Source organism: Lactuca serriola, chromosome 1, assembly GCF_051521515.1.
Source record: "Lactuca serriola cultivar US96UC23 chromosome 1, Lser_US96UC23_V15, whole genome shotgun sequence".
In the NCBI taxonomy this organism is placed as follows: Eukaryota; Viridiplantae; Streptophyta; class Magnoliopsida; order Asterales; family Asteraceae; genus Lactuca; species Lactuca serriola.
The window spans coordinates 52,267,433-52,339,521 of record NC_136408.1 but is presented as its reverse complement, the minus strand read 5'-3'; the positions used below and the strand labels follow the sequence as shown (position 1 = coordinate 52,339,521).

Sequence of the window (72,089 nt, the reverse complement as noted above, 5' to 3'; positions counted from 1 at the left end):
ATACTACTAAAGATCTAACTGGCTGCTGATCTCCTTAGCGGAATACTCAAGCCTCTTCTATACACGGACCACGGTATGCAAAATGGCATATGGCAACTTTCTAGATAGCATAAATATATTACTCATACAAGTGCTTCTATTCTTAGATAATTAAGGCATAATATTTCACACACATCAACATAGACTTATTAGCATAGTGATTTAAGCATGAAAGATAAGAATACGATACATAACCATAGTGTATCAGGGTTCTGCTCCCCCTTCCTGCAGAAACACTTGCAATGGAACATGAGCCCCAACCAGTGAACGTGGAAAATTTGCCCTGATATGACCAGGATGATGACAACGATGACACAATTCTACTGCCAGGGTGAATTCTTGGCGAAGGTGTCCCTTCCATCTACACCCGTCATATATGGACTTGTTGCGCACACGCTCATGTGTTCCTTCACCCCTTACACAAATGTCGCAGCCCCTCGGGCCTCTAGCACTAAACATGGAAACATCAAACTGCTTAGCGGTTGCTGATAGAGTCGGATCATGAGTTTGCTTCCTCTTCCCTAGTTGCCTCTCCAAACCGAGCTCCTGCTCTCGAGTCACCTCGACCATCCTATCAACTGCCTAAACAGCCGAGATCTGATCCTTGAACCTAGCGACCACCCGGTCAGTGACATGGCCAATAATTCAAGATAACTCCTTGCATAAAGCTCGTGAAAACTTAATGGTAATCCAATCATGGAATCGATCTCTCGAAAGGCACGATGCATAACCCACCTTTGTTCCTTCATGAAAAGAGATGGAAAAAGGATCTTCTTCCCCAAAAGATCCTCAGGCTCCATAAGCCTTAGGCTCCCGATGGACCCCCAACTATCCTGCTGCAATCTCGGCCCGAAAATCCTTGGGACGATCATCCAAGAGTTCCATGATCCCTTCCTTGATGGTGCCAAATTTTATAGGAGTCTGCTCCAAAATACTGCGGGTGAACTCCAACGAGATAAACTCCCACATCCGTTCATCAATCGGCTTAATACCTGCACCTGAACCTGAACCTCCTTTACACATGCTCATCACCATTCTGAAAAGCAAACCAGAAAATAATCAGAACATTCCCAAGAATCCTCAACCCATAGGCTTCCTAGATTTTCCATGACTCTCCCCGATTCAAGTATGGATCCTATGCTTTTAGTAGTACAAGCCCAATACTACCTTCCACACCTACCCATAATTTCCTCAAGAATCGTATTGAATCCTCCAAGTCACCATCTCAAACCGATATTCCAAATTCTCGCTAAACAGCGCATCTAAACCTGCTAAAAACACTTCCTAGGCTCTCCAAGATTCCCGAACTCACCCTGTCATCAGCTACTGAAGAACCCCCACTAATATTAGCTAACTACCTCATGAATATAATCACATGTCACAAAGCTTATATAATATTTCAGGTAACAGACTCAACCCTACAACGATTAGACTCAAACGAGAGCTGCACAATAGAGTCAAATCCATCACTATGAGATTATTTAACTTTTGCAACATGTGACTTGACATATTCACTTAATAGTCATAACACATCACCAAGAGTTCCACAAACACAAAGCAAGTAGCATTCGTGCAGTAACACTCCAAGACATAGGATAACCAAAGAACAACTACAACTCATGCTAGGAACTTCCACTCTCACTGCCGATTGCGTTATGCGTGCAAATTATACACAATACATGATCAAATAGAGTGACGAATAGAAGACTCTACCCTAGGATCAAAACCAAACGAGGAACAGGAAATAAGGCCAAATCAATCATTCTAGGGCTATATGATCCTAACCAAATACAATTTTTAAAGCATACACTTAGCAATTAATGATACTAATATATATTTCAAATCTAGCATATCATCTAATGCTTCCGAGGCTACAATGCATCACATATCATGCCAATCTGTCATGCAATTCCTTAAATTATCCCTAGCCTCATCCTAGCATGTAAACATTCATATCATATAACATATCAACATATATGGGTATTCTAGGAATCACTTATTTGAGCTTGTCTGATTGCACGCATCACCGCTTTCTTTTATTAGGAAATCCTTTATTAAAAACATTTATTGTATGAAAAATTTACCAAACCCTCAGTTTAAGTTCAGACACACCAAAGAGTATGCCTGAATCCCTCAAACCAAGGCTCTGATACCAACTTATAACGACCCAAAAACTATGAGGTAAAAAATTCATTTTTAATTCAACCAAAACACCAACTATCTTTTATTCAAACATTCAAAAGTAATTTATAAAAAAACAATCATCAGCGTACAATCCCAAAATCATCACATCGCGGAAATATGGGTGGATGCAATGCAGTCACGTCGGGCCCTTCCCTTTCGTACCAGAAGTACCTGAAACCATAAACCATAAACCGTAAGCACAAAGCTTAGTGAGTTCCCCAAAATACCACATACCAAAACATACATGTGCCATGGGCTACTCCCATGGACTTTCTTTGTTGTACCAAGGTCCAAATCTTGGTCTTACATATAGATATCATGGGCCAGATCCTGGTCTTTCATACAACTATCAGGGGCTAGATCCTGGTCTTTCGTATAATTTATGGGGGCCAGATCTTGGTCCTTCATGCAAACATCACAGAGACAACTAGCATTCCATATAACAAGTAATGGGTCGGCATTGGTGCCTTCGACCCATATCCGTGATGGGTTTAATACAAACAATCCTAAGTGTGCATGCAACCCTAGTTTGGATCTATGTTTTCACTAATAGATACACAACATTATGAACACAAGAATAAAACCCTAATGTGCATTGCTATTTTCGAAATCAACATACAAGATTGGATTACATACCTCTTGTTGTTATATTGCAATAACAACTTAAATCTTCAAATCCTAAATCTTGAAAGCAAGCACCACAAGTGTAGTGCCTCTAATGGCTCACAAACACCACAAGCAATTGGAGAGGCTTAAGATAGAGGAGGGAGGAGATGGAATTCGTCCTTGGGACCTCTTAGGATCATGTACACGAATTCTAAAGGCCTAAGGGTCTTTATATAGGGTTTAGATTAGGGTTTCAGTCCTTATCCTTATCCAGTTGCTTGCCCACCAAGCAACCACAAGATAAGCCTTGAAAAACCCCTATCTACTTATCCTTGGACGATTTTAAGGATATCCTTATCCTTGAATTCGTCCATCCTTTAACAAGGATAAATATTGCCCTATCTTGCAACTATCTTATAATTACAATTCAGCCCCTCTAGTTTAATTAATTACACTTGATCACAAAATTAATTCATAATTAATTATTGACCAATATTAATTAAACAAATATGATTTTTCCTTTAATATATTATTCTTATAACATATTAATAAATCACAATAACCTCTCTCTCTATTTAATTTCTCCATTCAAGTTGCTTTGGTGAAGACAACCTAAAAGGACCATGCACAACCGGGTCAAGTACTTACCAAATATGGTTACGGGCTTAGACACTAATCCAACAGTCTCCCACTTGGATAAGTCTAGTAACCACAAATGTAACGTGCAACCTGATTAGCAATCGTAGCTCTCAAAGACGCTGTCAAACTCTGATCTTATTAGTAACCTGTCCTCTAGATAAGGGATCGTACAGTCCTCTGTTAGATATCATGCTGACAATTCTATGGAATGATTAGTCAAGCATTTAGGTTTCTCGATCTCCGATTTATTTGACATAGAACTTAATCGAACTCATCAATTTAGTTCTGACCGGGCCCGGCACATAAGTCAAATCAATGATGGGTTTTGGTCATAAGATATCCTATGTGCTCATACAAACCCTAATGCTTGGATCTAGGTTTCTCTATTGTACATGCTTTGAATCCAAGACTATAAACCCTAATTCTAGCATAAGGAAATCAATATGAACATATAATTAGGTTTATGATATTACCTTGATTGTTATGTAGCAATAACAATCCCAAATCTCCTTGAATTGACTTTGGAAGGCTTAGAGTCACAAGTGTCACTCCTCTAATGGCTTACAAACACCATAAGCAAGTAGAGAAGGTATAAAGAGATGAGAGAGGTAGGAATTCGTCCTTAGGACTTCTTGGGAAGGCTTGGACAAATTCATGAGCCTTAGGGGGTTTATATAGGTGTAAAGATTAGGGTTTTAGTCCTTATCCTTATCTAGTTGCTTGCCCACCAAGCAACCATAAGATAAGTCTTAGAAACCCTTATCCTAGTCGAATTCTAAGGCATTATCTCCTTAAATTCGTTCACCCTATATTTAAGATAATCCTTACCTTATTCTGTAACTATCACATAATTACAATTCAGCCCCTCTAGTTTAATTAATTACACTTGATCACAAAATTAATTCTTAATTAATTATTGACCAATATTAATTAAACAAATATGATTTCTCCTTTAATATATTATTCTTATAACATATTAATAAATCATAATAACCTCTCTCTCTATTTATTTCTCCAATCAAGTTGCTTTGGTGAAGGCAACCCAAAAGGACCATGCACCATCGGGTCAAGTACATACCAAAATAGTTATGGACTTAGACACTAATCCAACAGTCTCCCACTTGGATAAGTCTAATAACTATTCTACGTATGACTTCAGATCCTGATCTGCAATCGTAGCTTTCCAAAGCCGTTGTCAACTCTGATCCTATCAGATACGCGTGTCGTTAGATAAGGGATCATATATTCCTCCATTCTAGATATCATATGAGAAATGATTTCAAATCATTTTCTTTGTACTATATCTCGATTTCTGATTTATGACGACAGACTAATTGAACAAATCAAATTAGCCTTAGCCCGGCCGAGCATTTACGTTTTTCATCACTAAACCATCGAGGGGCCCAAAGATATCGCTTTTATTCTACTTTGAATAAAAGGAATGGATAAACTTTGATACAATGCTTGCTTGCACTTACTAACCAAATCACACACAACAATATGTTTTATAACACCAAGTTACTAGTGCGTTTACATATTATCAATGTGCAACCGATTTGCAAGATACAACTCACACATCTCGGTTTCAAGAATATAAGATGTTATCGTCTCACCAATCACTCGTGATACAATTCATGGAGTGATCCAAGTGAGCGTGGGTTTAATCCAATGCTCAAATTCATATTCATAAGCACTCATGAACGTTGCAGCAACCATTTGCTTATGTCTAATGCTCTTTAGACAATCCACACACCAATTCACGACAGTCTTCATTCATATCTACTTCCAACATATGAACGACTGTGGCCCGTTTGAATAATTCAATTATTCTTAATAAATTCAATTATTCTGGAAGTCAAAACATGCAAATGTGAAACACAAGAATAATACTAATCCCATATGGCCTCAAACCCTTGAGCATAAATAAAACACCTTTTATTTATCACCATATTGATTACTCATTATTTGTCGTTTCGGGTAATCAACTTCTTACTTGAATTATTAGACTTGTCCCATGCTCCTAGCATGCACACAATGTTTACCTATGGTTCTTACTTTGTGAAATAGATCAAATTGAACACATTTCCAATCTTTCTCATTTCACAACTCCAAATCCTTTTCCATAAGTGAAAAAGTATCAAATTCTTGCTACTTATAGAATATGCTAGATTCTAACATTCTATGCAACTATCCTTTCGTAATGTCACTGCACCAAAGTCAGAAAGACTATTGCCAATGATATTACAAAGTCCTCTATCGGATATTGTTACAATACAATTCCTTAGATATGATGTCTCTCACTCAAAGTACATTCCTTTGAACATCCTTTTGCATAAAGGTTTCTAATCTAGACATAGATTTTTTTTAATATTCAATTCCCAATATAGATACATTTCCACATTTTCCATATGACAACTTATTATTAATATAATCTTATCTATTCATAATAATGTCGATATGGTCCATTCAATACCATGCTTCCGACTACTCACAAGCAACCAATCATCGTCGAACTTTGGATTGTCCTTTGATAGTTGTTTAATTATTTTAGTCAAAACCGATTCTAGTCCTTTTTCCCTCTAAATGCGCTAGACATTTGGAAAATTTTAGAATTTTCAAACATTAAAATGAGAACTCATAGAACTCACATGCATAATTAACTCGATTGGGTTGGCACAGAAACAAAATAATGTCAACTCGATAGGTTGTAAACCTCAACTCATGTGCTAGTGATGATCGATAAGGTTTATTTGATTTGTTATTGAAACCTTTCAAGACCATTAAGACTCCCACTTACTCCTTGACATATAAGATTCTCTTGTCAATAACCATTTCTTGACAAACAAATATCCAAGAGTTAGTGTAGCTCATATCAAAATACTTCATAAATTGGTCCTAGTTGGTCTTTGTCTTATCCAAGACATCACAACTTTCCACATTTGATGAATGTTATAAACTTTCTTAACACTTATCACTCAATGTCACAATCTTAACTCTAAGACTTGTTTTTGGAACGAAGTATGATTGACTTCTTGATTTAACCATTTCTTCAATCCTTGATTCCTCTTCTTAAACATACAATTGTACTAAGACTTACTTAGAGGATCAATCGAGATATGGTTCTTAATCACTAAGACCTATCATAAAGCATAAAAGCTACTCTCCCTTCTTCTTAGAATGGAGAAACTTTTATCTTTCTACCTACTTGATTCTTCTTATTCGTTTTGCTATTGATTTAAACTTTTTTAATCAATTCAGAATTACACTTAATCTTGTAAGTATAATCATATTTACTAAACCTTTAGTAAATCATGACGAATATCTTTGTTACTCTTATGGTGGACTTGATCAACACATAACTTTGCGTACTCGATCTCCTAGTCCTTCACTTGACACTTTGTCAATGAAATAGTCTAATTATCAAATATGAGATTTCTTATTCATCGTGCAACCAAGTTGCATGATTCCAAATTTTTGTCCAATTGAAACTTTGGGCGATAAGAAACTCTCCCTATTTGGTAAATTTTCGACTTTCCATAAATAACATAATAAGAACCAAATCCATTATTGTTAATAATAGAAACATTTTAACATCAATTTTTTCATACACGCCATTGTAAGGATAAATAAATAAAATTTAAAATCAAAATTTATTTTATTGCGGAAAAAATTTGTCCTTACAATGCAACTCATTGAAAAACTTATGCTAATACATCTTTCTTAGCAATCTAATTCTAACTCTAAGTAGTAGCTCAAGAATCTAATCTTCGAGAAATGCGATCGAAATCCATTCCTACATGGTTAGATTCTGCTCACTTCTTCCCTTAAGCTTCCTTTCTTTTCTTCGATCCTACAAAACATCAATTGTAATCTTATCACATTATGTATTAAGAATCTAGAATAGAAGCTTAAAAGAGTTAGTCAATGGATTTTACCTAAAGCAGAGCCATACTTTTCGACTCTCCCATCTGTTGGATCTCTTAGGTAAATAGGGCAGCTTCGTCTCCAATGCCCCTTCTCTTGGCAATTAAAATAAATCGACTCTTTTGGAACAACACATGGAACTACTTCAGACATTGCCTTTCTCTTATGATCAAACTTTTCGATCATATCATGTCTTTCGTTGCCATTGTCTATATCCATAGAGGTCTCGAAGGCAGATTCACCAATCAACTTTGCTTTTCTATTGCGCCAACCCATTGCTGATTCGGCAGCAATAAGCATATAGGTGAGATCTATAAGGGTCACGTCGCGGTTCATCATATAGTACTCTCTTACGAAATCACTATATGAGTTAGGAAGTGACTGAAGAACCCAATCAACAGACATTTCCTCACAGACAATGGATCCCAACATTCTTAACCTATCAATGTGTGACTTCATCCCTAGGACGTGTGCACACACGGACTTTCCTTCTTTATGTTTACTTGCCAAAAGGGCTTGAGTGATCTTGAATTTTTCAAGCCTTTGAACTTGTGGGTTAGGGAGAATAATTGGAGGAGGTAGAGGAAGTGAAGCATGATTTCTTGTTCCTCGATCGAATCGTGGAATATCATCTTCATGTGGAATGCTTGTTCCACGGGATTTGGGAAGACCATAGTTGTCAAACTTCGACATCTAAAATACGGGAGAAAGCGAATTCAAGTTAGTTGATTGATAGAGTCCTTAGTAAATCACCCAAATGAAATACTAAGGCTAGGACCCAACACAATATTCTACAACTCGGGAGAGGGATGTCGTAACCCAAATTGCAGAACATTTGAAGGTAAGTGAATGACGATTCACTAATTTCCACCATGAAAAAAAAAACGAAAAGGAATTTAAGTTTTAAATCTATGAAAACTCCTAGATCCTTTGAGATTCATTGAACTTTCAATGGCATGTTTAAATCTCGATATGCCCCTCTTGTTTGTGACTGGGATGCCGAGGATCACAAAGCGGGTGTGAATAACCATGCAAACTTACATGGTGCCTTCACATGTTATAGTCATCTATTCGATGTGCCGGTAAACCACACACGCTCCACCGAACTATGACAAACATTGAGTCACCCTTTGCTACCTTTGCTTAGAACCATTTAGTGTGCCGGTTAACCACACGCCCTCCACTAACGTCTTCGCAAGGGCACAAAGTGTAATTCCATGGAATTGCATCAATTCACTTTTGCCTAAGTAACTAAGATTGGGAATTTGTAAAACATTTAGTTACTTTTGTATATCATTATACTTATAATGGAAGGTTTTGTCCCATCCTACCCGTTCGGCTAACGACCCTCCACTAGTCAAGAGTGCGGTGGGTAAGAGTGGATACCCATTCAATCGCCATTTTATAGGCAATTTCCTTAAACACCCCTTATAGACCAGCTTCGTGAATGAGGCCTACTAACGGTAAGACTGACTTTTACTCATACATATATATAATGTTAGACTTTTAATGTTATATATAGTATAGGGTTTATTTTATACTTTCAAAATACTAGGTGGTCTAATTTAACAATTATACTTTTAATTCAATTAAATTGTAAACCTAAACTTTTATGGATTTATTAAATCTCTATTAATTATACACCTTAATTAATTAATAAAACCATAAGGGTGTGATTTGAACTTTTTCAAAACTATACTAGAGTTTTAGAATTTAACATTCCTAATTAAACTTTTAATCAACTTTTAAATTCCAAAACTTGAGGGCAAGTTTTGAAACATTTCAACACATTAGGGTTTAGAATTTAAATATACATCAAAATTAAACCATTTAATCAAAATTTAAATTCCAAAACTTGAGGGCAAGTTTTGAAACCTTTTTTCCAAAACATTAGGGTTTCAACTATTTAAATTTCAAAACAACAAAACTTTTGGGTTCAAATTTAAACTATAAAACCTAAAGGGCAAAATATGAAACTTTTCAGAACAACAAGGATCAAATAACAAATTAACATTTAATCACATAATTATCCATATTTGATTTATTTAATGATTTCTTGCAAAACAATTTATGAATTTACTCAAAATAATTAATCAATTATCTTATAAGGAAACAATTATCTTATTAATTGATAAATATCTTCAATTAGATCAAAATTATAGTCAAATATATCATATAATCGGATTAATATTGATCTAACATGATAAGGTAACTATCCATAAGCAAAAACAACAAGAAATCCCGAAGTACCCTCCATCTGACGAGTTGACTCGTCGAGTCAGGCTTGGACTCGTCGAGTCTGCATGGACTTGGCGAGTTCAGCTATGGACTCGGCGAGTCCAGCCTCCAGAATCCAAAAAATTGAATTTTTCAAACATGTAATGCATCAATACAATTGAAACCAGTCTAGGATCTGATACCACTGATGGGTTTTGGTCATAAGATATCCTATGTGTTCATACAAACCCTAATGCTTGGATCTAGGTTTCTCTATTGTACATGCTTTGAATCCAAGACTATAAACCCTAATTCTAGCATATGGAAATCAATATGAACATATAATTAGGTTTATGATATTACCTTGATTGTTATGTAGCAATAACAATCCCAAATCTCCTTGAATTGACTTTGGAAGGCTTAGAGTCACAAGTGTCACTCCTCTAATGGCTTACAAACACCATAAGCAAGTAGAGACGGTATAAAGAGAGGAGAGAGGTAGGAATTCGTCCTTAGGACTTCTTGGGAAGGCTTGGACAAATTCATGAGCCTTAGGGGGTTTATATAGGTGTAAAGATTAGGGTTTTAGTCCTTATCCTTATCTAGTTGCTTGCCCACCAAGCAACCATAAGATAAGTCTTAGAAACCCTTATCCTAGTCGAATTCTAAGGCATTATCTCCTTAAATTCGTTCACCCTATAGTTAAGATAATCCTTACCTTATTTTGTAACTATCACATAATTACAATTCAGCCCCTCTAGTTTAATTAATTACACTTGATCACAAAATTAATTCTTAATTAATTATTGACCAATATTAATTAAACAAATATGATTTCTCCTTTAATATATTATTCTTATAACATATTAATAAATCATAATAACCTCTCTCTCTATTTATTTCTCCAATCAAGTTGCTTTGGTGAAGGCAACCCAAAAGGACCATGCACCATCGGGTCAAGTACATACCAAAATAGTTATGGACTTAGACACTAATCCAACAATCAAATCATCGAGTGGCCGAGATATCTCTTCTACCCTCTTAGGATAAAATTTACAGATAAACTTCGACTTATATGCATTTACTTATTCAATAATCAACTATACATAACAATGTGTTTTATAACATTGAGTTACCAATGCGTTTTCGCATTATCAATGTACAATCAATTAGCAAATAATAAACCACATATCTAGGTTTTAAGACTATATGATATTATCGTCTTGCGATCACCTCTTATATATCATATTCCATACGGTGATTCCAGCAAGCGCGGGTTTATTCCAATGCTCAAAACCAGTTCATAAGCACTCATTAACGTCGCAGCAACCCTTTGCTATGTCTAATACCATTTAGACAATCTACGCACCAATTCATGACAATCTTCATTCATATCTACTTCCAACACATGAACGATTGTGGACAATTTGAATAATTCGATTATTCCTAATAAACTCAATTATTCTGGAAGTCAAAACATGCAAAAATTGAAACAATAGTTAAACAATTAACATATGACAGTAGCTTTAATTATAAATAAAACTCCTTTATTTAATCATCAAATGTCAATTACATTTATCTATTACACGTTTCTAAAACTATCTAATCTATGCTAATACCATCCTTTAGCCCAATACTCCTAGCATGCTGCAAGTGCTTAACCCTACTCAGTCCCTTCGTAAGCGGATCTGCTGGGTTATCTTCTGATGATATCCTCTTCACTACGAGTTGTCCTTCTTCCACACGATGTCTGATGAAGTGATATTTTCTGTCGATATGTCGAGATCTACCATGATCCCTCGGTTCCTTGTTCAAGGAAACCGCTCCTTCGTTATCACAGAAAATCTCCATGGGCTCCTTTATGGCGGGTACAACTCCAAGGTCACCAATGAAGTTCTTCAGCCATATTGCCTCCTTCAATGCTTCGCTCGCTACTATGTACTCTGATTCGCACGTTGAATCAGCTACTATTTCCTGTTTGGAACTCTTCCAAGTCACTGCTCCTCCATTTAGGGTAAAGACCCAGCCCGATTGCGAACGATATTGGAAGCTGGTGTCACTGTACCCTCGCACCTTCAAGTCATCACTCCCTCCGAGGACTAAAAACCATTCCTTCGTCCTCTGAAGGTACTTAAGGATATTCTTCACAGAAATCCAATGTGCTCTGCCAGGGTTCCCTTGATATCTACTAACCATGCTCAAAGCAAAGGCTACATCAGGGCGAGTACAAGTCATAGCGTACATGATTGAGCCAACTGCGGAAGCGTATGGAACTCGGCTCACTTCAGCTATCTCAGCTTCGATACTCGGACTTTGAGTCTTACTCAATTTGGCATTGCTTTGTATCGGTAATTCTCCCTTCTTCGAGTTTTCAATACTAAAACGTTTTAGTACTTTCTCTAAGTAAGTGTTCTGACTAAGTCCAATTAGTCTCTTACATCTTTCTCTTACTATCCTTATTCCCAAAATGTAAGAAGCTTCTCCGAGGTCCTTCATAGCGAAGCACTTCCCGAGCCAGGACTTAACCTCCTGCAAAGTCGGGATGTCGTTTCCTATGAGTAATATGTCATCGACATATAAAACTAGAAAGCTTACTATACTCCCACTGGCTTTGACATATACACACGACTCATCTTCGCTTCGTACAAATCCAAACTCTTTGACTTTCTCATCGAAGCAGAGATTCCATCTGCGAGATGCTTGCTTAAGTCCATAAATGGACTTCTCAAGCTTACACACTCTATTCGGATGCTTCGGATCCACAAACCCTTCTGGCTGAGTCATGTAAACATCCTCAGCCAACTTTCCATTAAGGAAAGCGGTCTTGGCATCCATTTTCCAAATCTCATAATCATGAAATGCGGCAATAGCTAGCATCACTCTAATAGATTTTATCTTCGCAACTGGTGAGAAGGTCTCTTCATAGTCAACTACGGGAGTTTGAGTAAAGCCCTTCGCAACCAATCGCGCTTTATATGTGTGTACCTTTCCATCCACGTCGGTCTTCTTCTTGAAGATCCACTTACACCCAACGGTCTTACGTCCAGGCACATGATCAACCAAATTCCAAACTTGGTTATCATACATGGATTGGATCTCGCTATCCATTGCCTCTTTCCATTTCACAGACTCCGGGCCTGCCATGGCTTCCTTATAGCTATTAGGTTCATCAAGATTTACTAGTGTACCATCACTAATATACGTGTCCCCTTCGGTAGTAATATGAAAACCATAAAACTGGGGTTGAACTCTAACTCTATCGGAACGTCTAAGAGGTAAGGACTCGTCAATTTGTTCAACTGGAGTTTCCTCCTCGAGTTGAGTGCCAGCGGTAGAGGTTCCTTCATCTATCGACTCTTGAATCTCTTCAAGCTCGATTTGCCTCCCACTGTCCTCTTGGCCTATGAGTTCTCGCTCTCAGAAAACTCCTCTCCTCGCAACAAAGACAACATTGTCCTTCGGTCTATAGAAGAGATATCCAAAGGATTTATGCGGGTAGCCGATGAAAATACATCGCTCACTTCGAGGTTCAAGTTTGTCGTGAGTGTCTCGTCTTACGAAAGCCTCGCAACCCCAAACCTTGATACGTGCCAATGAAGGAGCTTTCCCCGTCCACATCTCGTGAGGTGTTTTGGCAACCTTCTTAATAGGGACTCGGTTAAGGATATGGGCGGCAGTCTTTAAGGCATACCCCCAAAAAGAGATTGATAGTGAAGCACGACTCATCATAGAGCGAACCATATCCAATAAGGTTCGATTACGCCTTTCTGCCACACCATTCAACTGCGGTGTCCTAGGAGGCGTCAATTGTGAAACTATTCCACACTCCTTGAGATAATCGTGGAATTCAAGACTTAGGTACTCTCCTCCTTGATCGGATCGAAGCATCTTGATCTTCCTGCCCAATTGATTCTCCACTTCATTCTTAAACTCTTTGAACTTTTCAAAAGTTTCTGACTTTTGCTTGATTAAATAGATATACCCATATCTACTATAGTCATCAATAAAAGTCACATAGAAGCGGTTCCCATCCTTCGTGGTTGATCTAAACGGTCCACATACATCGGTATGTATTAGGTCCAATAAACCTTCACCCCTTTCGCACGTACCAGCGAAGGGTGACTTAGTCATCTTTCCAAGCAAACAAGACTCGCACGTGTCATCTTCCCTAAGGTCGAATGACTCCAACACTCCATCCTTTTGGAGTTGGGCTATGCGCTTCTTGTTAACATGTCCAAGACGACTATGCCACAACGATGCTTTATCCAAACTATTGGTAGAATCTATATTCAAAACATCATTTCCTAAGTTATCAACAATCATAACAGTTTCATAAATTCCATTGCATGGTATAGCTTCAAAGTAAAAGACACCATTTAGATAAGCTAAAATAGAACCATTCTCATTATTAAAAGAAAATCTAAAACCTTGTCTATATAAACCATGAAATGAAATGATGTTTCTAGCCATTTCTGGCGAATAGCAACAATTGTTCAAATATAAACATAAATTATTCCTAAGCACTAAAGAATACACTCCAATCTTGGTCACAGGTGACGATCTTCTGTTCCCCATGATTAGATTGATTCTTCCTTGCTCCACATCCCTACTTCTTCTTAGTCCCTGCACATTAGAACAAATGTGGTAACCACAACCGGTATCAAGAACCCAAGAAATAGCATGACTAGAATCGTTAGATTTAATTGTGTATATACCTGCGAAAGATGGCTTGATCTTTCCTTCTTTGATGGCTTGTAGGTACTCTGGGCAGCTTCTCTTCCAATGTCCTATCTTGTGGCAGTGGTGGCACTCTGCCTCCTTAGGGTTAGGGCAGGGCTTAGCGGGATCAACTTTGGTCCCACTAGAAGAGGCACCATCTTGGGCTTTAACCTTGCGATAGTTTTTAGACGAAGCCTTCCTCTTCTTTCCCTTTCCTTGACCAATAGCCAAGACAGGAGCAGCGGGTGGATTGGGAGTTGGTGCAACAGACTTGTCCTTGAAGTTGCTCTTAGCGACCCTCAAGAGACCTTGGAGTTTGCTTAGGGTGACCTCTTCTTTGTTCATGTGGTAGGTTATCCTAAATTGATTGTACATCGGAGGCAAAGAGTGAAGCACCATGTCGATCACCAAGTCTTCCCCAAAGTCAACATTCAACTTGCGAAGACGATCGACATACCTTTGCATCTTTTGCAGGTGCACGGTAAGAGACTCTCCATGACCCATCTTAGCGGAAATCATGTTAGTGAAAATCTCATAACGCTCTTGTCTCGCGTTTTGGTGGTATCTCTCCAATAAGTCTTGGTGCATCTCGTATGGATACATGTCCTCATAGGACTTTTGGAATTCAGAGTTCATTGTGGCTATCATGATGCAGTGAACCTTCGTTGCATCACGCTCATGAGTCTCAAAAGCACTCATTTCAGCCGGAGTAGCGATTTCTGGATTGATCTTCTCGAGTTTTTCATCAAGGACATACTCCTTGTCCTCGTAGCGAGCAATTGTGCGAATGTATCTTATCCATTCGCTAAAGTTCGTTCCATCGAAAGTAACCTTTTGGCAAAGGCTCATCAATGAGAAGGAACTATCGGCAGCGTTGTTTGATTTCGACATCTACAAAGGAAAAAGAGAAAGATAGATTAGAATATGAATCCCTAATTATCACCCAATAAGAAAAATTAGGGCTAGGATCCAACAACAATATTTACATCTTAGAAAAGGGGTGTCGTAATCTAAATGCAAATAATTTGAAGGTAAGTGAATGACGATTCACTAATTCTCCATCATGAAAAACCTAACTCTAAGTTCTAAATGTATTAAGAATTCCTAGGTTCGGATGAGATTCATTGAAACTTTTCAATGGCATGTTTAAATCTCGATATGCCCCTCTCGTTTGTGACTGGGATACCGAGGATCACAAAGCGGGTGTGAATTACCATGCAAATTCACATGGTGCCTTCGTTGTAACGATCACCTACTCGATGTGCCGGTAAACCACACACGCTCCATCGAACTATGATAAACAACGAATTACCCTTTGCCACCTTCGCTTAGAACCAATTAGTGTGCCGGTAAACCACGCACGCTCCACTAACTTCTTAGCAAGGTGCAAAGTGTAATTTCATGAGATTGCATCAAATTCACTTTTCCTAAAGTAACTAAGATTGGGAAATTTTTAGAAAACATGTAGTTACTTTGTATTTCTTATTATACTTTTAATGAGAGAATGAGGTTGCCCTATCCTACCCGTTCGGCTAACGACCCTCCACCGATCAAGCAAGCGGTGGGTGTGAGTGTACACCCATTAAGCGCCATTTTATAGGCCGCAACCTTATACCCACCTTATAGACCGGTTTCGTGAATGAGGCCTACTAACGGTAAGACTAGCATTTTAATTATACATATACATATATATATATATATATATATATATATATATATATATATATATATATATTAAGCTTGTAATAATATAATAGTATAGGGTGTATTTTAAACATTTTAAAATACTAGGGTTTTAATCTTCAATTAAAATTTTCGAAATTTAATGTCACTTAAATTAAAATTTTAATTATTAAAACTCTTGATTTAATAATTATCTTAAATTAAACTATTAATTTAAATTATCAAATCATAAGGGATTATCTAAATCTAAAAGATAATTACCATTTAAACATTTAAGTTATCCTAATCCCTTAAATCCCTCTATAAATTTCGAAAATAGGGATGGGATAATTCATGATCTTTAATTACCATATTTAACTATTAAAGGATAATTACAAGATATGAGATTATCCAAATCCCTAAAATTTAGGATCTTATCATGGGGAAGGAGGCAAATCTCGAAATCTAAGGGTTTGCAAACCCTAGATTTCGAAATCTTGGATTGAAAGGAAAGGATTCAAAAACCCTTTCAAAATTTTCGCAAATTAGGGTTAGGAAACCCTGATCTCGAAATCTATGGCCTCCTAGGGTTTATTGGCTATAAACCCTAATTTGTCAAGTTCATACAATTGAATAAAACTAATTGAAAACAAGTTAACCAAAGGCTCTGATACCACTGATGGGTTTAATACAAACAATCCTAAGTGTGCATGCAACCCTAGTTTGGATCTATGTTTTCACTATTAGATATACAACATTATGAACACAAGAATAAAACCCTAATGTGCATTGCTATTTTCGAAATCAACATACAAGATTGGATTACATACCTCTTGTTGTTATATTGCAATAACAACTTAAATCTTCAAATCCTAAGTCTTGAAAGCAAGCACCACAAGTGTAGTGCCTCTAATGGCTCACAAACACCACAAGCAATTGGAGAGGCTTAAGATAGAGGAGGGAGGAGATGGAATTCGTCCTTGGGACCTCTTAGGAGCATGTACACGAATTCTAAAGGCCTAGGGGTCTTTATATAGGGTTTAGATTAGGGTTTCAGTCCTTATCCTTATCCAGTTGCTTGCCCACCAAGCAACCACAAGATAAGCCTTGAAAAACCCCTATCTACTTATCCTTGGACGATTTTAAGGATATCATTATCCTTGAATTCGTCCATCCTTTAACAAGGATAAATATTTCCCTATCTTGCAACTATCTTATAATTACAATTCAACCCCTCTAGTTTAATTAATTACACTTGATCACAAAATTAATTCCTAATTAATTATTGACCAATATTAATTAAACAAATATGATTTTTCCTTTAATATATTATTCTTATAACATATTAATAAATCACAATAACCTCTATCTCTATTTAATTTCTCCATTCAAGTTGCTTTGCTGAAGGCAACCCAAAAGGACCATGCACAACCGGGTCAAGTACTTACCAAATATGGTTACGGGCTTAGACACTAATCCAACAATCCGTGGGTCTAAAACCCAAACCCAACTTCTAGGATAAAAGTCCATTTTACCCTTCCTATAATGGGCCTACCCAAACTTGGCCCAATAACAAAATAATGACCTCAATGCCCATAAGGCCCAACTCATTCAAAGTAATGTCCACTAATAAATTTTGAGGCCCACCTACTTAAAACAGGCCAAGGCCCAATACCTAACTAAGGCCCAAAAGACCAAAGCCCAACCGATATCCAAAAGCCCACTGTGAGGCATACGCTCGGCATATGCATTGTACGCTTGGCGTACACAACTGATCACTAGTACGCACAATGTACCACTTGGTACGCCCAACTTACTGGGTTGCTTGCCACCCTAAGCCATTTAGTGCTTAATCCATTCAACCATAGGGTCCAACTTTCAGATCTCGTCCATCTTAGGGTTCTAATACATAAAGTTGGAAACTTTAACCCTTAACATATCTTAATGGAATCCAACATCTATTTTTATCCATCAAATATCATATTAAGGACTCAAATTCATGCATGGACCCATATCAACCATCAAGATGACATTTTTATGCATCATGAACAACAACGAGACTGAGATCTGAAATATCCAACTCCTGGAGTTGCACAAACTCACAAGGAGAACCCATAGGACCAAATAAAGCTCATAAACAACCCTAAACTCAATTATCATATTCGATCATCAAGGTAAGAATTTTATACCTTCAAAAGCTCCCAAAGTTGATGAAGACTTTGGATCTAGAAGATCAACCTCAACAAATGCTTGGTCTCCAAGTTCCTTCTTCTTGAATATACACAAAAATGCCACAAAAACCACTTCAAAGCTCAAGAACACTCAAATGATGAACTAGGGTTTCAATGGGACGAAGTGAACAATGGGGGATGATGAGGGTATGTGTCCAAAGGCCATAATGATGTTTAAATAGGGCTTATGCCCTAAAAATTAGGGTTTTCATATGGATGGAGTATGCCCCACTTACTCTCAGTATGCCCAACGCACTCCATAAGTTGCTCACGATTCTTCTATCTAGTACGCCCAACGTACTTCCTTATACGCCCAACGTACTAAGGTTAGCTCTTAAACCACCAAACTTCTGGAGGCCATAACTTCTTTGTTCTACGTCCGATTTCGACGTTCTTTATATCTACAGAAAGGTAATAAAGAGCTCTACAATTATATCAACTCACCCTTGCCTTAAAGCTTTTTGAATTACAATCTAAAATCTATAAAGACCCGAACTAACACATTACCAATATACCCTTGGGCTCCAAAACACGAACCAAACTTCCGGATCAACTAATCTATAATACCCACATGAAAAAGGGTCTAAATCTTTCTTTCCTCAAGGCCCGAAGCCTATGATAACGGATCTTCGGGTCATGACCCCAAATAATGAAACGATTCGAAACCGAGTGTTACATAATCGTTACACACATACCCACTAGTTACTGCAATTATTTTGGCACAAACCACACTCGTAGTTAACTTCAATACTTAAAATATGCATGAAAATATTAAGAAATCAACACATAATACTTTAAAATCAAAAGTTAAAGAGGTTGTTTTAGCAAAGTTATGTATTGGATTTACACTTATGATACTGATTTTGTAGTTGAACCTTCAAAAAATTGGTAAGTCGGAGAAATCCAGAGCTCAAGATGTTTAATGTTTTTTTAAATCGCTCTCAAACGACATCATCCTAATATCCTATGCTAGTAGCCACACAGATGAAACCGAGTATAGCTAATCATAACATCCATTCCAGGCAAAAAAAATAACAAGTTAAATGACTTAAAACTTAAACTAAATTAAAGTTCAAATGAACATAAAGTCGATAGTTTAATGACCAATTTTGACCTAAACGTTGAAGTAAATAACATAAATTTGATTATCCACCCTATAAATAAAGATCATTTTTGTCAAATGTCAATTTCTCATTAATCTTGACACATGTTATTTTATGTGAATTTTAGAATTATTTTTTTCACTTGTCATTTTTGTGTTTTCTTTTTTGTTTTTTATTCAAATATTACCTAATAAATGTCACTTCATATTATTTAATTTTATTAATATATCAATTAATGTGTATTAATGTAGATAGTAACATTTCATTTGTCAATTTTTATATTTTAGGTATGGAACAAAAAGGAAAAGAGGTTATTTAAAATACATATTTGAACTATAATAAAATATAATATCTTTAATTTTGAAATCAAAACTCTTAAATAAACGAGTTAAACTCTTAAAGTTGAAAAATAATTTTATATTATTAAGGTTTGAAACAAAACTTGCAAGTGACAATCAAACATTTTTAATGATACTTTGTAAACAAAACCTTCTAATTATTTTCTTTCTTATGATATTCTTTTTAAAAAACAATTATTCTCTCTCTCTCTCTCTCTCTCTCTATATATATATATATATATATATATATATATATATATATATATATATATATATATATATATCAGTGTTGCAGAAATCAGTCTTGGTTGTCGATTAATCGTTTGGCGGTCTCGAACTGATTACGATTAGGGTGTTTGGCGGAAATTGGTCAAAATCAGTCAAACTCGGGCTTGGTGGTCCTTGGCGGCCTTGGCGATCCTCGGCGGTCATAGGCGGGAAATATTTAAAAAATTAATTTTCAAATATTACATCAAAATTTTAAAAATTTAAATTTTTAAGCTTTCAAATTTTAAAATATTATACTAAAATTTAAAAAAATTCAAAATTTTAAAATTTAAAATTTTCAAATGCTCATTTTTTTAGGAAATATTATTTTTTTTAAATAGTTTTATTAATAATTTAGGGTCCCCGATTAATCGCCGATTAATCCCCGCCGAGTCTGATTAATCGTTTATCGTCAGTTGACTGCCGAGCTACCGCCGAGCGATTTTTACAACCTTGCTCTCTCTCTCTCTCTCTCTCTCTCTCTCTCTCTCTCTATATATATATATATATATATATATATATATATATACACACACACACACACACACAATATGTGTGAGACCCGTGTACTATACGCGTTGATTAAAAAATTAATTATATATAAAAATATGAATATTAAGTATTTTTTTAAAGAAAACATTAAATATCAAAGTGTAAAAATTAAATATTTTTAAAGTGAAATTTCAAAATATATACAAATAAAATGAGGAATAAATAGATACTTTAATTTATACTAATAAAATAAACTACATAAAAAGAATTATATTTTGGCCACGTAACTATTTTTTTAGTTTATCAATGAAAAGCAACAAAGTTTGATTATTTTTTATATGTAGACCATTTTTCCTAAAATGACAATAAACTTTGAAAGAAAAATGTTAATTTTAAATTATATATTGAATGAAATATATTAAAATTTAAAAATATAAGGAAACAGATTAGTGACACGTTAATTACTTTCTATAACCTAAAAATTAGAATAGTTAATTAAGAAAATAAAAAATTACCACAAAATGACAAGTGAAAATTATTTTTTAAGAAGTAACCACAAAATTACATGTGTCAAAATACATAAAAATACGACATATGAAAAAAAGATTTTCATTTATTAGTATACTAGGTGCGAAACCCGTGTACTACACGGGTTGATTAAAAAAATTATATATGAAGATATAAAAATTAAGTATTTTTTTTAAAAGAAAACATTTAATATTAAAGTGTAAACATTAGGTATTTTTTAAAATAAAATTTCAAAATATATACAAACAAAAAGATGAATAAATAAAAAATTCAATTTCTACTAATAAAACAAACTGCAAAAATTTAATTATATTTCGACCATATAACCCTTTTTTAGTTTGTCAATAAAAAGTAACTAAGTTTGATTATTTTTTCTATATAGACTATTTTGTCTAAAATGATAATAAACTTTGAAAGAAACGTGCCAATTTTGAATTATATATATTGAAGGAAACATATTAAAATTTGAAATATAAGGAAACAAATTAATGACACATTAATTACTTTCTATAACTAAAAATTAGATAGTTAATTAAGAAAATCAAAAACTATCACAAAATGACAAGTGGAAATTAATTTCTAAGAATTAACCACAAAATTACATGTGTCAAAATGCATGAAAATATGACATGTGGCAAAAAGATTTACATTTATTACTATATATACTAGGTGTAAGATTCATGTATTACATGGGTTAATTAAAAAAAATAAAATATAAAGGTCTAAATATTTAAGAACTTTAGATTTATAAGAAAATAAGAAAAACAATGAATTATTAAAATTGATTTTTTTAACTTTTAAATTAAATAAATAAACAAAATAAACTAATGAGCTTTAATTTGAGAATTTTGAAACAAGAAGTTAAGTTCATTAATAAAATTGATATTCATTTATTACTACATTTATTATATAATTATTACATTAAAGTATTGTGTGGAATATTAAAATAGAAAAACCCATAAATGACATGTGGAAAAGAAATTAATTCAAAATAACTATAAAATAATATTTGGTAAATTAAATGAGATCGTGACATGTGGCAAAAAAAACCCTTCATTTATTAGAGTATATTCATTTATTACTACATTTATTATAATTATTACATTAATGTATTATCATGTTTCTCTGTGAGCCATAATGACAATCATCGACTTGTTCCATCAATATGTGATTTATTAAATTTAGTTTATATATATATATATATATATATATATATATATATATATATATATATATATATATATTTAAATTACGGTTCTATTTTTATTTTTTGTTTTTAATATCTATATTATTAATTACTATTAATTTTAATTTTTTAGTTGTTCAATTAAATATTATTTTTATAAAATTTTATGGTTATACAATTTTTTTTATATAACAATATTTTATTTGAATCAATATAATTTAAACATTTATATAATGTTAGTTGTATTACATTAATAACTAAAGAACAGCTACTCAATTAAGAAGCATGAAAACTTGGCTTTACTTTAAAAACTAAATAATAGCTACTATAAAGATGTAAAAATAGAATACGTTAAAAGTACAATATATTTATAGAGTTTTCTCTCAACATCTAAGTTGTTGGATTTTTTGAAAAAAAAATTATATATATATATATATATATATATATATATATATATATATATATATATATATATATATATATATATGGATATTTGAAGACTTTTAACTATGTTTATTACTCTTGAATGAGTGTTGGTGAATTCTAAAAAATTAATGGGTCTTAATGTTTGCTTTGTTGTCAGATTTATTAATGCTTAATTATTTTCTTGAGACAAAGTTGTTGTAATGGATTATTGACGGTATTAATCGGGGACCATAGATAATAATAAAATATTAAAATTAATCAAAGAAAAAAATATTTTAAGAAAAATAAGTACTTCAAAATTAGAAAATAAATGAATTTGTAATTCGAAATTTTGAAAATACGAAAATATGAACATTTTTATATAATATTTGAAATTTTGGAAATCTGAAAAATTTCAAGTAAAAAAAATTTAATTTTTTAAAATTATTTTGACTTTTTTTTTTTTACTTTTGTTTATCGATTAATCTAGTCAAAACTGATTAATCCCGTTATACCCAATTAATCCTTAATTTCGTCAAACACACAAATCTTAGTCGGTTGGAGAACGTTAAATGATTAATCCACGATTAATCTCGATTTCTTCAACCATGATTGAAAGGTATAAAAGTTATTATATTTTGAATACAAATGATATTGTCAGCCATATAGATTGAATTACTTACTTATTAATCATGTATAGATCGAATTACTTATTTATTCATCATGTCGTTTGCATTTATTTCAAAATTTTACTTTAAATAAATAAATAAAAACTTGATGTTTGCACTTAAATATTTAACTTATTTTTAATCAACGTGTTAAACTCATGTAATGCTTGCTTATGAACGTAAATAGCTATAAGAAGCTTTGTCGAAAATAAATGATAACATAGTCAATCTCAAAAATATTATAAATGCTTTGCTTATGAACGTAAATAGCATAAGAAGCTTTCTCGAAATGCTATGACATATTTCTCCAATTAAAATAATTGGCCTACTTGCTATGGGCCCAAATAGTGTCTAAACTAGACCAAATCAAGCTTCAAGAACCCATGTCTTTAAAAACATTAGACCTCTTAAAAAATGAAGATCAACACATATATACAGTGTGCACTTGTGTATATAATTGATGATGTATACATACAAATCTGTTGTCATGTATTTTTTTTTTTTTTGTGGGTATGGTTTATAGAAACAAAAGATTAGACACATAAACACAAGTACTTATATTATAAGTTCCCATCACAAAAGGTTACAAACACATCAGTTTACAAACAAGTAAGAAGCCCAGAAAAACCAGGATTTGGTAAAAGAAAAAAACAACCCTCACCGGGGTTGTCACAATAGGCTCAATAACCACCCACCATGACCAAATCCCATAAAAACCACCAGGCCACCACCGCTTGAATCCCTGACAAACTGTAACCTTCAACAACCCATGACAGAAAACCAAGACTAGACACTAGACACTAGACACAAACAAACATATCATCACAAAACACCAATACATATATATTAACTGACACACACCAACGACGACTAGGACCCATTGCCAAATGTTGTCTCCAAGAACCAAAACCAAGCATCAGTATTCTCAAGAAAATTTGGCTGGAAAGAAGAATAGAAGACCTTATAAACAAGGCCAAAAATTCTTGAAAAACAGTTTTAATAAAACTGTAAAAAAAGAGATACCAGCCAAACCTCTTGGAAAAAAGAGAGCTTTGGAGTGATTCCAAGAAAATCACTTTGCAACAGACCTGTAAAAACCACCGACTCAACAACTAATAACTGATTTTACCGACTTAAACGAGAATATCACATTTCCATATTTGCCCTTCAAGAGCACCAACTGCAGCACTGGTGACCCCACGACATTGCATCATGTTCAAACCAATAAGTGATTCACCCAACTTTTTCAAGAAAGGTAAGCTCTTGTTTGAAACCTGGCATCCAGAAACCGAAAGAACCTGAAGATTCAAATGCTCAGCACATGCCAATGCTGCAATTGCAAAATCAGTGATTGCAGATTTTGAAACATCAAGTTCTCTAAGTAATGAGCAGTTCTGAGTAATTGTCACCACACTTGCATCAGTAATCAATCCACAACCATCAAGATTCAAGACTTCAAGGGTCCCACCATGGGCCATGGAGATCTCTGACACGATCTTGTCCGTTAGATTCACACACCCGCTAAGATCAACTTTCGTTAGACCGGATTCAGAGTTTTGAACGAGTGATGCAACTCCGGAATCAGTGATTCCAGAGAGCCCGGTCAGCACAATGTCTTGAAGCTGGGGGCAAATCCGTCCCAATAAAGCCAAGCTGAAGTTTCCAAATCCCGGGCAGTTACGGATGGTTAAAGATTTTAGAGAATTGCAAGGGGATAAAGCCGAATGGATTATCATCGGTGAATCTTTAATCCCAAAACATTTTGTCAAAGAAAGATTCTTTAATGCACCCGAATTCACAACAAATCCAAAGATTCCGATCTGTGTGATGATGTGGCATTCTTCTAGAAGAACAGTCTCGAGTGATTGTGAGGCTTTAGCAAATGATACAAGCCCGTTGTCTGATAAACCTGATTTCCGAATGGAAACAAGTTTCAAATTCGGGCAGCCCCTGCCCAATGCTTCAACCCCAAGATCGGTCACACCAGTACAGTTAACAATCACAAGTGACCTCAGCTTTTGTAATCCTTGACCGCTGCCCATGACCCAAAACCCCTTTTCGGTTACGTTATGAAGGTCAACTAGAGTTAACTCGGTCAACGACATACCATAGTGTCCAATAACTGCAAGACATGTGTCACTAACATTTAAAGCATGGAGTCTCACTTTCATCAAAGAAGAACTTGATGATGATACCAAGCTTACAACCCCTTGATCTCCGATTTGAGAACAGTTTTTTAATGAAATCGCCTTTAAATTTGGGCATTTTTGACCAATTGCTTGAAGGCCTTCGTTCGTGATGTTTGAGCAAGATTCGATTGAAAGTGATGTAAGATTAGGGCAGTTGTTTGCAATCGCGATTAAAGATTTGTTGGAAATGTTAGGGCATTGAGAAAGTTGAAGCTTTTCAAGATTGTGACACTCGTTAGCAATTTCAACAATCCCTTCATCACTAATGGAGGAGAGATTCAATAGGGTAAGAGATCTAAGAGAAGTGCACCCATGAGCAATAGCTTTAAGCCCAACATTTGTCACTTTACTAGCATTGTTTCCAAGAATAGAAAGATCACCAAGACCTCCATGACCACTTGATCCAACACTGATAGCTGCAAGTCTGATATCTGTTGCTTTCTTTCCTTTTAAACACCTTGTGAGGCACCCGTTGTTAATTTCAAGATCTTCATGTTTCTTGTTAGAAATGGACGACACTGTTTCTTTGACTTCATCCCTGCGGATGGTGCTTAGAAGCATGAGCCAACGTTTTGAGACAAAAGCACATGAACTTTTTTCTTGGCTACCAGATACACGTCTGAAGATCTCAAAGAGGCATTCATCAGGAAGGGCATCAATGGTGGTTTGCTGCTTTTTGATGAAGGTTTGTTCAGAGAACACAAAAGGGGCACTGACTCTTGACCTCTTGCGAGGGGGGAAGTACACATCGACATGGTGACCAAGGGACAAGAAGAGATTTGACTCTTCTGAAGCATGGTATTTTGGCATACCATGGTAAAGAACGTCTTCACCTGAAAGATATAAGTTCAGAAAAAATTAATATAAAGTTATTCAAGAAAGAAACAAAAGCTAAGTATAGATCCAAAACATAAATCAGCATAACTAACATCAAAGAGTAAGAGAAAGTTTCCGAGATAGTCAGGCATGTCCTTGTGCACATAGTTTTTCTACTCTTGATTTAACGCAATTCAAGGAGAGATTATCAATCAGTTCCAAAATCAGAGATATAATCATAAATCATTTTAATAGTAGGGCTGATAAGTCGATTTACCATATGATCATGTGATTCTTATGCAAGTTTATGTAAGAACTACAACTACCAAGTATCAACAGGAAGTTTCAACAACAAATAAATGAATAATTGGTGGATTTTAAGATGAGATCTTCCAAATACAGTAAAGTAAAGTAAGAATCTCGAGAACCCCTAATAAAATAACTAAATAACGAAAATTGAACAGAAAATAAGCAAACTAACTAGGGGAAACAGCATAGAATCGAATTTAGCGAGCGATTAAAGACCCTTACCAAAGAATTTCTGCATGAGTACAGTTGAAGAAGACCTAAAAGTAATCCGAGACTTGAAAGCCCAAAAAACCCTCGATCGAGAGCAAAAAAGAGCAGATCCACCAACAGGAAGAGAATTGAGAGATGTGTAAGCGATGAATGCATCAAAATCTTGGAGAAATCATATGAGGAAACAGAAACCCAGATATGATTTTAGGGCAAAAAAAAGGGTAATGGAGAAAAGAAACGTATGATGGCATCATTGATTGACTGAATTGATTTATACAAACGAGGAAAGAGAGAGAAAGAGATGCAATGAATCCACCCAAATGCTTTGTGTTCAATGTTTCTTCCTACTCCATTCATTTCCCTATCACGTACCCCACCGCCCCAACCCCCTACCTCCACCCCCCAAGTTGTTGTAAATAAATTACTAAAAAACAATTTAATTGATATTTCCTATAACTTTTTTTATTTTAGTAATAAATAATTTCAAAACATTATAAGCGAATTAAATGGATATTTGGTACAATTAATGACAGTTTGACTCTGATAAATAACTCGATGTATTTATAAAAAATATTAAATAAAATTATTTTTTGTAAACAATAATTAAAATGTTGTTTGTTAATCTATTGACTACAAAACACATATGCAAAATAAACAATTGTTTTGTTTTTTTTTAATCCTACAGCATAAATGATATTAAACCACATTAATCATGGATGATGCTAAATAAAGAACCCATATGTACATACACATTAAGCACATTCAGAAATGATGATAGTTAAAGATGGTGGCATTGGTAGCAGAGATACTGGTGGTGATAATGGTGGTGGTAGTGGATGTGATGGATGAGGTAACGATGGAAGTGCCGAAGGGGTGGTCAAAATGTTGGTGTCACGACGGCATAGATGGTGTTAACAAAAAAATCATTCAAAAACAAAACTTGACAATAAATGGTTGTTTTTTTTCCTAAAGTTAGAATATAGAAATGATGATAGTTAAAGATGGTGGTCTTGGTAGCGGAGGTAGTGGTGGTGGTGGATGTGATGGATGAGGTAATGGTAGAAGTGCCGAAGGGGCGGTCAAAGTTTTGGTGTGATGACGGTATAGATGGTGTAAGCAAAAAAAATCATTGAAAAACAAAAATTGACAATAAATTGTTGTTTTTTTCCTAAAGTTAGAATATTGAATTCTCCCCTACCCGCACCTACACACAAAAAATAAAGAGAGAGAAAAAGATATACGTTTTATAATTTCTAAAAGACAAACAATATTAAAAATGAGCTTTTAAAATTAAATAAACTCCAACTAAGTCTATATCATACAAATAAAGACAATTTAACTTTATTAGGATTATGCTTTTGATAAATATACATAATATAATACTTACGAATTATTATTACATTGAATTAGGATTTGTGAGAAATAAGAAATAAATTATTAGTGAGAAATATAAGAATAATATCTATAACAATAAATGGAAAAGAAAAAATCAATGATCGAGATTACATGGATAGTTAGTTGGTTACAAATGATTATATAACGGTTACTTCCCTACAAATTACGAGTACCGGTTAGTCTAGTCGTTGATTAACTTGTTATTGTGATCAAAATGGGTTCTATTAATCCACAAAGCATAGTTAGTCTAGTCGTTATCGTGTCGAGTCGTAATTGCTAAAGGACATGACTGTGAGGGGGGTCGTGGCAGGTTAGATACACAAGAGATAGGGGGTTAACGACGCCTCCCTAAAGAAATACTCATGTGAAAAACATTCTCAATATACTTACATACTTTACAAATTATAGAAATATGTAACCCATATTAGAAATGTATTACATTTATTTATTAAGTAGGATAATTATTTGTAACTGACATATTATATTTTCTATAATAATTTTTTATGTATATGATATTTTTGTGTTGTGAGTCATTAAATGTGATTTTACTTGAACATTAATTAATTTAGAAATAATATATGTTTTATAAAATCTGTCAAAAATCATGAGATTCAAAATCTACTCTAATAAATAAATATCAATTTTGTCATATGTCAATCTCTTATAAGTTTTGACACTTGTCAGTTTTTAGTATTTTTTAAATTAATAGTATTCATATGTCAATTTCTAGGTTTTTTTTTTAATTTTTAAAATTAAAAAGTCACATAATACATATAGTTATATAAGTAAAATATTAAATGTAATAAATATGATCATAAATTGCAATAAGTATGTTTTTTCATTCCTTATTTTAAAATTTAATTTTAAAAAAATACTTAATATTTATATTTTGATATTTAAATTTTTATTTAACTCATTTATACATGGGTCTCACATCTAGTATCTACTATAATAAATAAAGATTTTTTATCACATGTCACATTCTTATTCATTGTGTCACATGTAATTTTATGGTTATTTTAAATTAAATTTTATTCCACATGTCGTTTTATGGTTTTTTTATTTTATTAAATTTCACATATTATTTAAATCTAATAATAAATACATATCATTTTTATTAATAGACTTTCTTTCTAAATGACTAAATTAAAGTTTCATTAATTTCTTTTATTTATTTATCTAAATTATTTGTTAAATTTAAAAGAGAAAAAAAACACTTTAATTTTTATAATTCAATATTTTTTTTATTTTTCTTATAAATTCAAACTTCTCAAATATTTTTAACTTTATATTTAAATTTTCTTTTAAAAAAACTCTACATGGGTCTTACGCCTAATTTGACAATAATTTATAAAAATGTCAGCTTAACTAGAGTTGCAATAGATTAAGAAGTGTTCTATAAGTTGGGTTGGTTGGATCTATGATCATATCCTTGTAATTTCTTCGATCTAATCTTTTTATTTTGTCCGGCTCTTTGTCAACTTAACAAATTTCTGCTTTTCAAATTTCTTTTATTAGGAGGTTACTTTTAGTTTTAGAAATGTTAAAAAAAAAACTTTGTTTAAGTACCTATTCCAATCGGTAATAGCAACCCCACATAAGAAAAATGATATGTCGTCTTCATGATCATCAATGACATCATTAAGTTAGATTGGATGAGGAAATGACAACTAAAATTGATTATATACATTTGTGATGAACTGATGACGTGTCCATACTTTTATATGCAAGTAGCTCTAACCTTGTTTAAGCAAACTCCTAAAGACACTTAAAAACCGACACTAATGGGTTTATGGGGCTATTTAAAATTCAAAGTGCATTGCTAGAGTTTAACACCTTATTCTGGAAATAGCAACTTTTAAATACTTTAATATCAGCAAATAGCAATATATATGTCATCCAAATGGATATAAATATTACTACTTGTGATTATACAATAAAAGCATATGTCATTGTACAATCACATCTATAAGCTATATCCAATAGATATTGTAACTTCCCCTAAAAGTGATGTCCCAGTATGCCTAATTTACACCCTAACACGTCAAATAAGATTAGAAATGAGTGGTTATGTTTTGTACAAGTTTTAAGATTGTGAACGTGTGCGTTATGAGTATTGGACATGGAAACGTACATATATCGTTTCTAGTGTGAACAAAAATACTATATAAATATAAAAGTACAATATAAAAAAGGTACTATATAAATATTACATTTGTATGTATATTTTAGAATCTAATTTAAAATTTTTTGACTGTTTCTAGTTATAATCAATTTTAATAATCATGGTGCGTTGAATGACTTATGACTACATGTGTGAAAACAATCACAAATTGCAAATTGAGAAAAATTTATATATAGTCTTGAAACGAGGGCGGCTTGTCAATCGTATTCAATTTCAATCAACCACCATTATATCAAACAAAAAAGTACATCATATTTTTTTAAAGAAAAAAAAAATAAATACCCTTTTAAAGTTTTAAAGCACGTTACTTTATGCATCTCAAGTATCAACCAGTCTTCAATAAATGAATAACGTGTCCATAGTTTCCATCACAAAACCACCAACTCAAAATAAATGCCCGAATTATTTTCAAGCCAAATCCATTTAACAAATTTCCAACCAAAATAATGACAATAATTTTGTGCAAAGCCAGAGTTATTTTCTTAGAAACTAAATAGTAAATAATCATGTCATATGTAGCAGTTTTACCAGAAAATAGCGATCCATTATCATTATCATTATCATTATCATCAGTCATACAACCCCTCTTCTTCCCATACATCCACAAGAAAATTCACCATTTCCTGCCACATTTTGGAGTCAAAACTACAATAAATATCAACCAAATTTTGTAAGGAAAATATATACGACTTACAGGTAAAGGAATCGCCTTTGGAAAAGGCTTGTTTGTCCCAAGCAGATTATCATATGTTGCATTCCAACTACATAATAATTACAATTACTCAAATATATATATATATTTATATACGTTATATAAAGTTTATAAAAATATTATCTAACCTTATGGCAGGTTCTTTACCCTTCTTTTTGCGTTGTTGACCAGAAGAACCCTTGTCTCCAATCCATTGTTGCCTTGTCTGATTCCAGAGAAGGAGACCACGGTTTCTGAATTCCGGAGGATTGGTTCCGGAGGTGGAATTGGAATTGGAATTGGAATTGGAATGGGAATGGGAATCGAGGTTAGGGTTTGACATGGAGAGTGATGATTGTGACTGGGCAGCACTGTTGTCCATTTCATATGTGCTGCTGCTCCAAAAGTCTTGTGCCAGGTTGGGTTTATTTATATTTCTGGTTTTGTCTTTTTTCAGATTTCCAGGTGGCTGTTTTTTATCATTGCTCATAAATGGGACCTTAGGACATCCAAGACAACCTCTGTTCTGTTGCAAATAAGGTTTACAACCATAAATATCATTAGCTCAAACAACCAAAACCAAAACATTAACAGAAAGAGAAACAAAATGTTCTTAGGCTTTTCTTATTATTTCATATAGTGGTAATCTTATACAGATCCTACTGTACAACATGAAAACTTACATGGAATAGAGATATGAGTTTACCCTTCCAGTTTGCCATCACCCAACTCATAAGAACACAAGTTTCAGAAACCAAACAAAAACAACTTTTTCCTAAGAGTCTATGCAATTGAAAGAATGAAAGACACTTCATAAACATGCTTTCTTGCATAATTTCTGATCCAAAACAAAACAATTACGTGTAGGGATCACAAATTAATCTCTCACCACAACAAGTAAAGCATGAAGGAAAACCGAATCTCCCCAAAATCACATTTTGCTTGTTTAATTGATTGCTTACACAAAAAGCAAACCATCAGATTCCAAAAACAATCAAAAAGTCAGGCTTAATCCAACTAAATGACTAAAGCTGTTTGGTTAGTAAATTAACCAAGAAAGGTGGAGAATATAACAAAGGAACATCTTCTTCTTTCGAACTAGCCTTAGATAATTACTTTGAAAGAACCAAACATTAGCAGTCCACCATTTTCCAATCAAAATAATGTTTCCAAACACCAGATTCTAACGTAGAACCCTAATATTACACAGATGTTTATACATAATCTCCTTGCCCCATCTTAATTAACAGTTCATGCACTCTAGCAGCGCCTCTTCTCCATTTAAATCAAATTTGTTTCTTCAAATTATTATTTTGTAACGTATTCATAGAAATCACATATATACGCTAAGAAATATACGAGGAAGATAATGTCATCACGATTATTTCTGAACATACAGTTGAATCCGTAAAAAAAAAAGGCGAGAGAGAAAGAGACTGACCCCATGAATGCGAAAACTTGGAAGATCAGATTGCTGATTGATCTGAAAGTTCGCATGTAAAGATTACAAACACAGAGCATCAAAGAAACGCAATCGATCGCTGAACAATAAATCGAGTAAGGAGTGAGCAGTATAACCTGAAAAAATCACCACACACATAAATCCAAAACCTCAATCGGATAATTCTTCACTGGTTATCGGGATTTTTGGATTCATTTGGCGAAATTAGAAACCGAATCGAGATAAAGGGATTTCAGACCTCTCGAAGAACATGGCAACTATTGGTTTCGATGTTTATCTCAGCTGCTGTACAACTATCCGGTTTTCGCAAATTAAAAATCGGTTATTTACGTAAATCATCCTTGAACTACATGCTGATATTCAGCTTTTCCCCCTCTTGTATTTTTTTAGACATAATTGTACGATTGGTCTATGTGTGTTACCAGATTTAACACACACAGGGACAACTATGAAAAACGTAACGTGCTTGGTCCCAATGGTTTTCAAAAATTGCACTTCTATTCCTTTTGGTAAACGTTGCCTTCTTTCGGTGGTTAGTCAAAACCATGTCATAAGCTTGCTGACGGGCTTGTCATTTTAACATTTGAGTAGACTGATTGAGTCTTAATGGCTTATGTTGGATATCTATGTCAGGACATAGCACCCATTACATTTTTCCTCGTTGATCTTGTTCATCACTTTATCTCATTGTCGTCCTTGCACCTTATAGAAGCAAACATCCCTCTCCCCTTCACTCATCATTCAGTCACGCGCAATATCCTCACCAACTCCCCTTCCCCTCATTCAGACACCAAAGGGTTTTCAAGAGTTTCAGAAGGGTTTTCAATGTTTTCAGAAAGATTTTCAAGGGTTCCAAAAAAATATAAATTAAGGTTTTCAGAAGGATTTTAAAGGGGTTTTAAAAGGCTTCGACAAAGGGTTTTCAAATGAGGAATTCCTCAAATCAAAGGTAAAAACATATCCTTTTTCTTTGGTGTGGTCCTTGTAAACTAGATTTTGTGAATCAAAAGCATAAAGAAAACAAATAATATATAAACCCAGTAAAACAATACACAACCATAAAAACTTTTAAAGCTTCAAACTTTCAAAGCAAAAAAAAAATCATCATTCACCCTTCCCCTAAGTTAGAGTCTCCTTCCTTATTTTTACTCGTCCCTCGATACCTCTAAAATATTCACCAAGTCAACAACAAACTAGAGATCATTATGGAAGCATTGTGTAGTGTGCACTTCCGTCATGTATAGTCTAACCGAGGGAAGGAAGACAAGTAATTTAGCCAACATTCTTCCCTTTTCTTTAGCCCATGCTAACATTTCTCTTGACATAGTCAACAATTTTTTTATTTTCTTGTGGTCTTTCCATTAATCATGTTTGATTTTTGAGATATGGTACCCAGTGTATAACAAAATTCATGTTATTACTTGTTATTGATGACAATGGTTTTTTTAGTAGTATTTTTTTCCCTAAATGTGGTGAGATTAAATTTGGTTTGATTTATTATATAGATAAGTAATTATATTTAATCCAATATGACCATTTGTTAGTGATAAGAACCTTTAGTTCTTTCTTGATGAACGAGATAAGTATAATATATCTAAGGCAGGGGGAATCGTCATGATTAGGGGCATAATGTCATTATGTACATTTTCTTGGTAGTATTAAACACCTGAGATTAACTATCATTCATAGATTATGACCATTGAATTCAACACCAAGCTAGGATTAGTCACATATTCAATAGTTAAATTCGGATTTTAGGTACACTAGAAGCTTAAGCAACTAGGAGTGTAACGTCCCAAATTTCAAATCATTTTTTTCATTTTAAAACAGAGAAAACTATACCATTAAAGTATAACAAAAGAATTAACATTCAATTATTTATTAACATAAATCGGAGTAATAAATTTATAAGTGTGAAACATTTCAAAAACCATATTAGCATATGTGAGGCAATCACGTCTTGCTCTTCCACGTACTTCCAAACAGACCTGCAAAATTTAAACTTAAAACCGTAAGCACAAAGCTTAGCGAGCTCCCCAAGATACCACATATCAACATGGGCCTCGCCCAACATACATAATAGGCCTCGCCCAATAATATAATGAGTCTTACCCAGCAGGACTCGCCCGACATGCATAACGGGTCTCGCTCAACATACATAACATACATGCAGGAATTACAAAGGCAATATAGCATCCTACTTATTATAATCAGAAGACTCACCTAAGCTAATCAACAAAAAGCCCAATAGCAACCTCAGCAACAGACTAGCTACCTAATGCCAAACTGAGACCAGTGCTTAGACAAAACAATCAATTCTACCAAAGTTTGACCAAAAGTTAAACTGGTCAAAAAGTTAACGGTCAACAATCATAGTCAACTATTGACCCACCGCGTCGTGGCCAACCCCATGACCATGTCGTGGCAACAACACGACAAAATAAACGCAACTAAAATCTGCCACCACGTCGCGACCACCACTCACTGTGACATGGTGAGCATCCAAAATAGCTTAATGGATTAGGCACTTAACCTAAACCTCCAGAGCTCAAAAGCTTAGATCTGATTCTTATACAGGTTCCCATCAAACCACATAACTCATCCACAAGTTCTCATGAAACACCTCTCTAACGTCCGAGATTTATCAGGTATTGTATTGCTTTTTATTCAAGTTATGATTATCAAATGTTGGGAATTTTGGGGATGAGCGTATGTTGGGCGTACAGGGGGTACGCACGGCGTACACATATAAGGCGTGGATCGGGGGACTCCCATGCGTATGTTGGGCATAGGGCAACTAGATGAAAACCCTAATTTTTTGGGTTTGCACCCTGTTTAAACAACTTATAACCTTCAAAACCCTTATCCTCTCAGCCTCATTTGTCCTCTCAGTGCCTAACTCGAACCCTAACCCCATTGCATGTATCTTGAGCTCACTTTGAACATTTTGGTGGTTTTGAAGAAGAAGGAGCTTGAAGGAGGAGCAAGAGCTTAGAGAAGACTTGTAGATCCAGAAGTTTGACATCATTTCTGACCCATTAGAGGTATAAAGCTCTAAAATTTATCATTTCATGCTTAGATCTAGTTTTGGGGTGTTGTATGTCACATTTTGGTCCCATACCTGAGGTCCTTTGAGTTTCAGAAGATTTTGTCCAAATGAGTTGTCCTTTTTTTATTCTTGAAGGTATTTAGAACCATAAAAATCGGATCTTGATGCTTAAGCCACAACCATGCAAGTGTTAGATGGTCACAAAGTATGTTTAAGGACTTAAATCATGCCTTAACCCCCATCCATGCATGCAAAGACATAAAGTTTATAACTTTATGGTTTAGGACGTCTTAAAAGACCTGGATCTATGTTTTGGACGTTAAGACGTAATGGATTAAGTAACAAAGGAAGTTCTAAGGAAACTGAATAGTACGTTGGGCGTACCCTTGGGTATGTTGGGTGATACATGCATCAATTACACTCAATAACTAGGCAGCGGAAGAATCGAAACAACAAAACGATTTACCTAAGTGTACATGCACCCTATGGATCTATGGCTTCATACTATTACTTCTACCCTATGAAAACCGAAAAATACAAGGAAGAATACTACCCTTTTTAGCAGCTAATAATCTTCGATCTTGACTCCTTGTGTGTGCCACCTTGATTGGACGATGAGGATCCAAACTAGAATCCATCTCTTGGTTCACACCCAATGAACTCAAAAGAGTAGAAACAAATATTAAACTAGGAGGGATGAACTAAAAGAAAGTTCTTCCACAACGAGGGAGAAAGAAGATGGTGAATACTCAAGCCAAATAAGCAAGGAGGAATGAATCCCTAGGGCCCTATTTATAGCCTTGGATACCTCCTAGAGGTAACTAGTTCCAGGAAAGGATTTTGTTCGGAAGTCGTGTGAGGCAACTATGTGGGAGTCCTTTAGCTCCGTGACCGGGTCGGAACCCAATATTTCAGATGAGTGGTACTCGGTTGTGACGAATCAGAGGATTTTAGATGAGATGCAAGGATAGGTCCTTGGATTTCAAGTTATGGGTTAGACCGGAGTTATGTATATAGTGGTATTCCAATTTAGGGTATTCCATCGTGAGGATGATCGGACCCTATGATTGATTGGATATGGTGTGTTGGTATTCCAACCCGAGGGTTGATTGGGCTATACATGTGCAGGATACGAGGGTATTCCATCCTGAGGATGAATGGACCCATCGTAGGCATGCATGGTATTCCAGCCCGAGGCTGGTTGGGCCAGGTATGAGTGTTATGCTTATGAGCCAGTTATTATATGTATGTGGTTCGGGAACTAAAGGAAACATTGTATTGTTGATCCAAAGGGGTTCATCTCCCAGTTTACGTCTCGTTGTTCATTATACCACTAGGAATTGGTTATCAGAACGAGTTTCTCTTGAAGGAGTACCTAATCTCTTGTTAAGAAGAGAATTATAGGTAGCAGTGTGGGATCTGTGATTCTATTTTCGGGTGGGAACCTCAGGTTATTAGCAGTCGAGTAACCAATTGGGAGCTAAGTGCAATAAATTCAACAATAATGATTCAGTATGGGCAATCTATCAGGGAGCCAGTCCATCTTGAGACTACAGATTTCGGCTCGAGTAAGGTGATCATATTGCGAGGAATTTGTGTATCATCAGGTTTCAGCACCTTGCAAGGGTTGGATGTGGTTGCCTTGGAAAGGCTGGGGTATGCTTGTAATAGTGGCCATGAGGTTCAAGTTGACTGGTGTGTAAGGGATTATGAGAAACGATTTTGAGGACGAAATCAAATTTAAGTGGGGGAGAGGTGTAACATCCCGTTTAAAATATATCGATTAAATAATAATCCCGGAACCCCGAGAAGTGATTCTTATTATTATCTTATATTATTATAGTCCAAAAATCAAATAATAATTAGTGGGGTATTGGTTTCGGGGAGCCAATGATATAATTTTAATTTACGAGGGTTAAAGTGTAAATTAGAGACTTATTTGGGAAGGGATTTCAGAAGTAAGGGCTGATTGGTAAGATTTCAGATTTAATCTGTAAGTATTTTCAGAAGGAGGGTTTAACTGGTAAATTAGGGATTTATTCTGAAAGAGATAATACAAGGAGAGACCAATTGTGTTATTATGGGAAAAGTTTGTGGAACTGGTTATATATCTCATTGCCCGTCTAACCCTAACCCTAAATGCTCCTCATCCTCCAGCCGCCACACTCGCCTCACCCATCTCCGGCGCCGCTGCCACCCCGACCACCTAGCATCGTCAAACTCCCCTGTCGGACTCGGAATCTACCAATCACCACCAACTCCAGAATGGTTATAAATACTGTGAATGCCACATTCCGGAGTAAGTGGTTATTTTACAAATTTTATTTATGTTTGTTATTTTTTCTAAATATTTCATTTATATGGGTTAGTTTGCTTATTTTTCAATTTTTTATTTAGTTATTTTAATTTAATTAACTTTGAAATTTTAAATAAACCCTTAAAAGATACGGGTGTAACATAAACCTTATAACCCTTAAAAGATACGAGTGTAACATAAACCCACTCTTAGTTTGTGTTGTATAAACCATCACATTGTCGAACTATTATAATAATTTATGCTACCAACAAGTGAAATAATCAAAGAATAACATGTGTTAGACATGATTTTACAAAACAGCGAAAGGTTTCACGACTGTTGTTCTTAGACTAAGGGGAGTGGCCACCATTTTGGCTCGGCAATTGCTCGGTATCGGTGGCATAGAGGGTGGCATGCCGAGGAGGCCATGCAAAAACGAGAGAGAGAGAGAGAGAGAGAGAGAGAGAGCATGTTTGTGTGTGTTGTTAAATTTGATTTTTTCCACGTTTACTTCTTTATCTCTTTGCCACGACTCCCTCTCTTGTTTATGTCATGGTAAAGTTTATATGAATCCTATGTGGAGCTTAGTTAAAGCTAAAATGTTGATGAGATAGCATACCATGTCATGCACCACTCCTTCCGACCTTAATAAATGAAGGAGTTTAAGGCAAAAGTAATATGGTGTAGACTATTATATTCCATAAACACTCAAACTAATCAAAGAATAACTTGCACACACATAAATTAAGGGTTATTCTTAATCATATAGACAAATATCATGTTGTTGTATGATATTGTCATGTCGATAAGCTACATATCGACAAAACATCAAAATTAATCAAATAATAACTAGCAAAAACATAATGAAACACATTTCGCGTAATTATTCTTAATCATGAAATGCATATATCAGCCAAATCGAAAAGAATTTCGTAGAGTTTGACCAAAAGATTAACTACTTGTTATCATATCACTTCCATATTGAAAAAAGTGGGCATGCTATATAGGCCTAACAATCGTGTCGTGTTCGGGTTGACGTGTCGCGGGTTGGCAGGTCAAAATATGTCAACCCAAACACGACCCATTTAAACATACAAGTCACGGGTTGGCGGGTTTGGAACATAAACCCATATATGACCCACCAACCCATTTATTTAAATGGGTTTACAAGTTGGCGGGTTTGTGGGTCAGATTTTGGTTTATGGGTCCGAATTTTATATATTTAAGTCTTAAACATCCAAATGAAAATTAAAAACATTCATAGAAACATGTTACAAACTTAGCCTTATAGGTTACGACTTATGACATTAGACCATTCACCACGAGTCATAATGTCAAAACAGTCAAATGGTCTATAAATAAATGGTATATTTTTGTAATACTTATTAAATATTAATACTTGATACATAAATATATTTAAAAATAAAATAAATTTTTTTATTAAGAATAGACAAAACTGCACAAATGGTACCTGTGGTTAGCTCAAAATTGTCACTTTGGTCCAAAAAAGTTTGGACTAGCACCACAGGTCCAAACTTTTCATTTTGTTGCGAGTTTGGTCCAATTTGATATGAACTTTTTTATAATGACGATTTTGCCCTTATTTTTTTTCTTTTTCAGTTTTTTTATTAATTCTATTAATTTTTTTGATGAAATAAATAAAAAATAAATTAGAAAAACCAACTAACCCCTCACTCTCTCTCTCTCTCTCTCCCTCTCTCTCTCTCTCGTCCAACCAAAACAAGATCTGAGATATGTTTCTTCTCTAGACTTTTCTCCCTAAACAATCAAGGAAGGGAAAATAGAGGGAAGATCGAATAATGGAGAAAGAAGAATATGAAATCAGAAGACGGAATCAAGTCGAGTTCATCAGTTCTCGGGTTCTTCATCTGAAGACACACATGGTGATCTGAAGACGAAACGGTGGAGGATAAAACCTTGAATCAAAATCCGCCTCTTTGCCTCGAGAGTCTTCAGTCGTGAGCTCATGTCTCCAATGTCCTTAGACGAGAACAGATCTACACCGGTGAAGTCTGAAAACTTTCTTCAGATCTATCGATCTGAAAACCATCTTCCTCTTTATATCTGGAAACCCATCCCACAGTGGTAGCTCGATTTTCAGGACAAAAACCTAATCCATATGGAAAGGGCGACGGAGAAGAAGAGAAACTGAGAAAAATCCTATTTTCGTCCTTTACAATTCTGAAAAAAAAACTATCGTCCTTTTTTCAAGATCTAAAGACGGTGGAAGCTCTGATGAAGGGGTTTCAACACCTTCGAACGACTCAGGCCACGTATTCGCTGCCAGTATTTTTTTGTCTTGGTCTTTCTAGATCCATATCAGCATCGTGTTCATCTTTCTTGATCCATATCAGTGTAGATTTTTTTTGAATTTTGATTTAAGAATGTTAAGCTTCTACAAATCTGTAAATAGTTCTTGTGCATTTACAAATCTAGTTAATCTTGTGGTTACAAGTTTGTAAGTACTTCTTGTTCTTCAGATCAAAAAAAAATAGAATGTTTTGTTCTTCATATTTGGAAAAATTATGTTTGAATTCATCAAATGGTGGTGACAGTTCATGAGGTTTTCGGAGAAGAAGAGAGTGAAGAAGCAGAAAGTTGAAATGCGGATAGAATGGAGGTTTTGGAGGTGGTTTCCGACAAGAATGGTGGTTGTGGTGGCGATTTCCGACAGATTGTGGTGGTTTCCGGCAGGTGACAGTGGCTTTCGGCAGCTATCAGTGGTTTCCGGTGACACGGTGGAGAGAGAGAGATGGATGGGTTAGTTGGTTTTTTATTTTGTTTTTTTTTATTTCATCAAAAAATTAATAGAATTAATAAAAAAAACTGAAAAAGAAAAAAAAATAAGGGCAAAATCGTCATTATAAAAAAGTTCATACCAAATTAGACCAAATTCGCAACAAAATGAAAAGTTTGGACCTGTGGTGCTAGTCCAAACTTTTTTGGACCAAAGTGGCAATTTTGAGCTAACCACAAGGACCATTTGTGCAGTTTTGTCTTAAGAATATAAACGGGTTGGCGGGTCAACCCGTTTATTTTTTGAGAAACCATATATGACCCGTTTAATAAACAGGTTGTCGGGTTAGCGGGTTGGTGGGTTGAAAAACTCAACCCAAACCAATTTATTTCGTGTCGTGTCGCGGGTCGAGAATTGTCAGCCCTAATACTATAGAATTTTAGAGAAAAAACTTCATAAATATGCTTAGAAACCAGCATAAGATGGACAATTACGCAAATCACAAATTGCATTTTCGAAAACTCATGGTCCTTTTGTGATAAAAACAGAGATGATTAGTTTGTGACTTTGTGATATTCTATATCCATGTTTTTGTCATTTTAGTGAAAAGTCCAAGAAACCCTCTCCCAAACTACTGAAAATAAGCCGGAGAAGAAATCATATTCCTTTGAGAGAAGATGATCAATTTCATCCCTATCCGGCAAACAAACAATATTTATGCATTCCCTCATCGTAGGAATGCTCTATTCCATTCCCTTTTCGATCCTTCCACACCAAACACAAGTTTTACACTGCCTTTTAATCGTTATAAGTTATAATCATCACGTCGCATCTCAAGTCATTCATTCCGAGTTTGATACAACTTTCTACTTTATCCACTAACAACTAAACATCAATGCATTTACAACAATCCCTCAACAAAAATTCATTTTTCTTAATAATCTAAATAAAGACTACCAATAACCTCAATAAAACGGGCGATCACTTTGTTTCCCAAAAAGCCCTCGACCATACGTACACGAAATCAATTCCACAAGAAGCGGAAACTGTAACGTCACGAAACAAGTAATCGGTAAACCCGACAACGCAGCAATCGGAATCAGAATCCAATCCTTCCCCTGCCCAAACAAAAGATACAACGAAGCCCCAAACGCAATCATCATCGAACTCGTCGACAAAAACAATGTCGCCAATCCCATAATTAGCCTCGAAGGTAACGTAAACAAGAAATCTTGTTCCGCATAACGCGCTGTAAGAATCGACAGAAACAGCAACAGAGATGTTGTCGAGGTGAAGAGTGAGATCGCATCTGCTACAGCAAAAATCAAGAAAGATAATTCTTTCGCGTAAATCGGATGACCTGTATCGCCGTTGTTGCCACCTGGCACTGTAATTGCGGCGGCGAAGACGATTGTTGTGATGAGTCCGGCGGTTACTGTGTATGAATCGGCGGTTTTCTTCATCCATTCTTCCCCATCTCTCACGAGCTTTTTGTGTTCTTTGGTAAATAGCATCTCCGGTGTTTGCTCGAATGAGTTCTTTTCCATTTTGTACTTTGGATGCACAAATGTTTCCACTTCCTACAATCATTATCACAATTTTGTCAATCTGTAATGAAAAAAATAAAAAAGAGAAAAGTGTTATACCTTAAACCATTGCAATTCACGCTGCATTTGTAATGCTGCTCCAGAAACAAGATTAAGTTTATGTGGAGGTGCTAATTTTCCCGCTAAATGCAACAAGTTGTTGTTGTGGGAGTCTTTGAGAGTCTTGTGAAAATGTTTATGATCACTCATTTGATATGTTAAATTGTAAACCTTTTCACAGCGATGAAGTATGGCTAATTGAATCATGAAATGCCCACTTTCATCACTGTACCAAATTGCTTGTGGAAATGTGTCAGCAATTTCTTGAACAACTTCATACGCACCATTACTTGCTGCTTCAATAATTGGTTTTGAATAATAAATACTATTTGATTCCAGATTTAGGGCGCTGATTTCGTGGCATAGACATTTCACAAGTGCAACAGCTTGATTATGAACCAGCTTTATCTTCTGAATATGTGTAATATGTGGCACTAAATTCAAAAAAAGATTCAAGATTTAGGTTTTTTTCAACTTTTTTTAAGTTAGATTGTGTTCAAATTGATACTCACCAATTCTGCCCACAGCTTTCCAGACAAGAAAACCGATCTCTTGAAGAACTACACCAATATTTTTGTTAGAAGAGAATAAAAAATCAGAATATATGAAAACAAACAATTTCCATTAAGTTTGTAGAAAACCTGAACTCAAGAAGTCCATCTTGTGCTGTTTCTTGTTTAAGTTGAGGTTCACCAACTTTGTAGGAACATCTGTGATATAAATGAAATGAAATTTTTTAGCTTTAAAAGGGTCAAAGGTAAATGTGTAAATGAAATAGAATCATTACATTTATAGATTAATCTATCAAAGAAACTGAGGCGACATCCACTTTCAAAGGCATCTGCTTTCCTTGCTATAACCATCAATGGAGCATCCACATTATCAGATGGTATTGTTGTAGCCAAGTCAGGATATCGAGAGATTAAATCAAGTGCTATATCTATAAAATATATACAAAAAACAAAATCAATTCAACACTTCACAATAACAATAACAGTAACAGTAACAACTTACCAAAATAACCTGCAAAAATGACATTGGAAAGAAGTGTAACACCCATGTTGCCAGTGAATGTATAAGGATATTGGTTGGCTTTTGTGACACCCAATAAATATAAAAAAGTATCTTTATGGGAATTAATAAGAGCTCTATGAATAGGCAATAAGCCATCCACATCTTCAGCATACAAAAGCTTATGGTTTTTATTCACCAAGATCTTGACAGCTACAGTGTTGCCAACAACAGCTGCAATATGAAGAGGTGTGTATTTTTCTGAAGAAGTTAGCATTTTCAGGAGTAATTTGGGTGATGTTTTCTCCACTAACTTTTGGACAAAGGTAATCCCTTGCTTCCCTGTTCCAACTGCAATGTGAAGAGCTGTGAATCCATATTTGTTGATGTTGGCTGTGACTGCTTCAGGTTCTTGATCTATAAAATGTTGTGCATCATCCCAATCGCCTCTCAGGGCAGCTTTATATAGTGGTAGGTATGCATTTATGTTTGTAGTTGCTTCTGTCAAATGAGTGCTCAAAATGTTATTAGGTAGAATCATAAACATGTATAAATGTAGGAATGTAACTGTTTATAAGAGCTATACAAATATAACAAGCATCTGATTATTCTTCTTTTTCACAAATCACAAATAATATTAGGTAAATATCATTGTTATGAAAGATCTACACTCCCATATCTTGGAAACAAGCTAGATATAAGGGGAAAAGTTGCCCAATGTATAGTCCTAATTTTAACCTAATAGAGACATGAGAAACAGGCTAGATATAGACAAAAAGTTGCTCATATATGCATTAGGAGTTACCAAGGAAACAAGAAAAAAGAAAACTTTAACAAGAACCAGAAAGAACATTAAAAAAAACGAAGACATTTGCTTGGTCCTACCCGTGACTACCTTTTTTCACCGAATTCTGTAATAGTCCAGTCGAATACTACAAAATCAGGGAATCTCATGACCCAAGGTGGACCCTTCAGTAATCTGAAGGGATATTATGAAATAGAGAAGGCAAAGAAGACAAAATAGATGCTGACTGAGATTGCATAAGTATCGATCATTGTTTCCAGACAATCGTGTCAAATACGTCTTCCGTTCAAGTTTTATCAAATTAAGTCGATTTAGAACAACCGGTGCAATTGGATGTTCATTGATCGGTTTATCTATGTTGTATAATTGTAGCTTGAATTTTTATAATGATAAAAGCTCAAAATCTACAGGCTAATGAAAGATAGATGTCTGTAATTCGAAAACACAAAGTTACCTTGTAGGAAATCGGTGATCTCAGCTAAATCCATCGAAAGAAGTTTCGGTGAATTGCCGGTCCAGCTATCCTCCGGGAATACCGTGCTTTCTAAACCTCGTGATTTCCTAGACCGACTGTTGATTTTGCTATCGACGGTAGGCGTCGCCGAATCCCCTTTCAGATCGATTTGTTGCGACATGCCACGGAGTGGAACCGGCAGAGACCTGGAATGTGCAGTAGATCTCATGAAACCGCCGTCGAATTTCCATTCTCCACCGTCAATTTCTCCTTTCACAGCTACTAACGAGCTAGATTGGGGAGTCAAAGAACCATAAGAACTCTCGAGATATACCCAAACATCGTTGGCTGTTTTAAGGCCAATTATGCTGCTGAGTACATCGTCACTCAAGGAACCCAAAATCCATCCACGGAGAAGCGCGTCGGACCTCCTCCACCACTGAGCATTGTCCGGCTTGGTCTCGGGTGGTGGTTCGAGTGTGCCGTCGATGAAACCAAGCATGCCATGACCTTCAATGAGACAAAGCATCTGTGTCTTCCACAACTGGTACTTGTCGTGGCCGGAGAGCTTGACGGATACAAAATTGGCAACATTGGCGGTGTACGGATACGGGTATGCTGCCGTTGCTGATGCTTCGTCTACAATAGCAGGAGACGGTGATTTAGCCATGGTTTTGATTTTTTAAGTTTTTAGAAAAATGATCTCGTAATTCCATTTATGCCTCACCAAAGTCTCATGTTAAACGTTTGTACGCATAAGTGTGATTACCGTTACATATTTTTTTTATATATTTTTCACATGACTAAATGCTAATCGATGATAATTGTTTGTTTGTTTTTTTTTTTTATGTATTTTTTGTTTGTTAATATATTGTGTCAAAGCTTCCACACCAACCTTTAAAATTTCTTGCAATTATTCTTTCAAGGAGGTGTTTGTCATTCCGTTTAAAACAATTTTTTGGTTTTAACTTTTTCATTGTGTTTGGCTTAGCTTTTCACAGCCAAAAGTCCTTTTTGGAAAAGAAAAAAAAAGCAAAAGATGTTTGGCAAACTAGTTTTAAAAGCCACTTTTGAAGTTTTTACATAAGAAAAATAAACTTCTTGGAAAATTCAAGAAATCCTGACTTTTTGTAACTTTTCCAAAAAGAACTTTTGAGGTTTGAAAAGCTAAGCCAAACACCCCAAAAAGTCCGGACAACATTTGAAGTGGAAAAGTTCTTTTAAAACATTTTTTTGCCATAAACAAAAATGAAGTTTTTCAAAATTATGAAATCTATCATATCATTTTGTGACTTGTTAATATTTTACCAAGTAAATTATATTTATATCCATTACAACTACCCAAACATTTTCTAAACATTTTACGTTTAGTCATTTTATATGTAAAATTTAAGTCAAATATTTTTTAAAAACAACTTTTAATTTTCGCCTCTCAAACTAATTCAAACACAATTTAAAAAACTTATTTTAAAAATACTTGCAACGTTTCTTTCAACATTTGCAGTTGTATAGTAATATTTTAGGACCCACTCAAATATTTAATGAAGATAAAATTGCAAAAGTAATATTTTAGGACCCACTCAAATATTTAATGAAGATAAAATTGCAAAATGGTCCGCATGTATTTTTTTTTGTATGTTAAACCTTTTTAAAATTATGAAATACATTTATTCAATTAGTTTGGTTGTATATTTATCTTTCTTTGAGGTGTTCTCTAATAAATGAATGTTTTTTTTACTACATGTCATCTTCTTTTTCATTTTTCTTCATTTTGACATTTGTCATTTTATGAGAGTTTTAGAATTCTTATTTTCCAATTGCCATTTTTTAGGGATTTTTATTTTCTTAAAATAAAATTTCATAAAATTGTAATGGATTCTATAAGAAAAATGAAATCATCCTATTAATTTGATAATAAATTTTCATAAGTACTCCAAACGATTTAATTTCTTTTGCAAATGTTCCAAAAGATCAAATTCTATTATGTAAAGTATTACTTTATAAAATATTTCATGTTTATATATTGATATTAAATTTTTATTTTTAATAAACTCGTGTAATATACGAGTCTCATGCCTAGTTGAAAATATTGAAAATACTATTTTATTTTTATAATTTCTCAATAAATATTAAAGTCGAAAAATAATACATCCCACCCCAACCCCATAGTACCCATCAACCTTCTCACTTTTGAAACCATGTGTTTGAGATTTAAAATGACCACCTCCATCATGTGTCATCAACCCTTCATAGTGGACCATTTTCACAATGGTGGGTTTAGAATATAAAATCATCTGGTTTACTAAACAAGTTAAACTAGACCAACACAAACATGGACTTGAAAATCGGATCGTACCGATGATTCGACTGGTTCAACCAAGAATCGTCCATGTTATCATTTTTTAGTCTAAAAAAATCATTTGTTAGCAAACAAGATGGAACTAGCCGATTTGTATAAAACATTGGTTCAATCGGACCAGTTGGACCTTTCAAAAAACCAGTTTTGATAAATATATGTATTAAATATTTAAAAACAACCGTAGAAACCAATTTATAGTAAAAAGATGTCCCAACAAATCGATTTTTAACTTATTAGCAAACATAAAAGCACAAATGTACTTAAAAGTTTTTTAGCAATTTGTTATTTATAAGACATCGTCTCACATCTTTCACATATTTCATTTAGTTAAATCATTTTTTTCAAAGATATTTATTTTTCTATAACCAACACATTTTTTTTTCCAACAAGAGGTAGGTGCTTCAATTGCTCGAGACAACGGACTTCGAGGACGAAGTCTGATTCAAGTGGGAGAGAATTGTAACGTCTGGTTTCTGGTATGATTTTATTTCAAATTTTTGCATTTTTTCTAGAGAACTCGTCGAGTTTGAAGCCTCAACTCGACGTGTTGAAGTCGTTTTGGCCATGGAGTTTAATGAGTCAACTCGACGAGTTAAGGTGCCTCAACTCGGCAAGTTGGCAGCAGGGAAGGAAACCCTAATATTAGGGTTTTGCACCGTATTTAAACACCTTAAGCCCCAGGTGTTGGCCTCATTTCCAACCTCCATAGTCCCTAACCCTAATCTTGAAACCCTAGAGCCTCCTTGAGTGTTGTGAGCTTATTGTGGGTGTGTTTTAAGCTTATTGAAGGAAGAAAAGTTTGGTGCAAGGTGGTGATTCAAGTAGGAGCCTTCAGATCTTGATTCTTTGCACCATTTCTTGCATATTTTGGGTAGAAAGTTCTAACCTTGCTTAATATTTGATTAGATCTCCTTTTGGGTTTGTTTAGATGCTTTTAGTCATGTTGGGTGGTTGATGGAGTTGTAGGGCGTCCCAAGTGCTATCCTTTCAGATCTATGATCCTCATGAGCTCTTTTGGCATAAAGGTGCCAACTTTATTGTCTTAAGGGCTCCACGTATTCATTAAGTCCATCTTATGACTTCTTTTGAAGCATTTGAGCTTCTTCTAAGCATGCTTGATGGTAAAGTTGGAAACTTTACGTGGTCTTTCAGCTTTTAGGGCCAGATCTATAGTTTGGGGTTATTCCTTAAGTAGCTAAGTGCTTAATGATTAAGTCCTTACCCTTTTAAGCCCAGGGTTTGGGTTCTGAACCCATTTTGGTGGTTCTTAGGGGTAAAGTTGGAAACTTTACCCTTATTGAGGCGATTTCAGTTAAGATCTAAGTTATGAAGCCCTTAGTTTCATTAAGGACGACTTAAAAGATTATGATGTTGAAATTCTGGAGAACTCGACGACTTTATGGAAGAACTCGGCGAGTTGGATCGATTTCCCATGACTTTGCAGACTGATAGATAAACTCGACGAGTTTATAGATGAACTCGGTGAGTTGAGTCAACTCGGATTGTTGACTTTGACTTTGACCAAGTTTGACTTAAGGGGCTACTAAGCATTTTGTGCTGAACTTAAGGAAATCTTTTATGTTTAGGGGTTGAGTAGAGTCGATATTCGGAATCGGGATCCGTTCAGCTACCTTTATGTATTCAAGGCGAGTTTCTTTGCCAGGTTTAGTGGGTCGAAAGCACCAAGGCCGACCCATGTTTATATTATGTTGTTAGTATGCTAGTTGTCTCCGTGACTGTTGCATGTGTTGTGTTTATATGTTTTTCCGGGTTAAGGTCCGATGTCAGGCGGGGCCTGATATGTAACAACCCGTCATTTCAGGTCCTTGAAATTCGAGTCTTGTAATCTCTTTGAAAAAGTAATTAGAATATCATCGAAAAATGAAGTATTCAAAGGCTCTGTTTGGAGTACGCTATGTAATAGATATCGTCTTAAGGTTTCCAAGCATATAAAGAACACTAAAATCCGAGTTAAGTTTTCCGACAAAAACCGGCAATACGAAGTTACGTAAAAACTCGAATCGGAGATCGAGCGACTTTTGGCCGGAATGACCTAAACGAGAATCGAAGGTCTCGTCAATGGTATTTCAGCGGTAAAAAGTCTGGAAAAAACCGACGTCAAATAAAGAAGTTATGAATTTTTAAAGAAATTCCTTAATCACGTCATTTTAAGAAATAAATAATAAAAATAATTTCATAATTTTCCAACGGAATCTAAACGAAAGTTGTAGATCTTAGTCTCACCTACGCGTGGATATAAAGAACGTCGAAAACAGAGTTCGTATGAAGGAGATATGATTTTTAGAAGTTTATTTAAAATAAATATAAAAATAAATAAAAACTCTTGATAATATCCGAAGAGGAGTCAGCAGATAGGACCGGAGTACGCCCTGCGTACCCTCATACGCCCCGCGTACTCAAATCAAGGGCTCCGAACTGTCCACGTCGCTCCGATGTTTCTTCCGAGGATGCGGTAAGCAGTGACGTCTCGTACGCCCTGCGTACGAGCGTACGCCCTGCGTACGCGAGGCCTCTCAGCCCCTATAAAAGGGATGCGAGGGTTTCCGGAAATTTTGCTCATTCTCTCTCTATTTTCTTGCGTTTTGCCTCGTTTTCCGTGCCCGCACTACCCCGAAGCTCTGGTCTTTTTGCTCAAGTCCCGAGGGTCGATATTACTCCCGAGATTCCCGAGAATCCCGAGAAAAATCCGTTTCCCGAGACGAAACTCTACCCGGTTTTCCATCTCGCTATCTTCAAACTTCCAGGTGAGTTCATACCCCTACAACCACACTTTAAATGCTTTTTAAATGCTTTTTATACTCTTTTAGGGGGGAATACAAGTAAACACACAACTATAATCGTGTGAAACATTGATCTTTTACTATACTTTTCATACTGTTGTTTTAACTATCTTATGAAGTCATTATCATGCAAAACACCTCACAACACAGCTTTACCCTCTTGGGATACAATATGTTTTATAAATAGAAATATGTTTTATTTATACGTTTACATACAAATACATCATATCAAGGGTAACATTCTTTACTAAATCATTTTATGCATTCAAAGAACTTATGATTTATGCTTTGTCAAACATTGTGAAAAGAATAAACTTTGCATACAAAACTATTACTTTAATACAGACTTAGTTGAGAATCCGTGAGACTTGTACATCTTCAAATACTGCCTTTTTGCTAAAAGGTACCGCTTCAAGTCCTGTCTATAACCAGAGTCTCCCGTTCGGAGAACGTGTCAAATGTGTATAGATCTATACCGGAAGTCATGATCCCGCGCCCTGATTGTTTAGCTACAGTCCTTCCTTTGGGGTGACAGTTTGTCATAACGCTACGACGCCTGAAGAACGTCGCAACAGGCATATTATGTTTAGTATGGTTATAAAACTCATCGGATATACAATTATTATAGTGTTATGTTTTTATGAACGAGTAGATATTAAATCTATTCTTCATCTAACAAGTGAAATCTTCGTATAGCTCTGTTATATAAAACTATGCTACAACTTTTAAGCACGTCAGTTGCTTGCGATTTTCGGTCTTAGAGACTGCCAGTTATGTTAGGAAAATAAGGGTTTTTCCTGTATACAAACCAAACAATTAATAGGAAAATAAGAGATTTTCCTGGTGCAATTACTTACAACTTATGACACGAACATTCATATGGATTTCATACTTTTATACGAAAGTAAGGGTTTTTCTTGGAAAACACAGCAAGTCTTATCTCAACTATTAGGGAAAATGTGGAATTTTCTAGATCTAATACATTCATTTTCAACACAACAAATCATAACTCTTTACATTTGAAACACTGCGTTTTCTGGAAAACATACACGAACTTTCGAATGGCGTACATTTTCTCAAAACACTACTTATGAACTCACCAACTTAATTGTTGACACTTTTTCTTTGAAATAACTTGTATTCTCAGGGAACCGCTAAGCAGGTTTGGAAATCAACTTTTGGAGATTAACGTGCTGACGTTAATTACTTCTTTTGAAAGATGTTATTGTATTTAACTTTTGAACATGTAACGAATACAATTATGTAAACATTTTGGAAACTTTAATATATATGGTGTTGTGTACTTTCCTTTCTATGAACTGTTATGATACTGAATATGACATCCTCCGCCCCCGAACGTTTCCGCCGTTCTAGTTTGGGGGTGTGACATGATGGATATCTGTATGCTATGTATCTTTGTGATTATTGCATGTGTATGTGTTTATTTTGATATGTGTTATTGTATGTTAGGCGGGGCCCGTTTTACTAAGCTCAGCTCGATGTCGGGCAGGGCCTGATGCCGGACGGGGTCTGAAGCCGGGCGGGGCCCACTATATGTTTATTGTATGTTTGGTATGTGGTATTTTGGAGGAACTCACTAAGAGTTGTGCTTACGATTTTTAGTTACTTCCGGTTGTAAAGGGAAGAACTTGGGTGACTACATTGCACACACACGCTATTGAGATTTCGTTATTATGTTTTACTCTGATTTATGATAACTTGATACATTGGTTTTATTCATGTGTTTGGATGTTATGGGAAAATACTATTTTATTTCTTATTAAATGGAAATTTTTGGGACCATATATTGGATGTTTCATGTAGTGCATGGATGAGATTTAGAATCGGAAAACCGGAACCGGAATCGGAATCGGATCGAAACCGGAACCATTAGAACCGGAATATGTAGAACCGGTCAAGGTCCCGAGTTTAAAGAATGGATTTATCCGGGTTTCGGTTAATCCGGTTTTCAGGTCCTTTGGGTCCGGGTAAACCGGGTTTAAGAACCGGAACCATGTTAGGAACCGAAACCGGTTTAGGGGCCGAAACCCGTTTTTATGAAAAATCTAAAGCATGAATATCTCATTCGTTTGAAGTCGGATTGACATTATTTTTTTCAGAGTATAGTTTATAGTTTGTACAAGATTTTAGACTATAATTTTGTCATTTTTGAGTTAATATTCATTGACTTACAGTCCCTCAAAGTTGGGATATCAAAGTTGTGACTTTTCTGTTTTTCAGCTTTATTTTTATATTTTGTGAAATTTTAAAAATGCATATATAATTCGTTTGATGTCGGATTATCATGATGTTTTTTTTTGCAACGTGTAGTTTTGAGTTTGTAAATGATATTAGACTATAATTTTGTTATTTTTGGGTTCATATTCATTAACTTACAGTCATATAAAGTCGAAATATCAATGCTGTGAATTTTCTATTTTTCAGCTTTATTTTTATGTTTTGTGAAATTTTAAAAATGCATATCTAATTTGTCTGAAGTTGGATTATCAGTTGCAACATGTAGTTTTGAGTTTGTACATGATTTTAGACTATAATTTTGTCATTTTTTGTTTCATATTGATTGGCTTACAGTACCCCAAAGTTAGGATATCAATCCTGTGAATTTTCTGTTTTTCACACTACTAGAAAAATAGCCTTTTACGACGCGCAAATTACGACACTCATTAATATATGTTACGCAAACGAGAGTGACATTAAAAAAGTGTCATCTCTTCAGAAAATTTAAGGATTTAGGTCACGCATTATTGCGTGACTTTAAATTAGTGTCAAAAGAAAAAAAATTAAAAACACGGAGGGCGCTGTACCTTAAATGCGCGCCCTCTATATGTGTCGCTTTATAATTTTAATGAACGCGCGTTCCTTAGTTACAAGCGGGAAAAGAAAAGCCAAAAAATTAGAAAAGCCCGCTACCCTCCCTGCCCTAAGCATTTTCACACATCTTTCATTCTCCTCACACTGTTGTGCAACTTCTCAATCAAAGATCGAAGGTTACGATTTCATCTCCATCTCTCGAATTCATCATCTCAATCAAGAAAAAGGGCTTCTGATTTCCATTCATCTACTTCATCGTTGCTGTAATTTCACCTTCTTCATCTCTCTGCTGTTATTGAGAATACTCGCCAACAGTGTGAGGAGAAAAAACGCAAACAATGAGCACCACCTCTCGAATTCATCATCTCTATCCCTCCCTGCCCTAAGCATCGGGCTGTTTTCTAGTAGTGAAATTAGAAAACAGTGTGAGGAGAAAAAGGGCTTCTTCATCTCCATCTCTCGAATTCATCATCTCAATCTCGAATTCATCATCTCTATCCCTCTGCTTCTTCCCCTCTTAATCCAGCTCTTGGTTCATGGAACTAATTTGCAAAATCCCGCCTAATTTTCTTACAGGTGGTGCTCAATCCATAAAATATTCTCATCATCACGAAGCAAAAACGCAAAATCTTCTTCATTCTCTCTCCTCTATCCCTTCCATAGCCGCTTAATATTTCCTTTTTCACTGTTTCAGCATATCGATGGTCTGAAATCCAACTTCATGTCAACTATTATCATTGCGTCTTCATCCGGTTATCAGGTAAAATATCCACATTTGAGATTTTATTCACAATTTATTTGTTATTTAATGTCTGAGCTGTGGTTGAATGGTCTTGAACCTTGAAGCGGGTAGGATTTTGGTCTATTGTCAAGGGTTTTCTGATATGGTACTCTCCTGTAAATATATAGTGACAATAGATATTTATTTTGTCTAATTTTTTCATTGATATGTGGTATTGCAGGTTATATCACTGGACAACATGGTTGATAGGCTTTCTGATGTTAAGCTTCAGCCAACTAAGGTACTGACTGCTATATGTGGCCTGATTATGTTTCTCCATTTTCTAGGTCAAATTTTAGTGTAAAATTGGTGGTGTTATTTAAGGATAAGGTCGTTAAAGCCAATGAGGTTTTAGCTGCTGGTCATCAACCACGCCATATCATGGAAACCATCATTGTAACCTTTTTGTATCTTGCCCTGCATAGTGAGAAAATTGAGTTGGAGGTATTTAAATCCTTTTAAATTTTATTGAACGTCATTTCTTGTGAAAAATATTCACCACATGCTCTTCTTTCTTATCTGACTCATTTAATTTTTAGTGAGGCACTACAAAGGCAAATTTGTGTAGAAGATGTGTAATAGTTATCAAGTTTTTGGACTGATTTTTCTTTGGTGGGGATATGTATGCTTCTGTTGACCTTTTAAATTTCATGCAAGCTGTTTTTATGATCTGTGTTATTGCTGCTATTGATTCCTCCCAGAGGTACTATTCTTGTACTTATTTGCCGACCAACCAAAGCCTTTATACTTATTGCAATCACTTTACTGCAGGGAGCTGGTTGCTGCTGTACTTGACAACCTTTCTAAAAAACTACAATACAAGTCCAGATCAGAGGTTTTTTTTCAGTTTATCTTTAATCCTCTCACTAGCTTATAATACAGATTGATATTGATTGTGTCATTGAGGGACAAAACTGAGCTATCTAGATTTTTTTTTTTGTGAATAACTAGAAGTAGCTGTTTATGAGGTTATTATACATCAAGGTGATTGAATTTATCTGTTTTGTAGTACATTGGAGAGCTTATTGCATCAATTATTTTCTTCTGGGTCCAGTGTGGTGTAAGCTTGGCTGCATTAGTTGAGGTAATATTAACACAACTATTTAATGGAAGACATTGTTGGATGTACATTTAATCTCATTTGGTCTTTGCAGACACATGAACTTTTTGTTCTCAATGTGGAAGCTAGTAATTTCATTCAATATTGTTACCGTTGGCTTATTCCAGCTTTGGTTTTGCATAACGATGTTTCCAACTTGAACTGGGTTGCCAAGGTGGGATCTTTTAATATGCTTGAAACTTCATATTGTTATTATTTGTTTTTTTTAATAATTTTGATGGTTGAATGATTGGCCTTATTTTGTTTTAGCTGACATCATTTATGCATGCAGGTTTCTGGTTAATCTTCTGCAGCACTTATTAAGAGTCACGTGTACATATCTTTTTAGTTTGTATAGCATTAAATTGCAGCAAAAGGTCTAGGTGGGAATCTGGAACAGTAGCACTTCAGAGTTCAATATTAAGTATCTCTGGGTTATTTGAGAAGGAGCGGGACACCCTTATTAAGAAACACATGGTTTGCTAGTCGGCCTCTAATACACAAGCTTAGTTATACATAAAGGAGTAATTTGTAAATGGGTTTACTCGATTGTAACACTTGCTGTTATCTAAATGGTAGGGTGCTGAGGACAAGGCCTATGATGAAGAGTGACAGTGTCAAGGTGGATTAGAGTGGGCTCTGTGAGAGTCTTGTTTGCTTCAAAAGAAAGATGGAAGCTAAATGTTATCATCTTGTGTGTATATACATAAGATTTAAGATTTAAGAAAAGTAAATTAATTATTCAAGTCCTTGACTAATTTCTTTTTCCTAAAACAAACCATTAATGGCGACACTCATAGAACAATATTTATCTGAATTCACATTCTTGTAAACCATCTTATCTTATTACAACATAAACCAGGTAGAGCTAGTGCAAAGTAGCACATCTAAAAAAAGAAGTCAACTCAGGGTCAAAACTCACTGAACTTTGTCTCTTACTTGGGAGACAGCTAGCGTTAAGTTGTTGTTGTGGTTAATTTTCCTTTCTTTTGTGGAAAGTCGTGTGAACCTTCATGTTCATGAGTATCATGACTAGAAGCACTACCAGCTATGCCTCTGTTATCTTTAGCTGTTTAAAAGGTTGCTGTTCTAACGCCATGTGAGGATGCTACTTCCCCAAAGCTGAAATCAAGAAAAAACTCCACATCCTTGACCTTCCATGCTGGTCCCACTTCTGCTTCGTGGGGCCTGAATGCCAAGCTGGCTCTGCAACACGTGTTGCTGCTACTGCTGTATCATTGTAAAGGGTGGTTGTTGAGGGAACACTGTGTGTGATTGAGTCAACATATGGAAATTTCCTTCAACCAAACTGAGCTCAAAGAAGTCAATGTAAACATTCAACAGACTGGTCAACCACAGAAGAAGCAAAAACGTCGTGGAAGACCTCCTAAGTCACAAGGTGAATCTACATCATTACATCTGACTGATGACGTGGCGCTTTTCAAGAAATTAGAACGCAGGGGAAGACCACCTAAAGTGCAGGCAGGGGAGTTGACCAATGCAAAAAAGTCAAAGCTTGTGGTGGGCAAGAAAAACAACAACCAGTTGAAGGGTAAAAATGTCAAAAAGGGTCCCAAAAGTTTCCAAAACAGAATACCAGTTGCCCTTCATCATCCTGATGAGGTACATATCCATTTCTATGAATATTCCCAATTTTGTTTTATTGAGTAAATTAAATGTTTGGTCTCTGAATATGGCTTATTTTTTCAATTTGGTCCCAAAAGTTTTCTCTTGCAGTTTTGGTCATCCTTTGAGGTTCTTATAACTTTTTTGATCCTTGTTCCAAGTAATACCTGATTGTTTTCAACTTTGGCCCCAAAAATATAGTCATTTTCTTGAAACAGATACTAAAAACTTCAAATAAGACCAAAATTGCAAAAATTAGGGGACCAAAAATATAATTAACTGTTGTTTGTTTTGTTATTAAATGCATTTCAGGGGGATTTGGGGTATATATACCTTGATTTAAATTGTAGACAGGGGAAGTATCCTGGTTGTGCTCATTTTGCCATAAGAGGAGGGCGTACAGTTTCCAAAACAGAATACCAGTTGCCAGTAAGTTGTTATTATAGTATATTTTGTTTTGTTCATCAAGGGCAAATTGCAGGAATTATTATTGTATTCCATTACCAAGAATAGAAAAAAAGTGATGAAATGTTTTTGTTGATTATTATTGTGAAGGTGATTGTCGTTGTTTGCAACTTCTCAAAGCCCCATAATTCATCAATCGTGAGACTTAACCACTCTGATGTGGATACCCTTTTCCATGAATTTGGGCATGCTCTTCATTCCTTGCTTTCACGAACAGTAAGTGTTGCACCATTTTTTAAAGACTTGATTAAATTAATCAATCTTTGGTATTGTATTATGAATTGGTTGATCAAAAACTGTATAGTGATAGATTGAAAAGCTTGTTTATCCATTTCAAAATTTCACCAAAATTGACATGAAATTCTATAACTCTCGAGATATTAATTGTGGTACATAGGGAAATTCTTGATTTTAATTGATAACAAATGCATATACATTAAGGCTGAATGCAAGAAACACAACGTACATAGGGAAATTCTTGATTTTATAAAATGTGTGTTGTCTCATCAGGCACTTGTTGTGTTGGTTCATGATATGGGTCCAACCGGGAGCTTATAAGTGATGCCATTAACAACACTTTGCAATTCAAGGTAACTATCATATATGTTGTGTTGTGTTGGTTCATGATGTACATCATTCAATCCCAGACCGTATTTCAAGTTATTCATTAATTGGTCATATTGAACTTTGGATTCTTGGAAAAATGTATGTTACTACATGTGTATTAAATTTTAATATTTTATAACATAGATTGATGATGCTTGAAGCCTTTCTGAATACTAATGTGTTGACGATGAAAATAGGTATCATGCGGAAACAGAAACATAACAATAAGAAGTAGAAAGAAGAAGGTGTTCCTTAATAACAATGTAGTATTATGTTATATAGTTAGGAAACCCTCTTTCCATGGAACGATTATTTGTATGACATTAAATTGATGCAATGGATTCTATTTTTTGTATATTATATTTTAATTTCTATTATGAAACATTAAATACAAATTTAATTTGAAAATAAGTAAATCTATAAATAATATTTTTTTTTAAACATTTAAATTTACGATACGCAAAAATGTGTGTCATCTTCATTTATGACATGGCCTTTCTTGACAGGGGCTTTCTTGATACGCATTGCGTGTCATTAACGTGCGCGTCGTAAGGTTACGACACGCGAATGCGTGTCATCTTCCTTTATGACAGGGCCTTCCTTGATACGCAATGCGTGTCGTAACCGCGCGTCGTAAATGCGCGTCATAAATGCGCGTCGTAAATGCGCGTCGTCTATAGACGACGCGCAAAAGCGCGTCGTCTCTCTTTATGACAGGGCCTTCCTTGACACGCATTTGCGCGTCGTCTGAGCGTTTTACGACGCGCAATGAGCGTCGTAAAAGGCCTTTTTTCTAGTAGTGTCACCTTTATTTTTATATTTTTTGAAAATTTTAAAATGCATATCTAATTTATTTGAAGTTGGATTATCATGAAGTTTTTTGCAACGTTTATTTTAGAGTTTTTACATGATTAAAGACTATAATTTTGTCATTTTTGGTTTCATATTCATTGACTTACAGTCCCCCAAAGTTGGGATATCAATGTTGTGAATTTTCTGTTTTTCATCTTTATTTTTATATTTTGTGAAAATTTAAAAATGCATATCTAGTTCGTTTGAAGTCGGATTATCATGAGTTTTTTTTGCAACGTGTAGTTTAGAGTTTGTAAATGATTTTAGACTATAAATTTTTCATTTTTTGTTTAATATTCAATGACTTACAGTCCCCCGAAATTGGGATATCAAAGTTGAAAATTTTTAAAGTTCAACCACTAAGTAATTACCAATAAATTATGGATTTACCGGGTTTTCCAGTTCTAGACCCACTTTAATGTTTCCGCGTTTTTAGATTCTACACCCACTTTACCCAACACCTTACTCGGAACCAAACCAGAACCAGTTCCTATATACGGGTCCGGTTTCCGGTCATACAAAATCTCGTTAACCGGTTCCCGGGTTTTCCGGGTCCGGGTCTATCGGTTCGGGTTTGGACCCACTCTCATCCCTAGTATATGTATAAGAATTGCAAAATCATACCACAAAATTCAAAAATTATATTATGCAGTGCAGTGCATACCGGTTATTCGAGTTAATGTACACTCTTAATATCCGTATAACCCAAAATTTCATGTTTATCATAAAATAGTTATATATTTCCTAAATTGACCTTACTATCTGACATTAACTTAGATAAGAGTATACTAAGGGAATCATCATTTGTGCAAGTGTCAAAAGACTTGTTTGATCTCTTTTTTAAAAAATTAGTTCAGATCGTCACTCGTATGCTTAAAACTTGTATGTTTCATCCCAGAAAGACGATTTTGTTATGGTTTTAGTCCGTTCTATATTTAAAATGACCATAATGACCTTGTGTAATTATTTTTCAATTAATCTAATAATATTTTATATAATTTATAATTTAAAAAGAAAACGGACACCATTCCTACTACCCCTCACCCTCTACCCTTACCTCACCCCACTCACCCAGTCTACCCCACCACACCCACCCATTATCCCCCTTTCATGATCTACTTTTCTTTGGCTTTCTTTGATCCTAATATGATCATCATCTTCGACCACCCTAATTTGAACCTTTCACCTCCGGTTCAAAAAATAAAAAATTGGAAACCTGTAACCTACATGGTTCTAGAAATCCAAAATCATTTTAGAAATCAAAATCAAATAAAAATCAACTTGAAAGCCACATAGTTCTTGAAAATTGAAAATTATGGTTGATCTTTTTGAAAACCTGCAAAATCAAAGCTTTATGAAAACGATTAAAAATATGCGAAATCAGAAAGCAACCATATCTTTTTGTCTCTTTTCCCTCCCCCCCCCCCCTCTCTCGGTATTGCACCATTACGGTTCGATTTTGAAGTTTTTTCAAAACCTACGAAATAGTTTGACGATGTAGGAAACACTAGAGAAGCCTACCTTGGAGAAAACATCAACAAAATGCTTTAAACCCATCTAATTTCTTGTTAGGATACAACCCCTACTTGTCGATTTCTTCAAATTGGTTACTTCATCTAATTGTTCAAGATCTTATAACCAATTGATTTTAAGATTTAGGGTTATTAACGTAGATTTATGGAAAAAGGTTGGGGTAAAGGTAAATTTATCTCCCTATCAATAAATACAAAAGAAAAAATGAGGATGATTTTTTTCGTGATTGGTAAGCTGTAAGTAAAGGGGGCAAAAGAAAAGGGAACTAAAGGTGGGGTGATGTAGCATCTAGTCTTTTGAGGTATTATTATTTTATTTAAAATTTAAATTCAAAGAATTCTACCCTATGTTGGGGGTAGGATAGTCCCCTACGTTGAGCTTGGATGGAGCTTGGATGCGGGGATTAAGTGGCCTACACTGGGCGTAGGAGCGCATAACCAAAACCCTAATCTTTGGGGTTTGAGCCCTTTTTAAAGGCTCTGACCCCTTAAGGCCCTCTCCATTTTCAACCTCCTTCCTCTCACATGACCTCTTTGAAACCATTAATCACCATTTTTTAGTCTTGAGCCTTTGGGGTGTTTTATGTTCACTTTTGAAGGAAGAAGAGTATTATGGTACGACTTGGGAGCTCAATTCAATGTAGATTCGGAATTTACAACCACTCATCCATCTCCAGAAGGTATAAAGTTTCTACCTTGATGGCGTTTCATGTTAGATCTAGTTATCCTTGAGTATTCCATGCTTTTGTCCCGATAACCTTGGTGTATATAAATATGAGGCACTCCATACCATTTAAGTATCATTTCCATACATTTTGTGGGTTGTTAACTCATAAAAATGAGAGCCTGGTCACTCTAATCCATCCATGCATGAGTTCTTGAGCAATACATAACTTTAAGGATCTTGGTTTAGGTTTTGTGCTTATTGTAACCATGCAAATGGATAAAGTTAGAGACTTTATCCATTAAGACATTCTATGGTATAGATCTGAGAATATGAAGAGTTGACCTTATGTTTTAAGGACTTAAAAGTTAAGTTGGTCATCAGGTGGTTACGTTGGGTGTAGTTTGCCTTTCACGGGGCGTATCCCTGATTTTTCCCGTTTTACCTCCTTGAGCTCTATGTTGGGTGTAGAGTTGCCTGCAATGTTGTGTGTAGGTCGGGTGGATTTGACCGTTGATCGTTTCCTTTGACCAAATTTGACTTTAGGTAAGATTGAGGATTTTGGGTTGTAGATTGAGACTTGAACCATGTTTGTTGTATAGATGACCTGTAGATCCAGTTATTGTAAGTCCCTAATTTGTCCGTGTATCAGTTAGATCCGTTTGATGGTGCGGAATCCCAATCAAATGGATGATGTCAGATCAAATAGAAGATAAGGAGAAGAAGAATAATATGAATCTTGAATGTATTGATAATATGAATTAAGTTCCTTACACAAGATTCACCCACACAAACGTTCCTTTCTCTCTGCCCGTAAACTCCTTAGGGTTCATTAATCTCCACTCCTCACCCTAACACCTATATTTATACTTGGAGAACATGGGCCGGATAACATGGGCCGTAAATGGGTTTACGGTCGTAAGGTGTTTACGGCCGTAAACTCAACCGTAAACATGACCGTAAACTCCAAAAATATTACAGAAAAATACATTTGCCTAGAAAAGTAAAGTATAAACCATATTTTTGACCCTACAATCTCCCCCTTGGTTTATAGCTTTCTTTTCTTAATTGACCCAACAAGCTCCCTCTAAAAAGTAGCTGGCTCTTCTGTCAATCTTCAATGGGAGGTTGGCTTCAGCTTTAACCTTTGATTTCTTCACAGCATCAGGATGAACGTATGAATCTTCAATGAATGACTTCATCTTGAGCACTTGAGGTTTTTTTTTCAGAATTTGGAATTGAACGCACATTGGGTGAGGAGACTTCTTGTACCGATTCTTGAAAGATAACGCTTTCAGCTTGAGAATCTTCAGAGATAACATCAGAGAGAACTGAACTTCTAGATCACTTCAGCAAGTACAAAGATAGCAGCAGACTGATTAAGGAGGCTTCAATGCAATCCGTCACATAATCTTCAATTTCAGCTTCACCTTGCTTTTGGGGTTGAAGGATTGAATGTTGAAAGAATAATCTTCATTTCTTGCTCCTTCGAATGCAAATTCTTCGATGCTCACGGACGAGGCTTTGGCTTAGAAATCTTCAACACAAACTCCATGAGTCTTATCTATACCTGAAATCACTTTTCAAGACAAAACAAAACTAAAAGAAAACTTAGCACACAAATTAAAACATAAATAAAAATATTTTTTTGGATTTCTGATTTTTCTGAACAAGAAATAAAACAGAAATAACACTATTTTTTTAATTTTAATTTTTTTTAATTTTTGTTTTTTTTTTAAATTTTATTTTATTTTTAGTTCTCCCCCTTATATTTAAATTAGAAGAACACTATGAACAAACTTAACAAAAACAAAAATAATAGCTAACTTTAAGAGTGATTTGGGATCAAAGTTGTTGGACAGCCTTATTCCACTTGTCGGTACCCTTAGCTTCACATCTTCGTCTGATCGATCGTCAGTATTGTGGTCCACTTAAACACGAAAAATTTGTGACAGTTTTGGACAGTTTACCAATGAAATGACTTATGCATATACCTAATTGTAATATTATCATCATGACTGGCCCTAATTCTTAAATAAACTTTTCTTATGACCATTTAACTGACTACAACCAGGGATATTGTTGTCCACCTAAATCGAGCAGCGAGATCTAAAGACAATCTGTATGTGTTCAATTTTAAGTGTACTAGAACATGTTTCCCGCTTCCTGATATGCCCCAGCCATCAAGAACTTCCAGAGTACTCCTTACACCATGTGAGCAGACAACCATTCAGAGAGAGGATAGATTCAGAATTCTATTACTTATTGTTTCAGAGGGGTTGAGAAGTAGAAGGTTGCATATGTTATGTACCAGGTCGGATTAGAAGTCACGCAAAGGAGACAACATATGGCTAATAGATAAGAGGAATTTCATATATATAGCCTGCTGAGAAATAGAGTTGCATATGTTGTGTACCAGGTCGGATTGGAAGTCACGCAAAGGAGACAACATATGACTAACAGACGGAAAGAAAGAAAATGATATTCTACAGACCTAATTTATCGGAATTTACCAGTCGCCCCATCCAACCGGAATTAAGGACAGAATCCGCACATCGAGGAAAGTGAATCCACAGTTCTAGATACGGTTATTTAATGTGACCAGTAGATTCTCATGTATATCTCCCTGCTCAACCTATCCGAGCGTCGTGACATCAGGTTAAACGGATCTAACTAGGTCAAAGTTTGTCAAGTCCTTAAATTCATTAGATTCAACTCTCCCTAGTCAAGTCCATTTAAAATCTTTCATGCCTACCAGCGCATCGAACACAGAGCGTAGACGATGCAAATTAGGTACGTTACGCCGATTCAGATTGTCCGTTATCACTTGCTAATTTCATTTCCCAAAACATCTCCTGCAAGCACATTCCATTAACACCATTTTTTTCTAATTTTCTAATGTTTTTGGATTTTTTTTTAATTATTTTTTTTTATTTTTTGTTTTGTTTTTATTTCTCCCCCTAAATTTGTGCATAGGAGAGAAACGAAAGTAAATGCGCAAATTTAAACTATCCTAAAACTAAAATTAGTCTTTAAAGCGAATCAGCTTAAGAAAAACTCAGGAGTATAGAGAAGAAAACGCAAACCGTAAGTCACCGATTGAATTTGAATCCAGAAGGTCTAAGAATAGCACGCGTAATCTCAGAACAGATCCAAAAATTCTTCACATCGTTAAGCACTAACCCTATGAGTGATCCCTTCCTTTCTTCCCTTCTCGCAAGGATACATACTCTCAAACAATGTTCTGAGTGTTGTACAGTTGAGAGATGTCTCCTATCATATGCCAGGAGCAGCCACTACCAACAAACCGAAGTCTGATGATATGCCTCCATAGCTGCTCTGACGCAGAGCGGGATCAGTTGGTCTTTGGAACCCAGTCCATTTTGAAACTAGGTCGACCTTTGTCATCAATGCAAGGTACTTCCTCCCATGACATGTCCTGCTTATCACAAACAGAAGACGATGAAATATTAGAGTCATTAGAAGATTTGAGAGTTTTCACCTTTGGTACCCATCTATATTCGGGTTTAACCCATTTCTTGTTCGATCTGATGGGTGCCTCGGCACTTGATTTGGAACTTGAAACCGGCTGCCGAGATGGCTTTGACCTAACCGATCTTGGCTTCACAGGAGCATCTCTTGGATTTTGGCTTCTTGGCCGACGTTCCCTCCTTGTCCTTGGAATTTTGATTCTTGGCCTTCTGCGCATTCCAATCGCTATTGTCTGAACGTGACCTTGAGGGGTTTCTTTTGAAGTATCTCCCTCTTGGCGTGTTCTGCCATCCTTGTGCATAGTAGGGAACGTATGCGCGATTAGGACAATTTCTGGCAATGTGTCCAGGTGTTCCACAGTGAAAACAAGTCTTTTTCTTCACTATGAAGTTATTTATTCCTGCCCCTGGTGGCGTATCCTTTCCTGGTCTCTTGATTTTCCCACACGCATAGTTGCAACAGACAATCTGTTTAGCTTGAAATGGTGGCCTGTATTTACCAACGACATGTTGATTAGAAGCAACAGATTTAGAGTTCAAGGGGTCGTTTGTTTGTTCAGAAGAACTCTCCTTGTTCTCATCCTCTGTTACTTTGCCTGCATAAGAAGTAGCATCATTAGTATCTTCAATATTAATAACTCCTCCTGACACAAATCCAGCTCGTTTGCCATATTGAAGATGTGCCTCCCTGGCAATTTCTTCCTGAGTCATAGGGATGGATGTGTAGTTATGATTGAAAGGTGGATGAACACTATCATACCCTAGACCCTTGTTTTGATTATCTTTAAATTTTAATTGGGTTTCAAATAAGGACTCGACTGTCTGACTTGACGCAATATAATTTTTAAAACTAACGTCTGTTTTTCCACACTTAATTTTTAAAGCATCAAGTTCTTCAGTTACAACAACAAGCTGTCTCTTAATATAGTCATAATTTTCACACTTATTGCTATACTCTTCTTAAAGTTTCCTAAAGTCCTTGTTTTTGCTTCCAATTTAGCCTTCAGGGGTTTCTGTCCTTTCCTGAGTTGATATCCTTCATATCTCATGTAACGACCCAAAAATCATGACTAAAAATTTCTTTTAAACATTACTAAAAATAGATTTATAACAACATATCATAAGTCAAACATAACTTTTGAGTATTAAATTCAAAACATAATATCATTATCAGAGTCAAACATTCCCAGGCTAACTGACTATGGTGTGTGCTCTGCAATCTTCCCGAGCTCCTCTTTTGAAAACCGAGTACCTGAAACCAAAACTGAAAACGGTAAGCACGAAGCTTAGTGAGCTCCCCCAATCTACCACATACCACACAAAAACATATAAAGCACATATTGGGCCTTGCCCACTACATCAGACCGAAGTCCGGACTAACTGGGGCCTTGCCCCCTGCATCAGACCGAAGTCCGGAAACTGACTGGGACCTTGTCCCCTGCATCGGACCGAAGTCCGGACTAACTGGGACCTTGTCCCCTGCATCGGACCGAAGTCCGGGGTAACTGGGGCCTTGCCCCCTGCATCGGACCGAAGTCCGGGCTAACTGGGGCCTTGCCCCCTGCATCGGACCGAAATCCGGACTAACTGGGACCTTGTCCCCTGCATCGGACCGAAGTCCGGGCTAACTGAACAGAACATAACATAAACATATCAACTAGCATGAACACACGTATACTGCATACTACTTCGGGCCGTAGCCCGGAACACATAACACATAAATCCTGTCTGAGCCACGAAGGCATCAAACATACTAACTACTATACCAGATCAACATCCGAAAACTACTGCTAGCTAAACGGGCCGACATTGTGGCCTTAGACCCATTCCTACTGGAAGGAGACTCACCTGAACTGCTGAGCCCTGCTGATAAACCTCTGGCTGCTACTCGACAATCCCCTGAACCGCTGCTCCTCTAGCTCTCCGAGCTATCAATATACATATAACACTTAATCTGACAGTCAACTAAGTCAACTCTGGTTTAAGTCAACCTTCCAGGTCAACCTTACTCGCCGAGTCTTCCTAAAGACTCGTCGAGTTCATAAGCTCAGGGTCTTTCTTATTCGCGACCCGACTCGCCGAGTCAGTCCATGACTCGCCGAGTCCAACTAGTTCCAAGTCCTGACCTGTCCAACTCGCTGAGTCACCACCCGACTCACTGATTCTAGTCTCAACTCAAAGGGTTTAGGGTTTCGTGATCTGACTCGCCGAGTCCAAGAACAGACTCGCCGAGTCCTAGACAATCTTCAACCAACTCGTCGAGTTGTTCATCCAACTCGCCGAGTCCATGCCTAACTTCATCCGACTCGACGAGCTGTTCATCCTACTCGTCGAGTTCCTCCTCATCTTCAAGCTACTCGCCGAGTCCACTCGAAGGACTCGCCGAGTCTATCCAGTCCTCAATCCATGCAGTGGCTTTTCGAGCCAAACAGAGCTTCCAACTCATAGATCTATACTTCTAGGGCCTATTCCCCACGTAAAGTGGCAAACTTTACGTGTAGATTGAGAGATCTATGCTCAAAACACACTAAACTAGGGTTTATGGCAAACATGCCTCTTCAACATACCAAGGGCTGATACTTTAGGGGATTCAAGACCAAAACCAACATGGATCTGAGGTAGCAACCTCAGATCTGAACCTCCAACTCGAATTGGTTACATATCATACCAATAATGACCAAAACTCACACATAAGAATAGATCTAGATGCAAAGGGAGTCCAAGCAACAGCTTATTACCTCCAATTGGTCTGAAATGACTCCTCAATCCCAGATCTACAGTCCCTTCTTGCACCTCCAAGGTCTTTCTTCCTCCTCCAAGCTTTAGTGCACTCTTCAAGGCAAGATCTAGCTCAAAAACGGATATGGCGGCTAGGGTTTGGTGTTCTGAGGTAGAAAGGGAGTAAAGGAACCCTAGGAAAGAGAATGAGACGCTTAAATAGGCTCCAAGTCCTGGATTTAGGGTTTTCCTCGATCAGACCCAACTCGTCGAGTCTCCTTGGCCGACTCGCCGAGTCGGTCGCTTTCACCACAACCCGGATCCCGCTCGGACTCGCCGAGTCCCTCCATGGACTCGCCGAGTCTCCCCTAAACTTGAGGTTTTCTTTCTTTTCTTGGCTTTCCAAACTTTGGGGTGTTACAACTCTCCCCCACTTAAACTAAACTTCGTCCTCGAAGTTTGCTATGATCAACTGCCTGCGAACTGCCTCCAACTCTCTGTCTGGAAAATCTAACACCCTTTTGTCCGACACTCCAGCCACTCACCATGCCGATCATTACCGATGGAACATACTGGATCCTTCTCTTTTCCATAATTTCCTCAACGTTACATCCTCCGACTGAAAATCCTGCTGCCTCCCATCCGCCTACCGGATGCACTGAGACTATTCTGGTCTAACCAATCTCCCGATATCTGAGTTACCGGACTCCCACCGGTCACTACACTCCATCGCAAACTCCTAGTCTCTTCCAGCGACTCCTGAAGATACTTCGACTATCTATAACTGTTCTATCCATTCTGCCGCTCATACAGAAACGATGCTGCTGGAACCAGCTTGCTTTTATCCCACCTGATTACTCATCTCCTACTAACTCGAGTCTTCCCTCCTGAATGAAAAGCTACCTGCCTAGCTATCCTTACAGATCACTTATACTCGGCAAAAGGCTCAAATGATCCTGCTGAGAGGTACTTGCCATTTCCAAATCAACCAACTATACCGTCAGCACTTGCATTCCAACACAAATACACTACTGACCCAAAACCCTGAACCTTCCAAACACTGAACTGCCTGCAATAATGAACATGCCTGAAACACTAAACTGCTTGAAACGCTGAGCTGCCTGAAACACTGAACTAGCTGAAACACTGAGCTGCCTGAAACATTGAACTCCAACCCAACTGTGGAGTCAAGGGACTCCTCACTTAGTCGCTTCTACGACTTTTGAACAAAATCTTTCTCTGGAGCTAGTTTTCACTAGTTATCCTGTCACTGCGGCTCTAACAATCTTCCGATCCAACCGATCGGGTCCATTCGTCACATCCTGACATCATCAATTCCACGACTAACATCATGATGGCTCCCAGACTGACGGTAGCCCTTAACATACCCGAACCCCAACGGTCCACTACTACTCTGATCTCATAACTGATGCAACGTTCTATAGCCAAAATTGCTGACTTAGCCATCACTGAACCATTTGGGAAATCCGAAATCTAACCCGTGGATTCCCATATCCTCACTGCTGCACTAGAACTGGTGGGTACTACTACTTTTCCGCGTCCAACACGCGCTCATGCCACCTACCAATCTGATAAAGGCTGCGACTACGCTCGCGGACTTACAACTCTCTAGTACTATATGGCTACTAGTGAATGCTACGGCTACCACCGCAGACTTACAACACCACTACTACTACTCTATCCCGAGGACATCCTGACTATCCCTAGTTCCGCTAGTGATTCCTCATCCCGATTTCTCAAACCAGCCCTCAGTCTTTGAATTCTGCATCATCCTCGACATCTTATATCCTTGATATACTTAGCGCTTCGTCGAGGAATTCTTCGGCTTGGTTCCCAAACCAACCGTCTATTAGTCCGGATACAAGAAGTTATTGTTGGGAAGTTTCCAACCTCCCAACTCCCGAATCTACGCAACCTGCATGCCGCCTCAGACACTGGCTACTAATACGAAAACATCTCTTGATACCCGTTCTCAGGATCCTCATTCCGACTCTCATGCGTCCGACAGGTGGTCCTCCATTCCGGGATTCCCAACCAGCTTCTAACCATCTCGATTACATGAACTAGCTGCTGGGAAAAGTTCTCGAACTCCCAATTCTGAACTTCTCAATCCATCCATCACTGTGCTACTACCATTTCTTCTCGGAGGCTGCGCACTCATTCTGGGTCTACGTGTCTCTTATCCATGAATACTCGGAGGGTTCTCCCCCACTTCGATCCTGCTTACCCCTTGCTGCTTCACACTCAAAAGAGATCCTGATCTTCACTACCATTCCGGAACATCTACTAGGGAACCCAAGCCTGCCAGGTAGGAATTTAACCAATCCATCCCAATCACTAACCACTCCGAACTAGTGAAACGAACCAAATCTCTCTCAACCATGCTACAGTTACTGCATCCTCCGAAACCTTCTCCATAAGAGCACATCCCCTAACTACCAACCAATTATCCGAGGTATGCAAATGGCATATAACATAATCACAAGCAAGCCACACTATAACACAACACTTATACCACAATTTGATGCAGAACCATAACAATATAATCATGACATAAGCTGACAGAAAAACAAAAGTTACGTACCTTCATTACTCAGTGCTGCTCGAATCCCTGCTGAAATCTACCGGAAAACTCGGCTCTGAGCCGTAGGCACCCTTGCCCGGCCTCGACAACTGCTGGCGGTACTCGAAGTCCCAAGGGCAGGAGCTGGCACCTGCCCTGCTGGATACAAACTCGGACAGTGGGCCTTCTTGTGGCCCCTCTGACTGCAATGGAAACATAACGGATCAAGCCCCTGGGCGATGGTAACAACACAGTCTCTGCTAAAATGACCAATCTGGCCGCACTTGAAACACCCAGCATCGCCACCACTTCTACGCCTACACACACCCATGTGCGTCCTTCCGCACTTCTCGCATCGACTGCGGCTCTGATAGTTCCTCGTCCTCAAATCTGGACCCTTGGGCCTCTTACCCGAACCTGTGGCTACCTGAGTCTCATCAATTTTCCTTTTCCCTTCTGACTCCCTGCCCGACTCTCGCTCCTGTGTTACCCCAACGGCAATGCCTGCTAACTGAACAACAGATGTCTGATCCTAAAGCCTCGCTATCAATCTATCAGTGATCCTCACGACCATGTCGGGCAGATCCTCGCGAATGGCTCGCGAAACTTCCTCAACTATCCAATCATGCAATGGTCTCTCTTGGAGACAGAATTCCCCACTCACCCCTGCCCCCTGATGGCAGGAACTAGAAATGGGATCTCCCTCCCTGATGGATCCCTGAACTCCATAAGATTCGGGACCTAGACGAGCCCCAATCTGTCCTGAAACTAACCCGGCCTTAAAGGCCTCAAGATGACTGTCCATGAGCTCCACAATGGCCTCTCTAACCGAACCGAAAATCACTGGAGTCTGATCAATGATGTTGCGCGTAATCTCTGCGGAAATGAAATCCCTCATCTGATCATCAAGCTGCCCGGCTCTGAAGCCCGAGCCAGACCCCTCCTCGACACCTGAACTGCTAACTGGTATCTCGCGCAACGTCACCATGCTGAAAATATAACAAAATCCTGATCAATTTACATACTACTGCTGAGGAATTTCTCGCATACTCTACTAGTTCCTTGATTTTGCCTCGGCCCCTCTTGAATCGAATACGGATCCTCTGCTTTCAGTAGTATGGGCCCCTACTACCTTCCACATCTATCCGTACTTTCCTCAAGAGTTACCTCAACTCCACCAAGTCCCCTTTACTCTTCAACTGATCTCTGCTACTCTCATCCTAGGCTTGCCCTAGGGAATCTCTGACTCTTACTCAAACCAGTCCTCAGCTGCTGAAGGCCTCCTTGTTATGCCAATTAGCCACCACCTGAATACCATCACATGTAATGAGGCTCGGATAATCCTTCGAGTAAAAGTCTCGTCCCTACAACGGTTGGACTCAAACGAGAGCTGCGCAGTAGGGCCAAATCCAGCACTCTGAGATTATTCAACCCTGCTCACATGTGATGTGACGTATTCACCTAATGGCTAAATCCCACCACTCGGAGTCCCACAAAGCACAAAGCAAGCAGCATTCGGATAAAGGAGACATACTCAGGCAAAACTATTCTCATAACAAGAAACTACACTAGCATACAATGCTAAGCTTGTGCTACCAGGCATAACCTAAACAGGCTATCCTACTGCTGTCTACTCAATACTAGCATGCAATTCTCATAAAGCTGAACACATAAAGCAGGCACATAAGGCATCATCCTAGATCCTTAGTCCTATTCTAGCATGCTGTTCTACTGAAGCTGGAACTGAAACTGAAACTGAAACCGATACTGATAATCATAATATAACTTGTATGGGTAAATTGGGAGTACTTACTTGAGCTCGGCTGATTGCATGCACCACACCCTTTTCTCTTTTCAAAACTCTTTTTGCTTTTTCTAAAAATTGTTTTCTTTTCTCAAAATTCTTTTGTAACTACGATTTTTCTTTTGAAAACTATATACCACTTCCTTAGTTTGAGTTCAAACACACTCAGGAGTGCGCCCGAATCCCTCAAACCAAGGCTCTGATACCAACTTGTAACGACCCAAAAATCATGACTAAAAATTTCTTTTAAACATTACTAAAAATAGATTTATAAGAACATATCATAAGTCAAACATAACTTTTGAGTATTAAATTCAAAACATAATATCATTATCAGAGTCAAACATTCCCAGGCTAACTGACTATGGTGTGTGCTCTGCAATCTTCCCGAGCTCCTCTTTTGAAAACCGAGTACCTGAAACCAAAACTAAAAACCGTAAGCACGAAGCTTAGTAAGCTCCCCCAATCTACCACATACCACACAAAAACATATAAAGCACATATTGGGCCTTGCCCACTGCATCAGACCGAAGTCCGGACTAACTGGGGCCTTGCCCCCTGCATCGGACCGAAGTCCGGAAACTGACTGGGACCTTGTCCCCTGCATCGGACCGAAGTCCGGACTAACTGGGACCTTGTCCCCTGCATCGGACCGAAGTCCGGGCTAACTGGGGCCTTGCCCCCTGCATCGGACCGAAGTCCGGACTAACTGGGACCTTGTCCCCTGCATCGGACCGAAGTCCGGGCTAACTGAACAGAACATAACATAAACATATCAACTAGCATGAACACACGTATACTGCATACTACTTCGGGCCGTAGCCCGGAACACATAACACATAAATCCTGTCTGAGCCACGAAGGCATCAAACATACTGACTACTATACCAGATCAACATCCGAAAACTACTGCTAGCTAAACGGGCCGGCATTGTGGCCTTAGACCCATTCCTACTGGAAGGAGACTCACCTGAACTGCTGAGCCCTGCTGATAAACCTCTGGCTGCTACTCGACAATCCCCTGAACCGCTGCTCCTCTAGCTCTCCGAGCTATCAATATACATATAACACTTAATCTGACAGTCAACTAAGTCAACTCTGGTTTAAGTCAACCTTCCAGGTCAACCTTACTCGCCGAGTCTTCCTAAAGACTCGTCGAGTTCATAAGCTCAGGGTCTTTCTTATTCGCGACCCGACTCGCCGAGTCAGTCCATGACTCGCCGAGTCCAACTAGTTCCAAGTCCTGACCTGTCCAACCCGCTGAGTCACCACCCGACTCACTGATTCTAGTCTCAACTCAAAGGGTTTAGGGTTTCGTGATCTGACTCGCCGAGTCCAAGAACAGACTCGTCGAGTCCTAGACAATCTTCAACCAACTCGTCGAGTTGTTC

General features: G+C 36.5%; 3 protein-coding genes across 3 annotated transcripts; all 3 read right to left on the bottom strand.

Annotated features, from left to right (window-relative positions):
* Positions 1-23,741: 23,741 nt before the first annotated feature.
* On the bottom strand, positions 23,742-26,983 carry LOC145088340 (EIN3-binding F-box protein 1-like). Its single transcript, XM_079026620.1, has 2 exons — positions 26,745-26,983; positions 23,742-26,230 (listed from the first exon to the last, which is right to left on the bottom strand). Exons 1-2 carry the CDS (start codon positions 26,758-26,760, stop codon positions 24,342-24,344), a joined length of 1,905 nt encoding a protein of 634 aa, XP_078882746.1. The 5' UTR covers positions 26,761-26,983; the 3' UTR covers positions 23,742-24,341.
* Positions 26,984-30,696: 3,713 nt separating this feature from the next.
* On the bottom strand, positions 30,697-32,781 carry LOC145088332 (uncharacterized). The gene is made up of 5 exons (XM_079026607.1): positions 32,704-32,781; positions 32,445-32,581; positions 31,153-31,524; positions 31,007-31,073; positions 30,697-30,935 (listed from the first exon to the last, which is right to left on the bottom strand). The coding sequence occupies exons 2-5, from the start codon at positions 32,522-32,524 to the stop codon at positions 30,882-30,884; spliced, it is 573 nt and encodes a 190-aa protein (XP_078882733.1). The 5' UTR covers positions 32,525-32,581; positions 32,704-32,781; the 3' UTR covers positions 30,697-30,881.
* An 8,571-nt stretch (positions 32,782-41,352) lies between these two features.
* Positions 41,353-45,244, bottom strand: LOC145088323 (uncharacterized). Its single transcript, XM_079026597.1, has 7 exons — positions 44,485-45,244; positions 43,229-43,726; positions 43,002-43,154; positions 42,856-42,924; positions 42,727-42,774; positions 42,215-42,648; positions 41,353-42,148 (listed from the first exon to the last, which is right to left on the bottom strand). Exons 1-7 carry the CDS (start codon positions 45,152-45,154, stop codon positions 41,534-41,536), a joined length of 2,487 nt encoding a protein of 828 aa, XP_078882723.1. The 5' UTR covers positions 45,155-45,244; the 3' UTR covers positions 41,353-41,533.
* Between the last annotated feature and the right edge of the window lie 26,845 nt (positions 45,245-72,089).

What these genes read in the sequence shown, in the direction of transcription:
- LOC145088332 (XM_079026607.1), bottom strand. Translation starts at nt 32,524, where the DNA reads ATGCTCTGTGTTTGTAATCTTTACATGCGAACTTTCAGATCAATCAGC. An exon ending in GGTAAAGAACCTGCCATAAG is followed by an intron (nt 31,074 to 31,152) that starts GTTAGATAATAT and finishes ATTATTATGTAG; the next exon opens with TTGGAATGCAACATATGATA. An exon ending in CAAAGGCGATTCCTTTACCT is followed by an intron (nt 30,936 to 31,006) that starts GTAAGTCGTATA and finishes AAAATGTGGCAG; the next exon opens with GAAATGGTGAATTTTCTTGT.
- LOC145088323 (XM_079026597.1), bottom strand. Translation starts at nt 45,154, where the DNA reads ATGGCTAAATCACCGTCTCCTGCTATTGTAGACGAAGCATCAGCAACG. An exon ending in TGATAGATTAATCTATAAAT is followed by an intron (nt 42,925 to 43,001) that starts GTAATGATTCTA and finishes TTTATATCACAG; the next exon opens with ATGTTCCTACAAAGTTGGTG. An exon ending in GTGAATTGCAATGGTTTAAG is followed by an intron (nt 42,149 to 42,214) that starts GTATAACACTTT and finishes TAATGATTGTAG; the next exon opens with GAAGTGGAAACATTTGTGCA.